We start from the raw sequence: 72,089 nt of genomic DNA on the forward strand, positions 1-72,089 counted from the left end.
TTTAAAGTGAAAGTGAATAAAAAACTTTTTGTGTTGTATAAATCAATACCACCATGGCCTTTCATTTGCCCCATTTTTTATAGCATGGCCTTTACTTAAAACATTTTACAACCCATTATTTCCTGTACAGTGAAGCTGAAGTCCACTGACTTCTGTTTGCTTCCTCTTGATATTGTGTTGGATACATTGTATAATACATTCGCTACACCACCGATAGACTGGTTGGAATTTAGTTTTGATTGATAATGTGCGGTCTTTTTAAAATTATTAATGCAACTTTATTGTGATTCATCAATAATTTGGGTATGGTATTTTGATAATACTGTGCATGAATGTAAATGTATGATATGTGCTCTTTGTGAGTTGGCTAAGAAATAGAACAACAGCAAAAAATGCAACTAAGACAAAATGTTGGAATTTCAAATTCCAATTAAAAGCTAGATTATATAATGCCTATATATAATGCCTCTACAGCAGTATTTGGTGTATTGGCATAACCAAATCTCAACATGACAATTCTGCAGATACATCTTACATATATAGAGAAAAACACCAACAAATGTCCGTCAAGCAAAATAAATACGTACTGACAATTAGCATTCAAAAGAGAGCGCAGACTTTTTTCAAGCACCACCTTAATCCAGTTTGCCAGGCACCCTCCTTTCCAAAGCCCTCCAAACCTAAGGTCTTAGCCCAGAAAAGATTCCCCTGGAGTCTGACAACAAGGCTGCTTTCCAAACATCAATCAGAGTAAATCAGATTATAACAATGGAAAGACCCACAATGTGATAGCCAGAGCAGATTCAAACACTATCTGTCCCTAAACAGAGATGATGAGTTGGCCATATGTTTCATAGGCAGAAAGCAAAGGCAACTGCTAACTAGGTACAGTAGAAGAGGTGGAAAACAAAAGACCGAGAGAAAACCGGACCTGTGGGAGCAGGTGAAGCTGAGGCAGAGATCTCATCATCTTTTCCTAAAATGGAAACCATTCAGTGAAACAAAGGACATTTCCTTTAACCAATTAAATTAACTAAATGACATCCCACGATAGAGATTAGTCCCAAGAAACACAGAGACAGGGTACGTCTTCCCAGTACAATGATCCAATACATATCAACATAAGACATCCAGAGGAATCACATAAACAATGTATATATGTACATCAATCTCAGTGTTGTTCACAGTATTTTTTTTTAAATGTATCTTACTTTGACAATATTATCTTCCTAAAACGTTCCTGTCAGTAAAACACTACTGGAAATTAATTATATATTTGATATATTAATTATTAGCTCCAGCATATTTCTGCATGGCATATGATTAAATATGAATGTAAAATATAAATACAAATTACTTTAAACCCTTTTTGTTCCTTTTTGTCGCCATCTAAAACAAGGCCAACACATTTTGGATAGCTCCAACACATGGTAATATGTTCAACTTTAATAATAGACTCGAAACTGCAAACCTTTAGGGATGTCTAATTTGCAAATACTTAAGGATAGAATGTGTTCCTTGTTGTTTCCTCACTTTTCTGTACTCCCCTTGGCACTTTTGTGTTAAAATTATCTTCTTAAAAGATCAATTGGAAATTTGGCAGAATTATTTCGACAAGTACACAGCACAGATCGGCTGGAAAGTATGAAAGAATCAGAGAATTACAAGAAATAAAAGAAGTGAAGAAGTGTCCCAGTGTTTACTAGAGTTGAAATGAAACACACACTGCTTTAATATTGATTCCTCATGAGATTAGCCCTGAGTTTTAGATGAAGTAATGAGCAAACATCACTCAGATGCTGAGCGCGCAGACAGGGGTTTGTGTTCTGGTGTGTGCAGCTGGAGTTGCGGTGATGCCAGCTGACACTCTTTCTTGGTTCTCCGGCAACAAACCCATGTTGAGCTGTGGGAGAGGTGGGAGTCTACGGCTGATGTGGTGGAAATGCTGATTGAGATGCACAATTTATTCATGCCAGCCAGGAGGATGTTTGAATGAAGAGCTCCCTCTTCACCAACAGCCCCTGAGGGATGCTGCTCAACACTAAACACAAATCACTGACTGCTGTCAATTAAACAGAGTGCCTCTAGTTAGTGAGAGTGAGAATGTGTGTGCACTGCAATATTGAATGCAATCCTCTAAATGTATTATGCTGATTCAACTAAATGTACACAGCTTCCATCCAAAATAGTAAACAGCAATAAAAATAATCAGTCAAGATAACAATTGTTTACTTCGCTTCTATGTCATACAAGCACAAATTTTACATTATGCCGGTCCATTATATGAGCATTTCAAATTGTCCAATGATATCATAGAGCAAATTGCCCCACAATTAAGTTGAACTAGGCATTAGGATGTCAGCATAATTAAGGACATTATTAATTTTTTCATCTTCTTAGAGACAGCCAACCATAATGTAAAAAACACTGGCAGGTCCTCATCTTACATAACTACTTCGGCAAACATGTTAGCAAGAAGACATGGTGCAACATTAGCATTCATTTTGATGTGGTGGCTAGATGTTATGGTTCCTTAACCAGCAAGTTGCTAAATTGGTCTGCCGCTTGATGTTTGGGAGAGATCATGCGATGCAGTTGTCAGAGCTTTGTTTCTTTTTCCACTGAAAACACCTTCCTGCTGTGGATGGAAACCCTGCTGTCAGGAACACTGACAATGAATCAAAAACAGGAAAGTTTTGGACCATAAGACCTAACCAAAGAGCAAAAAGATGCTATAATGGTTAATATAACTGAGGGAAACGCCGGTTGGGTTTTAATCCTCTTTCTGCGTTACTACGCTGAGTAACTATATTCATTCTTCATTTAAAATATTGATCACAATGGCTTTAAGGATTTTTTGTTTGTTTGTTTTTTTTCAACCGTGAATGCAGGGATCATCATCCACACGCAGTCATTATGACTGATGGACATGACCGTAGCTGCACATCTACTAATCTAAACAGATATTTTTGGCATTTCTATTTTGCAATTTATACGTAGATGATCTCCGGCTTTGGAGTCACTGAAGGACAGAGGATGGAGAGTCTTGATCACAGCTCAGTGATCACAGCAGTGAGAAGCAGGGTGAGTCAGAGCAATGCCAAGAGACCCAAGCCCAGAGAAGCGGACAACGGCTGCTGAGGTATCCAGATCCCATGGGCAAAATGGTGCACAGGCAGGCAGGCCCACTTGATTTCTTGATCTAAAGATAGTGCATACATCATAAAGGTCATACGTTTCTTAAAAAAGACAAATAAACTGCATCTAGGGATGATGATCATCGAGGATTAGATGTTCTTCTCTATTTATGGCTGCATATGATATACACTATATATGTGTTTGCATCCAGCTATATGCGGCAGCATAAAAACACTTTCCTCCCTTGTAATTTCCATGGATTACTTTGTGGTTTGCAGTTGCAGCATTACTGTAACAACTGTTAAAACATCTTTACTGTTTGTACCTAAATGGTCCTCAACTGGATGCATCACAGCACAGTCATGAATCCATTTGGATAGAAATAAACACAAACATTAAAAGAATACACTGAACAAAATTATTAACTCGTGCTGAATGATCTGGGTGGACAGATCAAAGAGCGAGGTTATAAAATCACACAGAGCTGACATTGATCAGGCTCTGCCTATACCACAATACCTCATAAAGGACCACCATAGACCAAGAAGAAAAACCTAGGAAATGGCTTTTCTGCACCTGAATCACTCTGTGTGCTGAAGGAACCTACAAAATGATGAGTTGTCAGAGCACCAGTGCACTGCATCTATAATTCAGAAAAGCATGTGTGAGCAGCTGTTTCCAGGCTCATTAGACAGAGATCATACCAAGAGTGATGATATAATGATTGATGTGATCTCACCCTTACTTACTCTCTGCAAAGATCAAGGCCGTTTGAGATAGCTTGACAGGACATAATGGAGATGGGATATCAATTATTAAACATAGACAGGTATTTGATGTAGCCAGTTTTGGCTGAGAGAGAATGCTGATACAATGTTTTAAAGACTCACAAAAGACTCCACAGAAAATGCAAGATTTGTATTGAAATGATAAAATTGGTTTAGAATTATGGCAAAAATAATAAAAAAAAGAAAAAAGAAAAAAGTACTTGGCTGCAGTCTCCGCTGCAGTAGTGCTGAGGATATGCATGATTAGGAAACATTTTTTGAAACCATCTTTATGAATTCTAAAGAGGAAGTAAGATGTGAGCTTTCTCACTTTCATACAAGTGTGTGCAGATGAGCAATAGAAGGGAAAGACTCCAAACCATGCAACTAGTCAATCCCATAATGCCCCACCTTGCCACTCACTCTGATCTAGTTGCTAATTAAGGAAGTTGCCATGACAGTGCGGCCCAGTTCATCCACAGGACACGTTAATCAAATACATGCTCTTTATAGCTGCAGAATTATTCCGGTATCTGTGCAGTGATGAAGTAAATCCTCTCAGATCAGCGTACGGCTGCTGCCACAAGTGTGTGGGCCTCAAAGCGCGTGCACGCGCACTATGTTCCGTTGTGCTTCATTGTGTGCAATAATGTTTCCTTTCGAGTGCGCCCCTCCTCCATGAACACGTCCGTGGATACAAGCTCTGCACTTCAGAGTGCTCTCGGTGTCTCTGAGAATGAGAGCCACATCTTAGTGGGTCTCATTCTGCTTAGCTGCGCAAGGGCTGGACGCATTAACCAGATTAATTTAGGAGGACGGATGAAGATGGAAGGACGGGCAGTGGTAAAAGGGGTGGCAGCGTAAAGGAGAAGAAATATATGATAATGTAAGGGAGTAAGGGAGGGGAGGAGGGGTAAAAGAGGAGGGAGTAGACAATGATGGGACTTGGTGGGACTGTGGTGGAAAAACTAACGGCTCCACTCTCACCGATTGCCTACATGAGGACACAGAGGAATCTGTGGGCAAGTGCGTATTGGATTCCATGCAGCGTAAGGCAGTTTCATGGAGCTGAAGAAGATGATGATAATCCAGTTAAATTGAAAAATGGGAATGTCTACAGCTCTACGTTCATACTCTTATTAATCTTTTCTTATATTCACGCAGCCAGATAGTTTACATGATTATCACTGTGCGGGGATAATAACTTACAGCACTGCAATGTTGAATTATTATTTTCTGCCATAGAGATGTTGACTAAGTATGTTCACAATGTACTTTGAGAGAAAAAATATGCTTGGAGCAGGATTTTAACTGTGCATCAGTGATGCTTGGATATGAATAAATCAGTAGATTTTGCAGGGCCACTTGTGTTTAATGGAACAGTTAAACGGAGCGCCAGTGGGAGAGGAGGGAGAATGAACTCAGGTTATATATTAGGTGTTCATGTTTTTTTTTGGTTGTTGTTTTTTTTTTTTTTTTTTTTTTTGTAATATAAAATCCACTGTCTGTGTGGATACTGTTTGGCTGCACAGGAGAACTGTTCATTTCTGCCACAATTATGAGTTATGAATTGAACGTCTGTGGGGAAACTACCATAAAACATCTAAAAGATGCAATTGTAAATTTTCCTGTCCACCCAGCTGTCATAGTGAAGTCCCTTCCTCCTTGTTCTCCAGGTTCAGTTCAGGGTTAATGAAAATGGAGGTATTTTATGGCTCCTGAGAGCATTGAATCTGTACCCGATCGTTATGCTGTAGAGGTAGTAATACTTGGTTTGTTTCTATCTGAGCTTCCCGTAGCTGTTGCGTGTGTGTGTCTTTATGTTTTTTGGGGTTTTTTTTAGGCTGCAATAAATCATCACTCCCACAAATGTTTTTACACAGCTCTGTCCTAAGAAATCACTTAGATTTACAGGTATGTCTGATGAGTATTGACATGTTTATGTCGCAAAGCAGTTGAGCGCAGACAGGGAGATGTTTTAGTCTCACCTCTGCTGGCGTAGGACATTACCAGAATGTGCTAGACTCTAAGAAATAATGAATGTGCTGGAGCTTTGCTGACTTTCGTGCAAACATACTGATGTGTTGGAGTTTTCACTTATGCACAACATGACCTGAAATGGGATGCAAGAGAATGGGGAGGAGAAAAGTGGAAAATAATAATTATCACCCTCTACTTGCTGCATATTTGTGTCTTTGGTTGGGTTGTGAGCAGTGGATTCATTTGCCCTGCACATGTTGATGAAGACGTTTTCTGTATTTCTTTGTGTTTGCGCATGTTTTCTTAAGTTACAGCGCACTGATCTTTCAGGGCCGCCTTATTTTCAGAAAGAAAGATGAATGCAAAGGAATACAGCTCATATTAAATGTCGCACCCAACACATCACTGAACACGTTTGCATTTCACCACTGCGGTTTGCACCCACTACTCAATAATGCTGCTGTCTAATTCAATAAAGGTGTCTTGGTATGTTTTTAATTAAGTTAAAGTCACATAATGTAGTCCAGGTCTTGACAGAATGAGGCAGTGTCAACAAAGGTAGTCTTACCATAACAGGACACAAAACTGAACTCTGAAAAAGAGAAGTTTATTCTGTTCTTTTCAAAAATTTTTAACTAAAACTAAAAAGTGGACTTTTTAAAAATAAACCAGTTTTTAACTGTGGCACCATAGTAAGAAATGGACTTGTTTCAGTTCTGGCTAAGATCATTGTTTGGTTAAACGACCCTTAGGTCAGCACACATTAGTCATCTTGGTCAAATTAAGAAGCACATGTAATGAAACTGACTATATACACTTCACCAACCTACTCTTCACTCACCAGAACTTGTTTTCTTACGACCAAAGTTTAGACATTCTTTTTAATTCCAATGAAGGGCAGGGCGGTTTCAATTTGCGTTTCTCTTTCATGACACAATAATTTGTTTAAAAACTGTTTGCTGAAGGAAATACAGGACATTTTTTCAATGGTTAAATAAATAGAGCACAGCAGTCCATAGGTCAGTACAACTGTCAAACATAGCAGCAGAGCACACTCTGTCTTTCCCTGGAAACCACAGCAGGGCCAGCGGCATGGTTCTGTTATTGCTTTATCTTTTGCCGCATGCTCTTATTTAGATGGGAAATTGTACGTCGCCAGCTCAGCTTTGTCAGTGCTAGATCAAATGCAGACTATTCCCACCAAGGGAAACCCAGCAGGGCCATCACACCTTCCAGTCAGAAAGGAGCTCAGACAGGTTGCGACCTCGTTCTTTGTTGAATATGGAGAGGCTGGTATGTAATATCAGAGCTAGCAGGAGACCACTGCTGCTCCGCTGTGTCTGGCAATGAAAGGGGGCCGATCATGGAGCGTATGAAATTCTGTTACAAAGGGATTCGTTTAAAGAAACACGGTGTCTCGCTTACATCAACTGGCTGCAAAAAATAAAACAAAATAAACAAACAGCTGGGAGGTTGCAGGTCACAGAAATGAATTGAGTAAAAAATGACTGAATTATTATAAACATTATTATTAACATTTATATCTGCCGTGACTCCAACAAGTAGAATCAGAGGTGACCCCACTGAGGAAGGAAACAACCACCACCGTCTGACATTAGTCCTTACTTTCTTTTTGCAAGAGATTTCCTCACGTTGCATTTTAAACTTACCAAAGGTAAACTCAGGTAAAATTTAATGTTGTTTTATGGATGCCTGTCACTTACTGTATCTGATGTGATATACTGCAGTGTTCCCTTGATGATAAAGTTAATCAAACTCATAAGATTCTCTGTGAAATGACACTGCAGTATGAATATTGGAAAAAAAAATACATAAATAAAATGCAGTGCACATAAAGTCCTAAATTTATCCCATCTATAACCCTTCTGAGATAACTCCCAGGCTTCAAGCTTGCCTGCCCATGGCCAGGCATTCAGCTTGACTCATTAGTGGTCCTTTCCAATTACAGAGGCACTGTCTGCATCTTTAATGCAACACTTATTCAGGAGCCACTATATATAGGGATCTGACTTCCCCACAGATTTTTTTGAGAGGAACAATGACTGCTTTGCTCTGCATGGGGTCCAGAGAAGACAGCCTATTTATCTATAAGGAGAGGCCAAAAGATTGCAACAGACACATTCACAAGTCTGACAGGATAGATGAGGGATAATAGTGGGACATCACCACAACCACCATGGCTGCTGCTGCCGCCGTCCACCGACTCAGGAAAAAGCCCTCCCCACTCCAGTCCCCCTCAGCCGCCCATGTCCTGTCACACTCCGAATGGCCGATTGGCATTCCTGTGAGCACCATGAAACATCCAGCTGAAGCCTTCAGGGAAAATATTTCCCCAACAAAACAATGCAGTCATCCAGTGCTCAGCCAATACAAAAGCCAGTGAGACTGAAATGATCATTCCCTTTCTATGACTAAGTCCTTGTTTGCACTTTGTGATTTTTTATTTTTCCCCATCTGTCTCTCTCTCCACTTTCATTACTCTATCTTTTCCCATCTATCATTTTTTTCTCCCTCTAAAGGGAAATACTCATTATGACAAACAACCAAAAATGCAAGGGAACAATTCGCAGCAGAAATAGAGAGATGGGAAGACAGAGAGAGAGGACTGAGTGGAAGGGACCAAGGACAAGATACGATGAGAAGTGCGATCAAGACAATACTCACTGTGAGAGCTGCAGCAACATCACATTAATGTGAAATTAATGGCTAAGTAATACAATTTGTCTGCACAGAGTGTGCAAGTTGTTTAAGTGGTTTTAAAAGCACCAGGGATAACATGTCCCCACTGTGGGGCGCCAAGAATGGTGAAATAATTGAAGCACAAAGCACTCAGACATTCCTAACTTGCAGAACATTTTAGAGAATGACCAGAAACAAACGTTGGGTGAGGAGGGGGGGGATAACAGAAATCACATTTGGAGGTAATTAGTTAATACAACTACGTACCCTTGTGTTTGTTTGTTTCTTTACCTGAAAATATTTGCAAACAAAGCAGCACTGAACTCAGCAGCCTATTAAATAGGACTCTACTTACACCTTCAGGTACCTGGCATGGGTCCTTTTAGGATGCCGTTGGGACAGCCTCATCCAGAATGAATCAGGTCTGGAGGAGGAGATTTATCATTTCAACCGTTTTCACTGACATCCCTGGTGGCTGACGGTGGATTATTCTCAACCTTTTCATCACGGTCAAACAGTCAGCCAATTAACATTTAGCCTATCCATCCATCCATTTTCTGACGCTTTTCTGTTTCCGGGTTGCGCGCGGGGGTGAGGGGGTTGGAGCCAATACAAGTGAGCTGGGATTGGGGTGCATCCTGGGCAGGTCGCCAGTCCATCACAGGGCAAACACACAGAGACAGACAGAGACCAACAACCACTCACACTCAGACCTACAGACAATTTAGAGTCACCAGTTAACCTAAACATGATGTCTTTGGATGGTGGGAGGAAACCCAGGCAGGCACAGGGAGAACATGCACACTCTGCACAGAAAGGCCTGGGAACCGAACCTGTGACCTTCTTATTGTGGTGCAACAGTGCCAACCACTATGACACCACATTTAGCCTATTATTTCTTTAATTTGTAATTTTTTACCCTGTCTTAAATTCATTATGTAAGGGACAAAAATGACCAGCGCTAAGCAATGATGAGTGACATCACATTTAGTCTGACAGAGAGCTCGAAAACAGACTCACTTTTGGGGCAAAGGTGTTCACAAAGAGCTCAGTAGACTGTGAGGCGTGACTACGTCGTGACACATATGCTTCAAGTCTGTAACAGGAGGAACTAAGGGCACTGCACTAAGATTCACATTGACATTTATAGTCTGTGAAGTGTTTCAGCCATAGCTTTCATCTGCTTCACACACACACACACAAACGTATGCACGCCCTAACCTGTTCACTGGTTACCCAGCAGCCTCACCATGACGACAACAACATCGCTGCATAGTAGTCCCATGAACTAAGTTTCCATGACACCAAGGTCATTTTCTAAATCTGAAGTTAAAAAAAACTTGTTCATTGTAAAACTTTGAGGTATCAGCAGACATTTATTTTTGCATATTTCACAGGTTTGGGCCACCTGTCTCTGCCTGCCAGTCATTAAGGTCTGCTCACAGTGTCCTACTCTAGGACTAGCTTATCAAACAGGTAAGATAGTAGTATACATCTTATTACTCTATGCAACAAAAGCAAACAAGCATATTTCCCACAATGTCAAAAAACAAAAAACAACCCTTAACCCTTATTCAGTAGCCAACCGTGGGACCAACTTTTTTCTTACCTAATGAGGAAGCAAGAGCGCATGATGACACAGTGTCTGCAAATACCTGTCCTACAGAGTACTTCATACAAATGCAGCACAGACATACAGTTCTCAGGCAAATAGATCCACAAAATGTAAGTCATCTTCAATCAAGCCCTTATGGTTATACATTTTGCCATTTTACAAAAGAAAGTAAGAAAAATATACTGTCACAGGATTCAAAAGTCAAACCTGAGATGTGGCGCATTTTGAAAGGTGAACTGAGTCAGCCATTATTGTCGCCTTTAAAAAGGAGGAAATTGCAGTCAATGATATCCCTTCACCTTGTCAATCTATAATAATTCAGCAGTCAGGTCAAGCCGTTCAATATTTATCAATATTAAATTAGTCATAGCAAATAGCATTCAATTTCTCAGAGAAGATAACCTCTCATTCAATGTCAGCTTTGCTACACGGTCATGTACAACTCTGTCATCAGGCTTTATTAAAATCAGGTAAATGGTTGTGGAGAGGAAACTAATGTTGGAAGTAAGTGTGCTGAAGATCACTATAAATAAATCTTGACTTAACAGCTTTGTTCTGGGTTTTAATTTATGTCCAATCCCGGGTGGCATTTAAAGGTTTGCAACTGGTTTAGGAATCCTGGAATGCTTAACTTAACAGAGACCTTCCCCCCTCCTCCCTTTTGACATCTGGAATAATGCCTGAAAGAGCTGAATGTCACAAAATTTTCACCCACACATAGAAGGAGTGTAAGAATATGTGCGCCGTTAATAAAGGGATATGGGCTCATTGTGAGAAAACTTCCCCACTCCACTCGATTTGATTCAAACTTATCTCTTCCTTAGTGGCAGTGGACAATTACACATTGAGAAAGCTTGACTTCTCTGCTTTATCAAAGCCAGCACAGCTGTAGAGGATGATAAAAGGCAATAATAATCACATGAAACTCTTTTTACCCACGCATACAAAGCATTGGCTGCGAAAACAGCAGAATTTTTGGCCCATGTGTCATTCTGTATCACGGCAAGACACTCACAGATGGAAGAAAGAGGTGCCAAAATATTGGGCCTTTTGTGATCTCACACACTTTGGGATTACTGGAGTTTTTCAGGCCAAAAACATCCAGATACACATCCTTTATCGAGGGGGCTTTGATTCTCACTGACCAGTGGCGAGTGGTGTGGAAAAATCTCTCCCCCTTTGTACTGTAGCTGTGCCGCTGTAAATTACCCAACAGTGAGTGTACACCGACAAAGAATATGAACTGGCAAATTGAGCAATTTTCTGGATTTGAAAGATGTTATCCTGCATTGACCTTTTTCACATAGGGGTTGAGCTTCCATTTATCCATTCAGACTGCAGAAATAAAGCCACAAAGGATGTCTTGAGATGATTAGCTTGACAAAAGTTACTCAGTTAAAGTTAGTCTAGCTATTATACCTAAAATGGCACCCATTTTATAGATGTATTACCATTTCATAGAGGGAGTGTCTCAAATACGGATTTTCAAGTATTAAAGGTCAGTAAGAAATCACTCTCTTACAGTATTTCTATCTTAACGCTACAAATAAGGATAGATTACTTACTGCACCGGGGTCCCAGAGAGGCCATCCATATCTGGAGCCTCTCTATGAAGAACTGACATTCACTCAAATAATATTTTCTCTTTCACACGTACTGCTATCTTGCCATGCAGTCTAAGTTTTGAGGTTGGGATGAGTTTTTGCCATTCACCACCCCAGTGTCCACGTTCATACGGCGTATCTCCATGGAAAGAAATCACTGTGAATAGATTCATAATGCAACTAATTTATTACATTTTATTATAATGTTTTTATCGTTTTGGGTTTTTTTTTATTCAGAATAGTCAACACTTTATGTTTACTGCAGTGTGAAAAGCCAAAATGTGGTTCTATTACCTAAATGAAAGAGCATTCACTATGAATATTGTCAAAAGAACTGGGGTGTTTCAAACCCATGACAATACATCAAGGATGCTGAACTATTGATTTTAGCTTCAGTCTCTATCCAGCTTCAGAAATGGCAGGTTCAGACATAAAAAACTACGCAATAGATTAATCAACTCAGATTTTCTTCTATTTTATTTTTGTTGCCCGGCAAGAGAAAATGTCAGTGAGCTCACTCATTGGCTACGACTTTATAACTTTGACTGAAGCCCCCACATCCAAAGGTGCTTGCTTTAGAAAGTATCAGGTGATTTAACCACATCATATTCGGATTTATAATAGATGGGACCAAAAATCATTTCCGAATGCGTTCCTGAAGACGCAAACCCAGAGTTATCTGGGGTTATTCAAAGGTTTGAATTTTTTCTGTACTTTTGCTTGAGCAAACAGGTGAGTGAGAGGGTTAGGGTTAGAGGGAGAGAGGACAGCCTGACCTCACGGGACAACTTGGACTACCTGGAAGATTTTTTTGATCTGTGAAAACTCATGGATTGAGGTGATAATTTAGGACAAATACAATGGACAAACATCTTTAAAGGCAGGGAGTCGCCACTTGGTAGTTTATGAAAGAGGCCTAGCTGTTCTTGGAAAACGTGTTGTAACTGTGTGGTCACTTCACTACCAAAATAAAGGCATCTTTTAGGCAACCTCAGGCAGGGACCACTATCTAGGCTTAGTATAAGTGTTTAACTTGAACATATATGTGTCTGAACAAGATGATGAGCAGCTAAATATGAGCAAATAATTTAATTAAGGCACAAAGTTGAACTCTACTTTTTGTATGTCCACTATCCATTGTAGATGTAATTTCCTCGTTTCTCTTCTGTCTTGCTCAACATTTCCTTTCCTTCAAAACAATACCTTATCTAGATAGTATCTTTTGCCGAAGAAATTGTGCAACATAAAAGGTCTCAGTCGAGCGGCAATAAGTAGCAATTTCCTCTCAATCCGTATCTCCATACTGCTATATCTAGGCAGTGAGCAATAAACCAGTCAGGAATTAAATTACATGAACTTGATTAGGAGATCCCTCACATTTTAAACACAAATTGTAAACCATTGTAAACCACAATGGAACACAAGAAAATGGGACAAAATCGTAAGCAGTAAGTGTGCAACAAACTGCTAATACAAAGTAGAAGCCATAAAACAGTAGCTGAGGAAAAAATAAAAACAGCATCTGATGTGAGGCGCTGAACAGAAAGACAGCTGGGGAGAGGAAATGACAAAGAAAACAACAGCAGAGAGAAATGAAAGTAGCGCAATGAATAAATAAATAAACAAACACCAAAACACAGTCCTTAATAAAGGGATACAATGTAGCCCTCTGGGATCTTCACAATTAAAGAATACAGCAAAAAATGTCATTATCACTTGAGAGAAAATAAGAATCTTTTTTCTTTAGCAGGATGCGAGACTCTGTAGTGTATGAATTATTTACCCTACTTAAAATTCTCTGCACCAAAACACGTGTCATCTTCACAGCTGATTAGATGTTGTTGTTTTTTTTGTTTGCTTGTTTTTTTTTTGTCAGGCATGGAGCCAGATATGTATTTCTGCTTAAAGGTGTGCTTTTCTAGCTCTCGTGCACAATGCTGCCCAAGACATAATGTTTCAATAATGAAGCTGCCAGAGCCCCTCTTGAAGCAAATCTAAGATGACAGACAGAAAAAAACATCAAAGTGAGATGAGTTGGAAAGAAGAAGTGGGTGAGGTATACGCTGGTAGGTGAGTGTTTATATTCGCCCAGTTTTAGCAGGTATTAGAAGATCTAATCATTTGAGATAATTACATAGTTCACTCATACTAATGAGTACATTTATTTACTGTGCAAGAGTCTGCTTTCAGCACATACCATTTCAGAGATATGGAGCCAGTAGTGACATTTATGTGGCTAAATGGCATCATATGGACCTTTTTTGTTGAAGGTCAAAAACTTTGTGAGAGTGCCACACGGGTACAATTTGTAAAGATCATGGGAATGATCGCATAAAGCAGTTTTCAGTTTGAACATTTTTTCGGTGCTTTTCACAGCAGCAAAGTTAGATCTGACAGCTGGAGGGACTGTTTCTGGGGCATGCCTCTTCATCTTAGTAAATGTTACATTTTAGCTCAAGTCAGCTCTATAATTCATTATTTGATTTAATATAATTCAACAGAAAAATGATCCATGGTTGAAGGAACCCAATCTAAAGTCTCGTTGGTTCATTTTCACAATATTTTCATAGAAAATAGTTTCACAGCCAGAAAGGTTGCTATTGGCTGAAGGATCCACTGCTGTAGTTAGTGGTGTGGCTCAGCTTTGAGAGCACCAATTTAAAAAAAAATAAAATCATATTTTCTACGATTTGGCAAATAGACATTCAGCAACACCTAGATTGTGCACATAATATCCTTCAGGTGCCCTGTCGGCCACACTGCTTGGCACTGAGGTGCATGAGAAGAAGCTATAGATGATATATATTCTATCTGAGGTAAGAGGTCAACCTCTGGAGGTCCGACCCGCTGATTTCTGATGCCAAACTATTCTTTTGAATAGTACACCTAAAGTCTTTGGACCCTCAGGTTTCCAGATAACCAGTGGGTACTCCAGGAAGTAAAATGCTTTATACTAAGAAATGATCTGGCATGTTCACCCCATCCGAAATGATATCATTCTGATTATTTCTAAACAGTTTTCTCAATAATGCTGTGGTGGAAACAGCATTGCTGGCTGTACAGTATACGAATACGAATACAAAAACTTTATTATCCACAGAGTGGAAATTTGTCTTTGGTTCCACCATTGACATATCAATAGGACACAGACAAAATAGCAAAGGGTTATGACTGCATTTGATATATGTGAAATATGTCCTCACACAGAACCATACATACCAATTTGTAAAAATACACCATACACAATTTAATACACAATTTTCAGGTTGTATCAAGTATCAAGCATGTAGTCAAAGACAATGCCATTTTTACAAAACCAGGAACCACAAGCCCATTTGTGGTTAGGTTAGCATTAGACAACAAAGACACTTGGATTAGGGTCAGAGGGAGACCATGGGTTTGGTTAAAAGTTAATAAATCTGGTGCCTCACTGAACTTTTTCTGTGTTATACCAAAGATTCCCCAACCTTAAGTGCTGCAAAACGGTGAGAATCAAGTGTTGTCTGTCAGTGCTTCACATTTTACTTTAGTACTCTATGTAAATTGAATTTCTAGGTGACAACATTAAGCACAAAACCCATTTTTAATGTGTGAAAACAAATGAGACATAATGTGTTTAAGCCGACTGTAGCTTTAAAGTTAACGGTATGGAGACAAGAGGGGTATTGATCTTCTGATGCGACTTCTCAGGAAGAGTGCGATTCACAAAATGCTGAACGCTGCTGAACTATTATTGTGAACTACCGTCTTTGGCGAATTAAAACAAAAAAGGAGAAAAATGGGCATCATATCCACACCAACATGGAGCAGGCTGCAGCTGGCATCCATACGTACGCCCTCCCAGTCACACACAAACATACAAACACACAGAGACAAGCTTCTCTGACTGTGAAATTACTGTGTGGGTGGCTGAAGAGGTGACAGTCTGCTGACGGTTCGGGATAGCGTGGCGTTACTACAGAAAGCAATAAATGCACTCAGTTCAAGAAAAACAGTGCTGCTCTCATTCCACGTATTACTGTTGCATTGAAACATTGTTCAGGGAAATTTTCAGGTACCTGAGAACTTGCAGCATTCGGAACACCTGTGTGACTTATAAAAGTGAAATATAATGCTTTAACCGAAGGTCTCCAATCTGTCAACCTGAGACGTATTAATGACATTCTTCACCTGTAGAGTTAGAAGAATGTACAGGACCTTCGTCTCACACCGTGCACTGTCATTTGCTCCTAAACTGCAGGGAGAGGAAGTTAATGTCAGAGTGAGATGTGATGAAATGGGAAAGAATCTAATCAGGTAAAGGTGAAACAAAAAAAAAAAAAAAAAAAATTATAATAATAATAAAAAAATCAATGATCTACCTTTAGGGATCAGCTTTAATAATCTCAAAATTGTTGGAGTTGGACTAGACGAACAAAGATGGCACAGGTACAAATCAAGATTTTACAGAAGAAGTGATTGTGGCTGTAATTCTGAGCAGGAGATGGAAATCTATTTGGACAAAAGGTAATTTAATCAGAGCTGAGAGACAGAGCAGAGAACAGCAGTCAGTTCAATCAGTAGAAAATGTTGAGGACACATGGAGTGTGAGTGTGCACACGTCTATGCTCATGTTGTGGCCCGATGCCAGACGACAACAACCTTAGAATTCCTGCTGTACAGTGAAAGTCGACCCCATTTCCCTCTGAGGCTACTGCTGCCGGGCCTGCAGCCGAGCACAGACTGAGCTGTGTGATGCAAATATTTAGCAGCGAATAAAGATGTTATTTCCCAACTCAGGACGTCATAATATCTTTGTCAAATCTCACAGCTCACAACATTTCAGCACTGAATTTGGTCAAACTTGTTGTTTGTTGTTGTGAATGGAAATAATGAGCAGAAAATGTTCAAATATGCATATGTTCGCACTTGCTGTAGAACTGGGGACGTCAGCAGCATCACGCTATTAACACCTCCAGGTTTTTCCTGCTGAGAGTAGGGCTTCCATCATTTATTTTTTTGTGCGGATAAACCAACCAACATGAATTGTAAGGTGGGTGAAATGAGTGACTCATAGCTGGAGGAGCAACCTAAACACCTTCTCATGCAACTCGTGAGGAAACTTGCTGTCTCGTGTAAGACCTTTCTATCCCAGTCTGTAAAGAAATGGATATCGTAACCACCAGTGATGCAGTATCTATGAGAGACGCAATGTATTAGATCATTTATGTCACATCTTCATTTTTTTTTTTTTTTCTATCTCCTGCAGCAATTTTTGTTACAGAGCAAGTTTGCACTGTGGCACATAGTCAGCAAAATATGGTAATGGTTGATTTCTGGCAACAGTGGCTGACGAGGGTGAGAAATTAACACTAACCAATGTGATTTCTGTCGAGGTGGGGAGGTTGATCAGTTTTTTTTTTTTTTGTCCTCCCTCACTCCAACTCTGGTCAGTCAGAGAGGAACCCCGGCTGTCACAGTAAAAACAATACCTATAGTACACTAAGGGTGCCCCAAATAGACACAACTCTGTCTCCTTACAACACTGTTTCACACAAGGCACAACCAACACCAAAATATCCCCATTAGCATCACAAAGTATACCTGATACTGAATTAGGTTTTCTGCTGGTGTATTCTAAGATTATTCTGTAAAAGCTGAAGGGAGATGTGCACATTGAGACATTTATGGCCATCTGGAAGTTTTAAGCGCTCGTAATCTGCTGATGCAGTGGTACATTAGGGAAAAGTAAAAACAAAGCAAGGGTAAAACCATGCAATGAAGGTAAAAGATGAGCAGCTTTCTTTAATCTCAACATGGATTTATCTCTGTGGACTAATATTAATGCTTTTTATTCATGCCGAAATTGTTTTGTGTCACAAAAAGAAAACCAAAAGAAAGCCGAGTGTGTTTTTCCATCTCATATTGTTCAAACAATCAAAACAGCATGTGAAGATATCATTCCGCTGTGAGCAAGCCAAATAAATTTGTCCCAGTTTGGTATGCCACTATCACACCGGTCATTTCCAAAGAAAACTGGATTTGTGCAAAACCTGAAAAACACATTGCATTCTCTGACATGCAGGCTGAGTAATTAATTTTTAGACTTGAATCTGAGAACACGTCAGAACACATACGTTTCAGGTGATTTACAATGCTATGGGAGGATTCAGTCCAATTCAATCCGAGGCTCAATCTGTTGGGGCAGATGAATTTTCACAATTTATTCCAGACACAATGCCACGGTTCAGCTTGTGGGCCGTCAGTGATCGTGAGTTGAAGCACCGATATGCCTGAAGGGGAAACCTATAATGAAGATCAAGAAACCATCCAAATCATACCACCTCAGAAACATTCACATTCACTAAGACTGAGGTGCTGCTGCCTTTCATTACGTCTAATTATGAATCTTCAATGCAATATTGCTACTTTCCCTTATTCCCAGTACAAGTCATCGCACAGTGTAGGTGTGTACAATACAAAACAGGTTTTAATACAACAATGCCACGAAGGATTTACTGCTCTGATTGTTTCTAATAAAAGTTGTAGCTAATAGCCCATTTCAAAGAAAGCCAATTCTTAACCAAAGGCAGGTTCTTCACTTGTGTTCTTGTGCGTTAGCCCTGATAGATCCATTCAGGATGCACTCTGCCTCCTGATCAGTTCATGCTGGGTCTGCACTGAATGAGTGTCAAACAGGTACATGGATGGATAGATATATTATTGCACTCTGTTAAAAAACTGTTAAATGTATTTCCTACCTCGAAAGATGAGTTAATTTTCAGAATAAAGCACCACAGTTAGAAAAGGCGAGAACAAAGCTGAAAATGGCCAGACGAGCCGATGTCCATCTAATTTAGAGATAGCACAGACCTGCCTAATCAATATTTTTCACTTCAACACGACAGAAATTTTATTATTTCTTTTTTTTTTTTTTTTTTTCCAAACCTTGGCTTTGTGCCTCTATTCTTCCCTCCATTCTGTCAGTATGCCGGTTTTAATGAATATGTTCCATTGATGTAAAAATCGCAGATAATCTTCATTTCTTTTACTGCCCCCCCCCCCAACACACACACACAAGAGCCTCCTGGCTTTTCTGGCCACAGGAGCTTCCAAAACAGTGGAGCAAACAGTAGTGATGAGTTACCAACTGAGTTGGTAGTTAATTGACTACAGCAGACAAGAGATTTATCGGATTGTACATCTTCTAAGATGTCTGAGATATTTTCCTTAGTGCCAGAAATTGTGACTTGTGTTCTCTTTGTTCAAATTTACTCAGAATTTTGCATACTTTGTCGGATATACAGTAGCACTGTCGTGACTTTCCAGCACATCTAAAAAGGAACACAGTTAGCATCGGTAGCATCATTAATGACATCACTATTTATGAAAATGTTGCCTACAGATGAAAATGCCATGGATGGACCACACACAGATTTCTCTATGTGTGTATGGATAATATAGCCGTGTGAGTTCATGGACATTAAAAAGTGTGAAAATTGATTAAAGGTTTGGCCTTACAAATAAGACTGCACTTAAAAAAAAAAAAACAAAAACAAAAAAAAAAAATGAGTGCACAAAACATTTGAACAACTTTGGTCCAGAGGTGGGGAAAGAAAAAAAAAAACAAGCATACTATGTTACAAAACCGCTAGTTTATAATGAGAGTGTAGCATGTAGTGTAGTGTAGCATTTCACAGTTTCAGCAGCTGGTGAACACAAGAAGGGAAACACAGTAGCTAATGAGCAGTTTGACCCAGCTGTTAGATTGTGCAGCGTGAACTGAATGGTGTGTTGGAAGACATCTGGTTGGCAGGTGGGGAAACAACAGGTCTGAGAAGAAGCGGCCAAGAAAAAAGTTTTCAACAAGGAACATGAACGCAGCCAACTGAGTGTCATTCATTCATCCATTCATTCATTACTGGTGAATGAATGGATGGCTGAATGAATAGAATCCTTACCGTATAATTCCTTAAAAACCCCTCAACCATAACCTGTCAATGCAATGACCAGGCAATAGATAATCAATCAAATGGATCCAAAATCTGGAGAGAAAACAGTTGTCTACAGTCAGCACCAGTTTCCATTGGTTTCAAGCTAAAAACTAGTCATCACATTCAGCTGGAAATGGTAACAAAACGGGAAAAAATTACACGGATCACTTGGGAGACTTTGGCCTAATTCTTTATTTATGTAAAAGCACTTGTTGTGACACTGGAGCAAAGAGACAGGGACAGCAAGAGGTAAGGCTGAAATGAGATGATATTGAAATCGTTTTAAATTTAATCAGCAGAGCAAAAAAGACCATGTTCATTTAACCTGAACGAAGAAGAGACAGGCAGACAGAGAGAACGAACGGGCAATGAATAGAGAAGAGCAGGGTAGAGACAGTAACAGCGAGGGCTGAAAGCGAAAGAGAGATATTTACTGATCAAAGACAGAAAAGACTTTATTAAGAGCAGTGACAGGAAATGTGAAAGAAGAACAAAATAAAAAAAAAAAAAGAGTGAACCCCTCCCCCACCCCGCTCCATCGACTTAATTTCTGGCAACTTCATTTACTGTAAGTGTTTCTTAAAACCCATACTTAAATGATTCCATCTGTAAAATTTACTCAAAGGATCATTTGAATGGCAGCGTAAAGTGGGCATAATTACAGCCAACTGATAATGACAAATTTGCCTGAACTTCCGAGAGGAACTGAATGTGAGAGGAGAATGTGGATATATCGAGTGAGATAAACCACAGATGGCTGAACTAAAATGAAGCTGTTTAAGGGCTTCTATTTTGTGCATATTCCCAGTTTAAAGTTGAGTCATTAAGCTCTTCAAAGAAATGCTAACAGTTTTTGTTGACTCAGAAATCTGACAGAAGCAGTTCATCTTGCTTAAAATCATAGATTATAAATTGAAAGGGGTTAAAGATAAGTATTAAAAAAAAAGTATTAGTACTCGTAATTTAGCTGGATTTGCAAAAGACAAAAGAAAAAAAAAAGACAACAGTTTGTTTAGTTCACAGAAATCATGGTTTGGCAACTTCTCTGGTTGTAACATAATGCACACTGGCCATTTTTTCCAACCATAAACTATCATTTCCAGCTGGCAACCTTTCTCTTCTGCTCTGCCTTGTATCTTTCCATCTCACAGATTTTTCAGTTTTTTTTCTATGCTGCCAAATAATAATAATTTAGATGCTTGAACACCTGCAGCGCTGCCTGGTTCCACATTATATCTTATCTTGATATATCAGTCTGGTTGGCACACTTTATGTTTGAGGTTCATAAGAGAAAAAAAATAAATGGTAACTATGAATACTAAATATTAAAAACTCTCACTTAAAATGACAAACTCAAGGTGATGTATGTGCTATAATATCTGGGAGGCAGTACTCCTGCACCCTTAAGTGATTTTAATCACGTCTTTTTTTGATATTACTGCTCCCCATAAAACCAAGATAATTATGTCTAACAAAAGTTCCCCAAGGATAAATGATTTTCTAAAAGAACATTATATGCCCCATTATATGTTTCTAAGCCATTAAGAGAAAATAGTCACAATCCAAGGCATCTATTCATCATGTTATTAATATTCCTGTTGTCTACTATTCTCATGATTGTGAGAATATCTCTCCCTATTTTATTTTATTTTTTTTTGACAAGAAAGAAGGCACTGGACATTAGCTATTTGCAAATTCCATGAACGACTGTTCTCAGAATCATTGCACTGTAAGACGTTTTAATAATCCATAGGAGATCTCTCTTCAGCCTATTATCAAAGCATACAAAAAAAAAAAAAAAAAAAAAGGTGATTGGACTGCTTGACTCGAACTCCCTGGCTGAACCTCATTCCCTTCCAGCTTTGTTCCCAAAACGACAAACCCTTATATCTCTATGTTAAATGTATGTACTGGACAGTGAGTAATTATATCATCACGCCAATATTTTGCAAGAAAAAAACCCTGAAAAAAGGAAGACTTTCCATGATGGCTCCATCCAGCTCTTTATATAACATAAATTCACTCAGGGCAGTATGATGAAATGAGTTATAATGTCTTGGAGAAACTAAAGTCCCTCTTCTTTGCGGAGGATACGACTGTCATCTTGTACTCAATATCATGATTGCTTAGTTTTTCCAACCCCCCACCCCCTTAAAAAGAAAGAACATAGCATTTACATTTTTAGGAGCGCTGTAGCACAGAAATGAATCTTGTGTGGATGTGTTGAGCCTGTCACTCAGCAGAATCCACAGTTTTGCAGACTTGTCAAATTTTCTGGCTTTCCAGCTGCCAAACAGTTCTTTCAGAAATCATTATGACATAAACTGGGGGATGTGAAAGCTGGTAAAAATGTGCAGAAGCAAAAATTGGTATCATCAAAATTACTTTAAAAAGCTTTTATTTTTAAAGCATGATGCCTAACTAACTATGCAACGCCATTCTTCCTGCAGTGAGGAGGAGAGAGGGGAAAAAAAAAAAGAAAGACCTTACTCAGCTTTGATTCAGTAACATGATAAAAAAAAAAAAATGTTACGTGTTGTCCAGCATAATGCAGCCTTCAGGCTTTACACTTTTAACTCTCTACCTGTACTGTAAGTGGCTTTAATTACCAAAGTGAACAACTGTCGGCTCAAATTAGAATAGCGCTACGCTGGATACACATGAGAGTGAAGAACGAACACTGTGCAGCCATCCAGGTGTGACCAAGGGGAGGGGCTGCTCATGTTTTTTTTATGAGACACAGGTTAACAAATAAGATCATTAAAATCACAGAGCTAAATGAGTGTAAGGAATTCACTGTATAAATAATTCAATAGAAAGAGAGATGAAAGCATTTTTAGCACTGGCATGCACTTGTGGTTTGGAATCATATAGAAGGGATGAAAAACAATAATCCAAGTTGATCGTCACATTTGGTGAAAACTTGTGGGTGGCATGGTTTTGTGACAGTCAATCCAAAAAAATAAAAAATAAATAAAATAAAATACTCTTGGGATATGTATGTATGGGAGATACTCTTCAGTTGTTATACAGTTCAGTTTAATTAATTAAGTCTATTTAACCATTAAAACAGTAAGCGAGAGCAGGTTTGTTTGAATGTCCCAAAATGTGTCTTTCTGTAGGAACATTTCTCTGACACGTTCACTGCTTTCTTCTCTCTTGATTTGTAACATCGTGGGGGCAAGTAAGTGTCTCATTCCAAATGCAATCAGTAAAAATTGAACAACATATATCGATGAATTAATTCTTGACAGCAAAGGGAATTCCTTATCAGGATTTCTGTTTTGGTGAAGAGAAGGTTTAAAAGAAGCAAAAGAAATTGAAAAACAGGAATTGGTACATTTCCTTCCATTGGCAAAGTTCACAAAGTCATGCTTCTCAATCTATCTTCTATTTTTCCTCAGTGTCACATGAACGCATTGGCCTTTCTACAATGCACTGAAGACAAGCAGCAGAGAGATACACGTTTGTACAATTAAAAGTAAATGTGTGTGCAACCTTATGGCCATAAGCTTACATTGATTGTAAAGTATTCTGCAGTGCAGGATTTGCAGTATTTCCAGAGCCTGCAGTATGTGCCAAGGCAGGAAGCAGTTTAACAGGGCGGAAAGTTAAGTGTGTGAATGTCAGGCTGGTGGATGGGTGCGCTATACGAACATTAGACTATTAGGAGAAGAGAGTTTGTACCCAGACACAGCCCAACAATTACTGTTGGACTGTGACTGTGTCAGCATGGCTTTGGCGATTGCAGTAATGGTCAGAGATCATTATTTTGTTCTAATATACATATATATATATATATATATATATATTTTTTTTTTTTTTTTTTTTTTTTTTTTACTTTGGACTTTCTCTGCAGTGCTTTTATGAGATTAATAGTAATGGTTTGGAATTTCTCAACAGCAGCTGTATTATTATCATAAAACACAAAGTGTATACATTGCGAATCGGAAGACCAGAAATATTTGGACAGTCACAGGCTGCTTCTGCTCATTCAATTGGAAATTAATCACCTCATGCTAAAGTGTCTTACTCCATTCCACTTAGTTTCCTTTTGAGTGAATTTAAGTCATTATAGATAGTACTGCAGGAGAGTTACGGCACATTTAACACAAAGTAGCCAAATTACGAGGGGTTCATAAGTAATTGGACATTTGGCTACTGAATGTTTCTTTGGCCATTGTGTTGTTTCAGTCTCACTTTACAGTATGCACAAAAACTTGTGATAATATTGACTGAGGCTTAAACGTCTCCGATGAGGTGGAGTTGCCTGTGTTTAAAAGAAAAACATTAAAGAAAGTTGATTTTGCCAAGATGGCCAGTTGTGGTGGTCTGGAAAAGCAGGTTCACATTGAAATTGCTTCACCAGTAGATTTCTGTTTCAGTTTAGAGCTGAACTTGTTATCACTGAGGTCACGGTGAAACAAAATGTGGGAGTGTGTTTATGATTTAATGAGGACACACGCTGACTATGATGACTAAAATTGTCTCTGTCCATCTCAGAAAAGGGGAGTTAATATCTATATTTATCTCCTGCTCTCTCTTTTTTTTTAGCATGGGCTCGGGAACAAGCGAGGATGGAGCAATAGATAGGACAGAGCAAGAGTAGGGTGAAAAAGGTGAGGATGTGAAAGGTAGACAAGATGTTACAAAAAGTGACAAATTGAAGAGTGAAGAAGCAAAATCAGTAAGGAAGGCAAGGAAAGGCCCAAAGAGTGGCGAAATAAAGACAGAGCTAAACAGCAGAAGATTAAATGCCCAGGAAAAATGCAGGGCAGCAGGAGAGATAAGAGGATGAAGCTGCCTCTCTGATTTTGTACTATCGGGTGTTTGGGCTAAGGGAGAGATAGTGAAACAATATGGAGGGAGAGTCAGGTTTGAAATTAGGACTGACATCTTGAAAGTGTGTCCCAAAACCAGATTGAGTTGCACCGCTTCTAGGACCCTGCTTTCTCCAGATAGAGAAATTTGGAAGTAAGGAGAGGAAATGGGGGAAAAAAAAAACTGACAAAACAAAACAAAAAAAAAGGGACAAAATCTGGATGTGGTGGATGGAGCAAAATTGTAAGGGAAGGAGCAGAGTTCAGGGGAGATCAGGAGCTACGAGATAAGTGGTGCAGAGAGAACGGTAAGATGAGACAAGTGCACTATTCATTCATTCATCTACCGCTTATCAACACAAAAAGACAGACAGGGACCAACAACCACTCACACTCACACTCACATTCAGACCTACAGGCAATTTAGAGTCACCAATTAACCCAAATATGCATGTGTTTGGATGGTGGGAGGAAACCAGAGTACCCAGAGGAAACCCACACAGGCAAAGGGAGAACACAGAAAGGCCCCAGGCCAGGAGGTGACTACACAGCCTTCTTGTTGTGGGGCAGTAGCCTGAACTACAGTGTCTGTGCCGCCCAGGTGTACTATCCATAAGGGGGATAAATTAAATTGTACCAGAAACTAATTGTGTGACTGTCTGTTTGTGTGCGCATGTGTGTGTGTGTGTGTGTGTGTGTTGGGGGTGGTTCAACATCAGCGAGTCAGGGTGTCAAGCAGTAATATGAAACCTTGGAAATGATAAGGACTCATGGCAGCAAAGAGTGAGAAAAAGAAAAAAGAGGAGACAAAGAGCTGAAAGCTGCCAGAATCCACATCTTATTGTCTGAAAATAAGCTGCCTCAGGTCACCTTACAGCATTCAGCACGGCTGTCTCCCCTTGTGACTCCTGACTTCTATTCCCTGGACCCAAAATTCTGCTCTCATCCGCAGCATAAACTGCTCAGTCAACTGCCAAAAGAAATGGAAAATCTTCCTCAAAACGCAGCGTTGGAGCACTAAAACACGCACGGATTAATCCAAGCCCTTAAACTTGACTAGAAACCCATAAGAAGGCACATTACTTTCATATTAAACCAACCACTTTAGTCTTTTGAGTTTCATTTCATTCCAGGAATTGAAAATTAAGTGTAGAATCTCTGAGCAAGTCCAAGCTAAGCCTTACTACATTAGCAAATTCAAACGTTAGACTTTCTAAATGCTCATTAAAATGAAGCTATGCAACTGCCACATCTTTGTGTCATGAATTGATTTGGCTCAAGATTATGTCAGCGTAATGAAATTATTTCGAGAGTTATTCACAGATGGGTCCTGGCAGTGCGGACAAAGCTAACAAACTAATAACGGAAACTAACCTTTAATGCCCAAGGCAGACTGCATTTTGTTAGCAGTAGTCCTCAAGAGCAGGCATGTCACATACATCTGCGCCGTGACATACTCACTGCTGCTGACTAGCAAGGGTGAAAACTGATTGTTGAAGTTTGAGTAAGTCAAAAGAGAAAAAAAGACAAGGTGATTCATCCTTAATGCCGGAAACAGCTCTTAACGACTGAAGGAGGGAGGTTTAAGGCTAAAATATGGTTGAGAAAAAATGTACTGTCAGCTACACAACACGAATCAAAAATATTACACTTACTGTCTCTCGCTTTCACTCACAAATGCAGTCCCTGCCAACACCACACAGATCGACAGGGAGAATCAGTGATGTCCTGCCAGGCACAATCATCTACATTTTAATACTCCTGAATTAGCTCGGTTTGACAGGCTCTCTTAATATGCAGCAGCTAAATGACTTCCATCTAAAGATTACCAGCTGACCCTTCAATCAATCAAAATGGTAGACAATGTTGCGCGCTGCTGTTTCATTATTAAGCGAGCGAGCTGAAGCAGTGATAATTTATGTGCTGTACTGTATTTCACCACCCGGAGTTTCGCCCTGTCTATGTCTGACATTTGTGTCAATGCAGGCTTTCAGAAATCTTCTGCTCTTCCATTAGTGCCAATTACAAAAATCTTTGGATACATTACTTACATTAGCCAGCATTTATTGATCGTAGCACTGCTGGGAAAAATATTCAGTTTGTTGTGTCTCACTTCAATATTAATTACGAGGGAGTTGCTTTCTCTCTCTCTCTCCTCACACACACACACACACACACACACACACACACACACACACACCGACAAAGGACCCATCTGCGAGATAAACAGTGCACAGTCATTGAAAAAAAAAATATTGGCAACACTTGTGTCAGATAATGCAATACTTCTGCCACAAAATCATTGCAATTACAAATGCTTTGGTATGCACATGTTGATTTCTTTTGTTTGCAGTGAATCGAAATAACCTAAAATATCTGAGAAGAAAATCTTAATCGATCTAATTCCCCACAAAACGCCTTGGCAAGTCTCAATTTGATATTTGGTAACACATAAACGAAATTAATCACAGCCCGTAACCTTGAATTAGTTTCTCACACATCTTTACTTGAATTTCGATCACTCTCCTTTTGCAAACTTTTCCAGGTCATCAGATTTGAAGGGTGCCTTCTTCCAACTGCTGTTAGAAGACTGGGATTAAGGTTTGGACTCAGTGTTGGTCTGCAGTCCATTTCAGCACTCTGCAGCACTTTATCTTTAGTGCTTTTTGAAGTATGTTTTGGATCTTTGTCATGTTGGAAGACCCATTACCTCTGATGGAGACCCAGCTTTCTAACACTGGGTCCTGCATTGCACGCCGAGGTTCTTTGATAGTTATCAGACTTCACAATGCCATTCTGACGGTCAGGCATCCAGTGCCAGATGCAGCAAAGCAAGCGCGAAACATCTGTGTGTAAGTGCCACTATATTTTTAATATATTTATTATTTTTTGCCAACACTGTATATAGTTTTATTTTTTTTAACCACACAAAGCAGGACCAGGAGATCTGATCATAAGTGGTGGCTCAAGACGCTGATGTAACAACATTTGTATGTAGCAACATTTTGAAGCTACGTGTCAACCACCTGTGATCCAATCTTTGAAGAAACACAAGACACCAGCCACTGTGGGTCTCACTAAGAGGAACACAGAGTTTAAATTCAAATTAAAATTCTAATTATTCAAATCAAATTATTATTAACTGAACAAAGGGTGCAGTTTTGGCGTACTCAAATACATTTTCAGAGGGCAACTAATTTCTTCCTCATAGCCTGCACTGGGGCAATGTAGGATACGTGGCTGTCAATAAATTAGATTTTTGTTTTACGATTGATGATCAAAAGTTCAGTTCCATACTGGTTCCCTGGTCCATGGAGTAATATGATCATTAACGATGGCTGTATTTCAGGAAGGTGCAGCGTTCAAACAGGGTTTTCTGTGTCACTGATATTTCCATGAATTTGTTATATATGCGCACTGAAGTCGCACTTGGCCATGTGATGGTTTACAAAAGCCGACAGACAGACTGCTTTATGGCTATTTGGCTACATGAATCTACAGCTTCTGCTGTATTTGCTTCTGGGCTACACTCTGAGTGCTTTGCAAAGATCCGTCTGCAGCATCAACGAGGGCTCTGCTTTAGCACTGCCTTTGCGCTGATGGTGACTGCCTGCCATTTAAATGTTATGCGACAGAATATGTGGTTTGAAAAAAAGCAGCCTACTGTTCTTAGGCAAGAAGCTCTAATTACTGTAAATTAAGAAGGTTGTCAGAGGTATAAAGCTAATATTTCACTCTGCAGTGGCAATATGGAGTTAACTGACAGCTTTTATAAAACCTTTGAGAAAGCAACTACATTTATGTCAGCAATATGTAGGGTGATAATGATTAACCATTTAGTGCTTGGCAGTTAGTTAATCTGGTGGGAGGGTGGAACAGGGAAAGGTGTTTGGCTCTGTGACTGTAAATGGGTATACTAACTATTATTACATACACTGATGCGACCACATCTGTCATTTACGGTATTTTCCTTGCTCAGTAAAAAATAACCCCCTGGTTGGAGTCATTAGAGGAGAGGTTGATGTCCCTGCCTGCCTCAACAAGTGATAAAACTTGACCAATCGTGTATATAGTTGACTAATAACCAAAATTAGTTTGTTTACGTGACGGTGAGAAAATAAGGACATTGACAAGAAAAGACAGGAATAAATGAACGCACAGAACAAATGGATGGAAGAGTCCTTTAATACCAGACTGAAATGACCAAGTTTTTATCTGAGATGAAAAGGAATCTGACTCTGTCGACTTGACAATTTGCCTTGTCAAGCGTTGTGTTATTTATTAGATAATCAATGTAGCTCCAGTTCTTTCATGCTTTATTAAATTAATAGAAAACTTGCAGCATAGGGAGGAAGTTAGAGACCAAATGAAAAGTGTGAAGAAAAAAGACAAAAGGAATGGAAGAGATAAAGTAAAACGGTAAATCAGTAATAGCTTCTAAACCGTGCAGAAAATGTGTGACTTGAACAGAGAAAAAGTTTTCCTCGGTGCTTGTGCGCGGCTTTTTAGTGTGTGCTGGCCCAGGGGTCTCTGATGCCGTTCATTAGCTGGCTGAGTCATGTCAAGATGTTAAAGCAGGCTGCCAAAACCCAAAGCTTCCTGTGCAGAGATGACACACCTCCCAAAGGACTGGGCCTCTCTGTCTGTAACGGAGCATGGCAGACACAGAGACCAGTCAATTAAACAGCAGCAATGCTCACATCAGAGCTGCACCGCAGGAAACACCAGGAAACATGGATCCAAACACCTTCTGTAGGTGGATTTCAGGGCGAGGTACACAATGCTGGAATGCTGAATACACACCTAACACACGTATATCGGTATGGAGTTGTATAATTATACTCGGCCAAACACGACATGAATTAATTTATCTTTGCTACTTTGCACGAGTGCCCAAAGAACTGTTGTTTTAGTCTTATCAAAATACACCCATGTAGTGACCTTTAAAACATTGATAGCTTCATTGGAGCTGGAGGGAAAATTCTTTGCTGCGCTCAGATTAATCAAGCTGCACTTTATCCAACACTAATCCCGCTAATGTCCTCTTCCTGTTTCTCTGCAGGAATATTAAATTTTGGCAAAGTATTTCATGTAGTTTACCAACCAGACTTTATCTTCTCTATCTCCACTGGCATTAAAAGGACATTTTCCTATTTCACAGTGAGACGACTATCATGGAGGTCATCTATGCAGCATGACATTCATCTCATCCCCAATAAGATGAATGAAAATTAGGCAGAAACAAGGCTTATATAGCTGACAAAGCACAGCTAATAAATCAGTTGGATAAACTAGATTTCCACTTGAAAGGGTTTGAATGTCAGAAAACCAATTTCATGGCAATCTCTAAAAAAAATATATGTGTTAGTGTTCGTAGTGAAAACCTGAAATTTATCACACAACCAAGATGTTGTTCATCAGAGTTTGATTTCAACCCTGTAAATTTAACACTACACTCAGTTGTCCAACGGGTGGCTAGAAGATACAGAGAAAGCTGAAGTTGTGACATATCGTCACGACAAGCTCAATGTATTCTCTCATAGATTACGTATGCAGCATCTGTCATTTTAACAAAGCAATGTTTCATTTGCCAATGCACATAAAAAAAAAAATAAAAAAAAAAGGGCAGCTTGGATTAAAGAAGAATGGTTCTGAGGACGTCATGACTGGGTCTTGACCAAAGTTCTCAAATTCACCAACATTCAAATTCTGGAAGTGCTCACAAAGATTAAAATGAACAAATTCACGTTCACTAAAATAAAAACGTAGAAAAGTTGACTTTGGCAGCTATGCTGTTTGTGATGCACCAGACATGTTACAAACCCTTCATTATTCAAACCAAAACAAAACATTTGCTCTTTTTTTCTTGACACTTGGCAAAAGGTTGTTTGGTTCAATACTGCCATACACATCGATACTGAATTGTTTTAGTTTCGATTTTCTACCGTTTTGTTTTTCTACGTTCTTCAAGTAACAAATCTTAAGGGCCACTGAGTGACCTCTGGGGCAGTTCGCGTTGTATAGATCAGCTCATGAGGAGCTATTTACCCTCCAGATCTGACATGAATTGCCAGGAGGCGAAAAGAACAAGCCTTCGATCCAATGACAAAGAGAGAGCATAAAGCAATATAACCCTATATATATAAAATATTTTTATATGCTTAACTGTCTTCACTGATTTATGTCAAAATTATAATACATGTGCACCTGAGGTAAAAATGCAACAAAGGAAGCACAATAATGAGGAAACGTTTACATTCACATGGAGCTTTTTAAGGATTGAGCTTGAAGGTATATCCAGCCGCAGAAATGAAAGGTGCACTGGCTGTGCCAAATGACAATACAACACCACAAAGCAACAACCGTATTACATCAGCTCGGACATATCAGCCCCCATTCCTGGCCTGGCCTGTCTGCATAGAGAGCGTAAGAAAGGATACAAACACCGCAGCACATGCACAAACTTACTTCTTATGTCGCTGTCAATCTCTCTTTTTTTTTATTTATTTATTTTTTGTATAGCTAACACAGGCTACCTAGACATTTTTTGCATTTGCATTTGAATTGCATCCTCTCTCTTTGGTGAGTGACGACAGTATGAAGAAACTTTTTAAGTGTTTAGGTTGGTAAAAAAAACAAACACACACTAACACACACACACCATTTATCTCGCTATGATACAAGCTTCCTAAATGAAATATACATATGCGGTACCTGAACTGAGAAAAAAAAAAGAACAGTTTCAGCACCATAGCAACAGAGTGGTCCGGTGCGTCTTATCTGCGGTTATGTTGCGAAGTGCCCTATGAGGAAAACTAAACCTGCACCTGTGGAGGTGAACGTGGATTATACTTATATAACAAATACTATAAAACAGTGAGAGCAACCAATCAAAAAAGGGACACAAGCAATACGTTCTGACTGTTATCAGACCTGAAAATTATTTGGGGTCACTCAGAATAAATTAAAGTTTCTATCCTAAGATGGTTCCTTTCCTTTGGGCTTTTTATGTCTTGGCTGCTAGAATGTCCTGTGGGAGGACTCATTTTTCACCAATCACATGTGGAGTGTTGTGCCGAGAACTAATCCCAGCCCAATTTATTCCATTTAGGTCAGAGAAGAGAGAACTCTTAAATCTTCTGTCTGCATTTAGAAACGAATAAACTAGTTAAAGAGCTGCAGAGGCTGTGGCCAGTAATTAGCGCACTAAACGGCCTCCTGTAACCTCGTTTTGTGCAGGCCTATTGATTCCTGTGTCATTTTAGTTTTGTTTCATTTCATTAACCCCCAAAAAATGTGAGTAGAAGAGACAGAATTATTAAGGGGGTCTAAAAGAAAGTCATGAAACCCTAATGCAAAACAGACATGGGCATTTTCTTGCTTTTTTTTTTTTTTTCTGTTCTCTTGGGAGTTTTCATTAGTTTGTGGTATTGTTCCAAGAAAAGTAACGTGGTCAATGATATATTTCCAGATAAAGAAAACAGATGAGACAAAAGAGGCAGAGACATTTTGGGTTTTGGGTTGAAATGCCTCTCTTTTATATTATGGGTTTCAACTCTCCCCCTTGGCTTGACATGTTTGCTGAGCTGTAAGCATGGCAAGAAGAAAAGAGACCACAGGGTCTGGTGTAGCTGTTTCTGCTTATTAACTTTAATATGTCTGAACTGCTAAAGCCTACACGTCCAATTTCCAAGTCTTTACAAGAGTACATTTAGAATTTTGCCATTGATTGTAGATGGAAATTTATGTGTATGTGCATGGATTTGGGAAAACTAACTTTTTGGAGGAGGCTAGACAGGTAACAGAAAATAAAAGGTAAAATAAAATAAAGTCTGAAACCAAAGGACTGAGCCTATTGAAAGTAGTGAGACAAAATTATGATACAGCAAAACTAGGTCACAGGGGTGAGACAGTTAAATGACAGAGAACATCTGCTCCATGGGTCAGTGGAAAAAAAACAAAAACAACAAAAAATAAAAAAACTGCTTCAGCAAAAACGCGCCCATGGGAAAGACAAATTAGCTCTTGCACTGCAAAAACCCTGAACAATCTCCAAAGGCAGGCAGAGGCTGCAGATATTAAACAAGAAGTAAAGAGCTGATTTTCTAAATGTCACATGAGAATACAACAGACATAAAGCAAGCTTCATAAAGTGTTTATAAAGATTTTGCAACATACCAACAACTCTCAAACTTTCAAAAAACTTCTATCCGTTTGCTCTAAACCAGTTGGTTTCCAGTTTGTAATTTCCCTCCAGAAGGATACACAAGGATTTTCTGATTCAACACTTAGAGCAACATTATTCATTCTCTGCCATGAAACGTCTATAGTTCATTTTAAGTCTCAGTTAAGCTGATGATGTTGATTTTCTTACTATCTGTGGAATACATGGCTCCGTGATATATCATTTCGTTCCTCCTTCATTCTCAGCGGAGAGTCACATAATTCCTTTGTCACTTGACAACCAAGTCAACAAACAACATTCGTGAGTTTAAAATGAACTAATTAAGTTGTTGGGAAACCTGACACTTTCATTTGAGCTGTTCAAAGTTTGTGGCGTAACATTTGACACCGAACAGCTCGAGGGAGTTTCATTTTTACGTTTATAGATTAGGAGAACCACGATGATACTGTCCTACAATCATGTACAGGAGTGAACATTATTCTGTGAGGTAGCATTTTCTATTGACTGTAACACAAAACAGTGATCCCAACACCCCTGCAGTGATGGATTTTATAATTCTGAAGGCTTAATTTCTCTCCGCCTGCACTCTCCTGAACACTGCCCATTTTAGTCAATCTATTCAATTGCTTCTTTTATGACAGAGCCCTGCTGGGACCTTCTTACTGCAATCATTATCCTAAATAGAAATTCTAAGATCCATTTTTTCCTCTTCTTTTTTGCCCCGTGTGCTGTCTCTAATTTTACTTTCATTCTCACTTTCCGCTTAGAAATGGTCATTAGTGAATTTGTGTTCTGTTCAACTCAAATGAAATGTGAAAAACAAAATAGCGTGATAATTCTGTTTACGCCGGAAAATGCAGTAAACGAACTGGTGGTCTAATGTCAAATAGATACTCCGCTGTTCCCTGCAGCAAAAGTAGAAACCACACATCAACATCAGCCTACCCAAACACAGTGCTGTAAGTCAATTTCAGCCAGTAGCAACTAATCGAAGCTGCGATGCCTTTTCTGGACGTTTAATTTACGCCATTCTTTCAGAATTACACACAATTACAATAAGAATTCTCCCGTCACCATCACAGCAGCCAAAAACTCAGCGGGCAGTCCGTTCAAACCTGTACAGAAGTGATTCAGCTTCCACATAGGGAGAGCAGAACAATGGCAGAATTTTTGGCATCAGGTTGAGCATGCTCCGCCGCAAGTTCAAATATCAGCCAACCAGTAATCCAAACACTAGCTCACCAGTTTGGACTGAGCTCTGTCAGGTTTCAGCCACATCTACAATCTGTAATTATGATGATAATCCAAGTACTTTCTTAACAACATCAAAAGTTCAAAACGACACATTTTACAGCAACATTCCATCGACCACTTTATGTGTTCCACTCTGTACAGTTCATCTCCTGGTTACAACCAGAAATGTCTTCTGATGTTGCAGTTGCTTGTGAGATAAATATGAATATTTTTTGTATGCATGTGATCATTAATCTATTTTCCCTGTAACATCTTAATTAAGAATGCGTTATGCAGAAATTGGTCTGAAAGTATTTGCAGCTTTTGTTTCCTTCAGCTCACTTTCCATGAGCTTCAGGAAAGAAACTACATATTTATTTTAATGTAGGCAGTAAAAGTTTTTTTTTTTCTCAATTTGTCCCCTGCTGAGGTAATGCTGAGGTGAGTTCAATCTGTCAGGAGACATGAAGTACAACTTAATCTTATTACTGTTCTCATAAATCATCTTTTATTTTTCACTCTCTCACTTGGACAGGATCCTTCCATCAGGCACTTTGCCAAACACCGGGTGTGAAACAAGGCACAGTGTTGCCAAATTAGTCAGTTTTCACTCCAAATGCAGGGCATTTTCACAAGGGCAATCAGTCTAAACTAAATCTGGCCAAAAAGTACATAACACAAAAAAACAAAAATGCTGGTCTCATCTCCACATTAGCAACTGACTACTGTGTGTCCCAACCATGTGTCCATGTGTGAATGCAACTTCTCAGAACCGTGGGAATCACATTTTTATTGAAACGCAGACTACAAAATGACGGTTAAAATGTCAAAATACTTTTAGCAGTTAAAAACTGAGGATGAAGCATCAGAATGCATTTGCAATATTTCCCTCCAGCCCAATTTTTAAATGCCTGCCATCGCACACTGTGTATTTAGAAAATTGAATCAAGAAAAATGGGTAGTGAGTACAGTGAGAACAAGAAAAAGCTTCTGTACAAATAGCTAACTGAAATATTTGTTGAATTTTATATTGGATTTGATTTATCAGGTACTTTCAAACTGCCTGGGTGCCAGCCCATTATTTTAGCCTCTGAAACCTTCAGTACTAGCTTGGTCCTCTTTAAGAGGCTCATGCTTTTTCCTCTAACCTACATGTATGTTTGAAAATAATCTGTTAAACTAATTTACTAGCACCAAAAACTAACAGAATGTAATTTGACTATATGGCTACTTTTTTAGAAAAAAAAAAAAAAATCACAATAGACGCCTGAATTGGATCCTGCATATGAAAGGAGGTAGCAAAAATATCCACAACAAAATAAATCGCAGTGAGAAGTCTCAGTTCAATAAATATTATGTAAGGTAACTGCTTATTGTGTGAGCAATGGATTTCAATCACACATTTATTTCTCCTCTACCCTGTTAATAACTGTGTGAATTGAAAATTCCTCAAGCACTGTGAGCAACACTCCATTATGTGAGGAAAATGTCGAAATGACTTTCAAAAGCATACAGTAGTTCGCTGTGTGTCTGATGACATCAACCGCTGAGGCAGAAAAATAAGGCATTTTTAGAACTGTGATGAAAAAACGATTTTGGTCTAAATAACAGATTCACCCCATCATGACAGCTGCACAGGAGGTGAGCTTTGATATAGGTCACCAGTTTAAATGCTATTAAGACTTCATGTTCAGAATGATTGAGGGTGTGCCACTTCGATGTGGGTGGGCATATGCTTGCCACAAACTATATTTTTGGATTAGCCAGGAGTTCAGCAGTCAGGCATTAGGAAGAAGAAGAAACCTATGGCTGATGTCAAAGAGATGCCATCCAGCTTTATTTGCAGGATGTAGATTAGGACATGATTTATATCCAGTTTCTTATGTCATCATGCAAGCTAACTCTTATTTATTTAATGTCATATTTATCTGATAATTAATAAAATGTTACATTTAGAATGTGATTAGAACAAACAAAGGTTAGCAGTTTCTAGAAGAGCAACAATAATAGCAGCAGAGACACTGTGGAGTCACACACACACACACACGCACTGTAATCTCAGCTAAAATATTGTGACAATAATTGTGGAAGCTGAGCAATACAAGTTACAAGCCGTTCAACACACAGTACATCCTCAGATAATGGCTGAGTGATATAGGTTTCACTTTTTATCTTTTTGTCAGACAGCAATAAACACGAAAAGCGACACACACACACACACACACACACACACACTATAACTGTAATGCAATATCCCAATTACAATGAATTTATCAGTCAACCACAGCCAGATGCTAAAAAAAAAGGGGGGTGGGAGGTGGAACAGAGTGAAGACTTCAACAAGGACATTAAAGTAAAACCGGTCCTTATTTAGATTCACGGGAAGTGGAGTCAGTCTAGGACTGTAATTAGGATGCCTCTTGTACACGTCCAAGATCACGTATTTATGAGCATCTAAGGCAGAGACCTTCAGTTATTTAGCTCGGGGTCCTCCAGGACTTATGGAAAGTAGTGATGAGAAAAAGGCCTCTGGGCTGAGTCGCTTAGTCTGCTGCCAGTGTGACCCAGACCAGGCCTAGTGGAGCTGCGGGAAGTGGATGAATGAACAATATCGTGAATTGCCTTTGGTGTGTGACAAGTACTTTAATTTAACTTAGTCCATCACCTAAATGAATCTTGGATGGAAAAATTAAAGATAATTTGAGATGAACAAAAAAAAAAAAAAGTTAATACACTTCTCTTGGTACATAAAACTAATTCACATTTTATTTCAGAGCAATTAATATGAAGTTATGCAGTGCATATATGCGTTGGACTCATCTTGCAGAATACACTCTTCACTGGCTTTGCGTATGTGTTCATTCACTTATGACTTGGATGTAGGATTAATTCACTTCATCTCTTCAGCAGTTTCATTCTACTTATCACAGACAGTGCAGTGCAAACTGCTTTGCTTGGTCACCTAGCAGGCAAACTGCACTGCCAGCAAAAGGAAAACCAAGCCTCTATCACAACACATCAATGGAGTACCTTCACATAGGCCGTATCAGTGGCTTGCTTGCCACTGAAAACCTGCCTGTAAAAACCTGATAAGTGGAAACTCTCAGTAGACGCACCTACAGACCAAGTGCTCTTGGCTTCCAAACCACATATACCTTAGGGGGTGAGAAAGGAAAAGGTATGATACCCGCAGAAGTTTGACGTTAACAATGTATTAAATGTTGAGTTCGCTCTAAACGTTATGACATACACACATATCAGTCAACAGTACAATACCAGTCAGCTGCTTTGAAATGACACCGCCAGCACTTTGCAATTCAAAATAAGTACTGTAGAATATTTTGAAAATGACCTCAACTAACAAACCAATGACACCAAATAATGAAGCCTATGTTTCAGTTATTTCTCCAATGCCGCTTTCAGAGCTTACAAAGTGCTTGTGCGATGCTCTTTAGTGTACAGCCAAGGTAACTATTCTCTGAAGAATTGGGTGTAATTTCTTTACGGTGTTTAGCAGTTCAAACATTTTTCTTGCGCACATGAATTTGCTTACACCCTGTTAATGATGAAGTCAATGATCAAGGCCCTCTGTGAGTGGAACTTCTCAACTACATAAAGATTAGTAAAGGGTAGGCCGAGCAAAGAGATGAATCAGCTCTGTGGTGTACATGGAGGAGGCCAACTGTTGTTTGTTAGAGTGTTTGCTACATTTATACGACAGCGTCAAAGACAACCTGAACGCAGCTTATCAGGCCGCCCTGAGAGAGATGAGGGAGATCTGCACCTCACCAGAGCAACTGGCAAAGGTAAAGGTGAAGCTTTGCATGTAGATGTTACACAAATTCAGCTTGTCAGTGTGCGCATGTATTTATAGTTAGATATACAAATAGTTATACACAAGTGGGATTTGCCAATATTTTTTTTTTTATTTTCTTTCAACAGAGGAACATATTTTATTCCTTTCAAGACAAAATGAAAACACCTGAAAAGGCCTTTGTAGTTTAGTGCACACAAACATGCACCCAGCAGCTGCTCTTGGGATAGACTTGTCTACATAAAAGCCATACCCATTTTCTAATTTTACAGTTTTAGCACAAACATGTGGGACTATGTGATCTACCTCTGCCCGAAACATAGCTTTAAAAAAATCTTAAAGAGACAGAGCAATTGTAATATAAAGGGAACAGAAATGTTTACAAAAAAAAAAGAAAAAAGATGTAAAACTGTTACAATGGACAAATGCACTTCAATCAAAGGAGTCAAACTATGGAACAATCTGAACTAAATCTATTATTGTAAAAAAAAATAAAATAAAAAAACATAAAAACATTTTGTTAAAATACAAGACTGCAGAGTAAGCTGCTTCCTTTGTTAGTATCACATCTTCTGCATTGAAACAGCAAGGTGGCTGTGTTACAGCTGTATAATTTGAAACGTTATTGTTCTTTTGTTGGTTTTTTTTTTTTATTGTGTATATACTCGTCAGTATTTTCTTGTATTGAATGAATGAAATAATGAAATAAAAACAAAAAACAAAAAAAGCAAACAAACAAACTGAGGAGCATAAGAAGGGATTGATGAGGAGCCAAATATCAGAAATATCAGACACCACTCTTACAATCCAGCACTTGAGCACACATTTATGCAATGTTATGAATATGAATACTGAATAATGTCCAAAAAATGTAGCAAATCATTCACTCATCTTCAACCACTTATCCATTTTCGGGTTGCAGGGGGGTGCTGGAGCTAATCCCAGCTCACATTGGGCGAGGGCGGGGTACACCCTGGACAGGTCACCAGCCCATCACAGGGCCAGCACAGAGAGACAGACAGAGACCAACAACCACTCACAATTTAGAGGAAACCCAAAGTCTGCACAGAAAGGCCCCAGGCCCGGGAACTGAATCTGCGACCTTTTCATTGTGGGGCAACAGTGCAAACAACTATGCTGGCGGGCTGCCTTGTAGCAAATCAGTTTGAAAAAAATCTTCAATTATCATCCCTAAATTAAAATTTTGACAAAATCATACAAGCTGAGCAGCGCCATTGCCACAATAACAGGTCGATCTTATTATACCTTGGCTTTTTTTTTTTTTTGTCCATCATCAAGGCTTGGCCAGTTCTAATATGTCCAGGGCTTTCAGATTCAGTCCCATTCAGCAGTGGTCTCCAGCTCTTCCTGACATTTCCCATTAGTTGACCATCACCTGCCAGCACACCTGCTCCTCATTCCCCTAAAATCAGCCTCACAGTATAACTACCTGCCCACAGTCACCATACCTCTGCCAGAGCATTAATATTGTGCCACATTAGCTTCAGTGTGCAGCCTTCATTTTGCTTGCATGCCTGCTCCACTTTTGGAGTCCTTTGTCCTTGCTAATAGCTGACGTTTTCAGAAAAACAGCCCACAGAACATTTGGATAAATGTGTTTCTCTCTGCATTTGAGTCCATCAAAGAATTGACGTAATTATGATATGGTTATCAGGAAAATTCCCGGATGTGTTTTCCCAAGGATTAGACCAGGTGCGTCAGCCAAGATGTGCTCAAAACAAGGGCCTGAGTCACAGACAGGAAACCTGCTGCAAAGAGACTTTTAATAATCCATATGATGTCATATTTTGTGTCTGAGTGAGCCTCCAGAATGCCGTTCGTTTACTTGGGTCAAAATCATGAAAACTTTCCAGAGGAAGAATAACAAGTTTAAATTGTCGTCATGTAGACTGTTTGACAGTAACACTTTCATTCCAGAGTGAGGACACTTGTGTTGCATCAATCCTTTATCCATTCAAGCCTGCAATATTAGCTCACTAAGGCTTAAGGACCACCATATTAACTAACAATGTTTTTGCTGTCACATCCAATTAAAATGAACTGAGCTCAGAGTTTCAGTGTTTGCATTAATGAATCAGTGTACGAAAGTAAAGATATTCATCAGGAGATAATGTTCCATTGAGTACAAAGCTCAGACAAAGATTAGCCTTGTACCAAATTTGAGATGAACTTGTACTGCAGCACCTCTCAGATAAAATTGCCAAAAATCACAGTAACCTTGGTTTGCAGCTAGCGCGTTGATTAGAAATAAATGTATAAATACATCTTGAATTTTAGAAGAACAGGGAAATAAGATGAATAAAGTATATTTAATGACTAAAATGATTGAGTCATCCTACAGTCTGTACCTGCTGGCTATTAAACTAACCCTTGACAGATTTCTGCATGGAGACTGATCTGAGCAAACACTCTAAGCGGACCAAATTGTTGCCTGCTGCTGCCATATTTACCTAAGTCACCTCTTCGGCTTTCTTCTTCAAACTCCACAGGCAAATTTAATATTAGAACCAGTGAAGGCAGTAATATTTGGATTAGTGCTATTAGTGCTGAATGCACATCACCAACAGATGGCAGATTTCTCAGCCGAAAAATTATTAGCAGCAAATATCCAAGGCTGTCTAAGTTGTGCTTTTTTTTTTTTTTAAAGAATAAAGTCAGACATTGCAATCGACTTTAAAAAGAAATGGCATTCATTTTTGAGACTGATGGCTAATCTTAGAGGATATAGAAGCACCCAAAGGAAGTTCGGAAGTTTGTTCAGACAGAGTACACTTTTGCTGTGAGGCCCAAAATGGTAACTAGTAACCAACAAACCTCTTAGATGAGCATTAGATGACTCTCAAGAAAAGGTTGTGACACTTGCGACTTAAATTGGGCCAGACTGCAGCTCCAACAGTCGACGAATGAGGAAAATAGTGAGGATTTCTGTTAAGCTGTTAAATATTGTTATATTGTAGTAGTAATAGGATTGTAAGAGTTGAACAAAAATGTGCAGCCACAATAGGAAGTGTGAAAGCTCAACACAACCCCTACATGCACTGTGACAGCTAACACACAGCAGGGCAATTCCTCCCTTTGACTCTGTATCAAAGTCTATGTACTGTGATATGCCACAGGCTGTTAAAATGTATGCTCTGCACATGACGAAGATGAATGTAACATCATGTTTGCCGGTTTCTCCTTCAGTTGATGCCAGTGTTGTGTGAGCATCTTATGCGGTCTCTCTGACAACAAACTCGAGCCACTCACTGGCGTCTCAGCTGAGATGCATTTCAAACCCCCTCTATCAGAAACCTGTGGTGTATTGACCAAAATAACCATTCGCTTTGAATGAGATCACGAGCTTATATCCAGACGGAAATGTGCTGCAAAAATAGCCTAGTTCGCAGGAGGTGAGAGCAGGAAAAGCTGAAATCAGATAATGTCTGCTTAGGAAGGGGATGACTTTCTGCAGGACAGTATGCTGCCATTTAATTGAGGGTTTGTATTTGTAGGTCACCTCAAACATGATTTACGATATTTATATCAATTAGCATTTACTGCACTTAATTAGAAATTTATTTTGCTGACATATCTATTGGAGACAACCGGCAAAGCTCTGCCACAGCATGGAGTTTAACTGATAGTCTTTGATATAAGACCTTTTTGTTTTTTTGTTTTTTTTTACCATGACAACCTCTTCATCAGCTCCCACCATGCTGTGCTAGAGCAAAGGGGACCTGAACTGCCTGCTTGTTTTTATGTTTTATATTATATCCTCATGTGTGTAATTACATTACAGATAAAAGCAGGATAGAATGATAAACGACAAATTACGACTACCGAAATGAGTTTGTATTTTCCTGGCCAAGCTACTTGGTACCCCCAAATGAGACATGCACCACGAGATATGGATTAAGACACTTCACCATCCAGTGAGGTAAAAACACAAAATGTCTATCCTTATTTAACCAAGTTACTGACAGGCTTGTAAAGTCAGTAATTAATGATCATGTGCTATTTCAGGATAACTATCTGACTTCTCATTAGTGCCAAACAGTTTGGATTAATTTCAGAATTAACAATAAAGTGATCATTATCTCCTTTTCCACAATAAATTCAGTGGAATGCAACAGATGGTGTTATGCTATGTGGCCGGAATAATCAAAGCTAATAGTTATTTAAGTATATCGCATATCTGGTAGAATTAAAACAACAAATTTAATCAGTTATTTTTTTATGTGCAAAGTTTCTGGTATAAACTGTGAAAGTTTGAAGAGTGCAGTAAAAACCCATATAAGTGTGTTAATAACTCTGATCAGTGGCTATAGCCGTTTTTCTGTTTCTTCATTGGTATTATCATATCTTGCGCTCCACTTTTTTGCAACAAAAATCCATACATACTTGTGTCTTGCAGGATTTTCAACAAGACAAATTCTAAAACTCAATTTGATTTCACATCTGCCGGGGACTCTCTAAAGATACTTAATCTGCTCTGAGGCTGATGTAGGCCCCAATGGCAGGGCTTATTGTGGTCCCAGTTAGGGATTGGAGACAAAGCCAGAGAACAAGAGACTCTGATCTGAGACTCAACTCACCTGCACTCATTCTAACCCTGCTCTAATGATTCATTTACAATTTCTCTGCATGCCCGCTAACCCATATTACTTTCTCTTTGCAGCAACGACCTAGGTGAGATTTTCAATTAAATATTTCTACGGCCAAATATGTTTCAAGTTTGTTGAACCACTCAGACACCCAGATAAACACAAACCCACCAATACGCATGCATCAAAGACACATTCTTACCCACTCTGACTGAAAAGCAATCTGAAGTAAAAGCAGAGAAAACAGCTTTAGAGTTTGTCCAGAAATCTCCTCCTCCAACCCCCAAAACATCCCCTGTTCAAAACATGAATTAGATATATCACAGTCTGGTTATGACTGCAGATGACTGCTGTTAATTGTTTCATGTTAAAATTGGTAGGCAACTGGTGATTTTTTTTTTCCCTCTGCCACCCCACATTATCTTAGTGCTACAGTTCGACCTCTTATTCGTTTCCGGGTTGCGGGGCTGCTGGAGCCAATCCCAGCTCACATTGGGTGACGGTGGGGTACATCCTGAACAGGTAACCAGTCCATCACAGGGCCAACACACAGAGACAGACAGAGACCAACAACCACTCACACTCGCACGGGGAGAACATGTAAAGCCCACACAGAAAGGGCCCAGGAAATGAATCCTCTACTTTATTGTTTTGGGGCAACCGTGGCGACGACTATGCTGCCATGCTGTCCCATTCCAATACAACTGAATTCAAACTAAAGAATCAAAGCTCGGGGTCCCTGGGTGAACTGCTCACACTGAATTTTTGAGGGGGGAGGCCGGCTTCATGGGATCCTGCTTTTCCAACAATGTCATATCTACTTTATTTCTGTGTGTGGCAAGCTGCTAAATGTCTGATAACCCACTGTTTTCCATTTGACTTTAAAAATAGTTTCCTTCGCTATTACATCCATCAAATTGTTATTTTTTTTTATTTTTATTATCATTATTATTATTTTTTTTTTTTTACACCACAGCTTTTTATGACCAGCTCAAAATCAAGCGGTCAGGGAAATCAAAACTGTGAGAATAGCAGTCAGTCTTGTAACAGAAAAATTTTGCAGAAAACTGGAAATGACGAGCAAGGGATCTTTGAACAAAGCTGACAGGGAGCAGGCCAAGCAGTTTGTCAGGGAAAGTTACTTTCAGTTTACCAGTACGCACCACTTTGTACTGGGCGATCTGACGAGCTAACACAGAAGTCTTCTGTTCGTTTGCATCAATAATTTTTACTTTCAAGTCTGGCTCTGAGGGTCCTTTTTGGTTTTGTAGCAGTTAGATGAAATACCTTTTGAGCAGGTCTCTCAACCAAAAATTCATTTTACTTGCTTGCTGTCTTGTGTCATCACTAAAATCCCTGGAAAGTCTGATTGTGTCACGCGCAAAACGCGGTGAAGTGCGTTTTAGGGTGAGGACCCAAATGCAGGAGCCGGAGACCAGGCAGGTGACGATGAAAAAACACTTTAATAATCAACAGACAGAGCAGGAACAGAATCAGACAAAGAACTAACAAAGACTAGACTGAGCATGAACAGAGCATGGACAATGGACAGAGCAGGGACAACGGAAAGGATCTCACACCGAACAGCCAGAAAACAGGACTTAAAAACAGCACTAGACAAGACACAGGTGATCCACATTAGGGCAGGGAAGACAATCAACATGGGACACAACGAGGAAGTAAAGTAATGGGGAACACAACAGAACCAGGACTTCAAAATAAAACAGGAAGTTACAAGGACAGAACACTCGACAGACTAAACTCAAAACCTGACAGATTGAAAGATGTCACTTCCTACTTAAGTCTCAAACCTCCAGTGGCCATGGCAGCCATAGGAGGAGCAAAGCAGGAGGTCAAATATTGTAATAAAATTAGTATGAAAATCTGCATTAGTTAGAGTTTGGGGTGGATGGATGCATTAACTACATTAAGACGAGAGACCAATAACACCGTGTGACAATTTTTTTTTTCTTCAATCTCCGACAATTCAAGAACCGTAACCATGCGCTTATCATTTTAACCATGTCTAACGTGAGAGGAAAGAACCACACTGAAGGTCACTCTTTCTTGAATGGAAAGCAAAATGAAACTGTACAAACCAAATATGGGTCAGAAAAGTTACAATAAAGTTCTGCTGCCGCTAATGCACTGCTACGTGTTGCTTTCGAGGATAGAGCGACCTTTCCAGTTGATTACAGGGAGGACTTGTTTTGCTCCTATAGGGATGGTGGTGCTTAAATAGCGTTTGATTCCATCTGTGTAACCTGCAACCTGGTGAGATGACATTTCATGCACATGCCCTCTTGGATGTCACTCACTCACTCATACGGATCCACACTTACTGTCATAGTCACACATGGCAGGAGTAAGGCATTTATCTGTGTGTAGATGCAACATCTTTCTAGAATATTTCTAAACCCAAACCTTGAGGTTTATTCAATCTAATCCTATCCAATCCAAATTCAATCCATCCTCAATGTGCCTTAAATGAATCTACACTTAGCTTTTGGAGATTGGATAGCTGTCCAATCTGCCCATGAAGCATAAAGTGACCCAGTTTTATTGGCAACTCTGACAACTTGACACAGGCAGTTTGTATCCCATCTGTTACCAGCCAATGGTTTCTTTTACCGCAACCGTTCCCTGCTGTTTTCATATCATCGTTATTTCTGATCAGGCTATTTACCATGAGTCACGTGGTCTTCACGCTAAATCCCATTTCTGCCATTTGGTGGCCAGGCAGTGGAAGAACAAAGGTAGGCACTGCTGGTGTGGAAACTGTAGCCTGGGGATGTGAATTGATTTAGGAAGGAATGGCAGATGTGCACTTACTTGCTTAAAGATTGATTGGCTGTGTACTATTCCTATTCCAGTGTGTAAGTATCTAAACCCCAGTAAATTGATAAAGTTACATTTTAAGGGGGAGATCCTTCATGAATCGTTGCTCATTTACACTATTTTTAATAGAATGTGATTCTTTCTCATTTACAATTGCAACTATCAGTGAAACTACAAAATATCAGTTACTATGTGCTCCAAAAACAATAAAGCATTAAAGGCAAAGATAGTTTGACACAGCTAGGCTTTTACAGTGACAGCATTTAAGTGTAACGCCTTGCCACAATAATTACAGTGCGATTTTCGACGTCATGGCTTGACACATCTTTTCACAGGTACAGTTAGATGTCACTAGGCAATTTTACCAATTATATTGTCATTTCAAATTTAGCCAATGCCTGGATCATATTGACAGGAAATGTAATTTTGAATCAACAGCACAGTTAATGGATTAACTCCATGTTTACGCAACCAAGCCAATTTGGTTAAAGTTAGGAAAGGAACACAGTTATGATTAAATAATTGTCGTCACCGACAGCCAGCTACTACATTATCACCACAAGGAAACAATGTAGTTGTATATGATTTCGTCGGCAGCTGTTTATGTATTATTTATTTTGTTTGGATTTTAATCATGAGTTAGATATTTCATCGTGTGGTGTACAGGTTTTTAAAGGATTGACCTGAAAGTGTGCATTTTGTTATGTACAGTCTTCTTCTGTACATTTAACTGGGTAAAATGGACAAAGATGGAGGAGTGCACCCACCCATCAAATGAACGTGCATCAGCGTGACTCAAAGGTAGCTGAACACCAAGCCTCCGCTTGGCAGCATGGGATCAGCACATTTGCAAAATAGGAACACATGAAGACTCGTGTTTGATGATATATCCTTTGTGTACTTTCAAGAAAAAAAATAAATAAATAAAAAGCATCTCAGTATCACCTCCACAGTTTGTTACAGCCTGAAACTGTGTTGCTGCAAATCATCATTACCAGCTGAGACAGCTTGTGGCTGGTATTGTTTTCACCTTGTGAATGTTGGTGTGTGTGAGTGTGTCGTCATTTTGAAATATGGCCCTGGAGACACCTACTGTAGCTGGAACTGCTGCAGAGGCATCGCTGACAGTGGACAGTAAGGCAGATTTTTTTTATTTATTATTTCGTATATCATTGCAGCTGTAGAAATGCTAATGGTTATTTATCAGTTTTTGAAGCTTCTGGGGGAGCTTAGGATCGCTTTGAAGAAGTTACACCACTCTGTCCTCTCCTGGTTCAGATCGCTCATTCTTCACATTATTAAATATAGTAAATTCATATTCCAACTCAAAATCTAATGCCTAACAATTCCAACTTAAGGGCTTCTATGATAGGTCGTATTTTACTGTAGTTTTGCTTTAACATGTAAATGTCAAAGTTCTTTTTCTTACAGAACAAAAAAAAAAAAAAAAAAAAAAAGAGAGGAGAGGAGAGATATTGTTGTCATGAAGACCTTCATCTATTCTGTTTCTAAAATGTCGTATGCATTTGTGTGTGACATGCAAATGAATGAAGTAAAAATTCCTCAGATGAAAGCTGAAGCAACAGCTTTCACTGCTGAATAAGGAAGAAAGGGCCTTGATTTCATTGTGCCTTGAAATTCCAAATGTCACTCCTCAAAAAAAAAAAAAAAAAAAGACGAAAAAAAGCCACCAATCTCCTCAACTAAATGTTGTTAGTCTAATGGAAAGAGAAGCACAGATGTGTGGATTTTACTGCCACACAGATACACCAAGTGGTCATCCAGGGACCATATATGAGGTAATTGCAGTCTGAGGGGTTGGCACCAATTGCATGAGAGTGTTGCTGGATTTGCAAGAGGAAAATCATCACGTACAATCCTGATGTACATTTGACGCGCCAGAGGGGCACGCGTTGCTAGAGCTTATCCCTCCCTTGTTAGTTATCAAACTTTCTAAGCAGTACTAAGCAGTCTGTGTGGACGGGATGTGAGGAAAAACATCTATATTTAAGTGTACGGGATGTGTAGGGACAAGTTGATCAGCTTTGCAAGTCGGAGTGGCACGTGTGCAACCTAATTGTTAATAAGGGCTGGAAGATGTAGCATGTGTATATCGGGTTGCGTGTGAAAATGAAATATATCGGCCCATTTTTGAGACAGTCCTGTGAAAAAATTAATTGAGGTAATTGCACCTCCCTTTACTGTGAGGTCTACTACACAAAAAACACTGTTTAGTTTCATTGTGAAACTGTTTGACTTTTCCTCTGCCACGTTTATCAACAATCATGGTCTTCTGTCTCTTTATGGCATTATGCATTATGTAGCTCCTCAAGTTGTGTAGCCTAATTTTTGGGCATCTGCATTTGAAATGAATTTTCTGCCCCTGCCATACATTGAGACTTACTTGCAACCACCTTCATTCTTCTTCACAGTTTCTTAACTCTTTTTTGAAAGTTTTTTTTTTTTTTTTTTGCTTTGGCTTTATGCAAATGTAACCTCTTGACTGTAGCTCCATTTTTTATGGGCTTGGCAGCGGTGTCAAGCTTATCTAACCCCCTATAACAAAGTCAAGAATATATTGAGTTCAACACTTTAAAGTTTAGGGGATTCAAAGGACATATTGTTTGCATTTCTGAGTTCAGTTAATTGAGATTTAATCAGTGTTTGTAAATGCAAGAATCTAGAGTAAACACAAGAAACTTGTGCGACAAAAAAACGGACCAGACTCATTGACTAACTCCCTATGTGCCCTAAAGATAGTATCTAACTAAGCCAGTGAGCAGTGATAGCTAACATGTCTTTGGGGTCATCAGGTGGGAACCTCCTTTCACCGGTGTTTAGGCCCACAACACCTCCAGGAGGTTAAACAGTGATCACTGGCATCCCAGAGTCACCCCCCTAATGCCAGCCATCACCACTCCTCACACAAAGACAACTATCTCACACAGCACTACTGTCAACTACTCTGACCTCTCACCAACTGCACCAGTGAAAGCGGGGTGGGGATACAGACCCTGGTTCAGGTAGGGGGCATGAAAATGTAGAGGGTTCAGGAGGTGGAGGACAAGCTACGCTAGCAGATTCAGCAACTAAACTCACCTGAACAGTCCTATATTCAAACCAAATCAAACCATTACAGGCCAACTCACCTGGACTAGCTGCATGGTCTCAAACAGCCTCAAACAGGCCACACCCTCCACTTAAATGCACTTCCTCTTCCTGGATTTTTTTCCTCTGCTTCTCCTAAGAGTCTGTCTGTCTTGAGAGCTCCCCCTGCTGGGCCCCCAGCTACTATTACTTCTTCAAATCCAAACCCACTTTCTGGATCTTACTGCCTCATCTGACTGAATTTCCTTCACGATTTTCCTCACACTCTGTCCCCTTCCTCCTAACTCCCTACAAACCCTCTACATCCTACTTCCACTGGACAAATCCTAACTTTCCAACCTCGCTGCTCAGCATCCTTACCTAGATCTGCATACCTGAGCTCTCTCCTTTCATATGCTTCTACAGCTGAATCCTTCTATGGCACAGTCAGCACTATGAAATATACTCTCTTGCTACTCCTAGACCACAAAGTTATATCAGCCTTAGCTTTGTGCAGGCTATTTCCTGGGGAACAACAAACTTTCCTCCCAAATCCACCTGCATTTCCCAGTCACTAGCATCCTCTAAGTTGACTTGCCTCCTTTTTATCTTATTAACTTTCCCCCCTTCTTGAACAAACTGAATTGCCTTTCTCTTTGTCTTAGACCCTCCTAAATTCAGCTGCCTCCGTATTTCTTTAATGCCTGGAGCTAAGCTTTTTAAAACCTGGCTTTGTTGCCACTTATACCATCCTTGTGACAGACTAACCTTACAATCTGACAAGATGTGCTTTAGAGTTGCAGTACCTGAACACAACAAACATAACAGGTCTCCGTTTACCCAGAGTTTTAGGTTCTGGGGAGTTGGCAATACATCATATGTTGCCCCTATCAAAAATCTAATACTACTTTCCTCCATACTCCACAGCTCTTTCAAATCAAGCTTTTTCTTCTCTACACCTTCCCAGTTCAACCACTGTCCCTGCTTATTTCTATATGTACTATATTTCTCTCCTCTTCTCTTTGGGACCTGCTCTTCTCCACGCCAGTTTGCCTGGGCCAGGCCCCAAGCCTCCCCGGCCTATCTGTACATTACCCACAATCTCTGTATGCCTAAGAGGTGCTTTCGCTTCCTGCACCGCCATTCTTGGATTCCATTTTCTCCCCTTGGTTGGTTCGGAAGCACCTTACTAACTACAACATCTTTACACCCAGATAACAGGAGCACTGTCCTAACCTAAGTACATTTGAACGCCCAACTAGACTTGATACTGGGAGCTGAAGTATGACTTTCCCATACAGTGCCACAGTGCTTAAAGATATCGGAACACCTAGCCGCTTCCTAATGTAAACGCTTACTAATATTTCCATTTTTCTCTGCAGCAGATATTGGAATCTCATACACCGACAGTGGCCACATCAACCTGGGAAATAATCCAAACTGCAAACACCACAGCTTCAACTTTCCCGGAAGTCCTGATTTGTCTATTCTATCCAGTCCCTCAGCAACATCCTTCTGAAACTGCTGTTCTCCGTCATGCAAATCTGCCTTGTACCACCTACCTAGACTCTTTACTGGTTTTTCCCTAATTATTGGAATTTCCTCTTCATCTATTACAAATTTTCGATCACTTAATCTCCCTCTGCTTTATGAGATACTTTTAGACCTACTAGCCTTGATTTTCATACTAGCCCACTTTAAGTTTTTATTAAGTCTCTTAAGTACTCTTTTCATACATCCCATCCACCATACAAGGCGCATCCCATCCTGCCGCCTCTCTCCACCTACAACCCACCTAGAAGCTTTAATAATTACCTCCATTGCTATTGTGAATGCTAATGGAGAAATTGTACACCCTGCCATAATACCTATTTCTAGCCTCTGCCAACCTGTTGTAAAACCTGCTGTACCTAAGCATAGTCTGATATCCTGGAAATATGCTCTTACTAAGTTAACAACTACTCCAGGCACTCTAAAATAATCAAATGCCTCCCAAATAAGAAAAGAAAACAGAGACAAGAGTTTAACATGAAGGTGCTGGCTGTCAACTGATGACTGGCCTCCTTTATTTCCCATGCTGAAAGCACACTGGAAACAGAGTATAATGTGGAGATGTGAGGGGAAATTTCAAGACAATTGCTCTTGAAACAAAGGTTGATGCGTTTGCTTTATAAATATATATGAAGATACAGTAGAGCTCAGTGCGGGAAGAATGTTGTAAACAACACACAGTACGATGTTTATCATGAGTACTGATGAACCTATAGAACTCTAACTGCGAACACCATGTTTGTAGCAAAATGAAATATAAACACAGGCACCGGCACAGCGTTGAAAGAAACAGAAAGGCTGCACCAATGTATGCAATGCAAGGTGAGCCAACTAAAAACTAATCATTGGTGTCAGCAAAGAGGAGGCCATTTGGGGAAAATGGAAAAGAACAAGCAGGAGTCATAATTTTCCCATCTTTTTTCACTTAGCAGTGCCCCTTCGGGTCCTGGTGCACAGACTACAATTCATTGACACACAGTCAAACCCATCTGTTGTGCACATATGTAGCATAAAGGAAATTAAATGAGGATTAAAGGGAAAAGGGGGGGGTGGGGTCAGCCAAACAAGACAGCAGCCCACATGGATATGTTAAAAAGTGGCACCTAGTATGACATGACCCCCGAGTCATCATATTCATTTTTTTTAGTTCATTATTTTAGTGATTCAGCTGATTCAGGTTTTGTTTGAATAGCATAACACAGAGAAAGCTCTAAAAGTTGAATCTACCATTGAGCCTGACCAGGTGGCATGTCACCTCTGCCCCCTTATGTCCAAAGAGCAGTGTGCTGTGATATACTGCAATCAAAGGTTCATACACGTAGTTCACAGAAAATTGTGTCTGTGTAACCCCTTAATTCTTCAGAAATATAAGCAAATGTGCAAAATGTCATGTTTCTGCTTTTCTAGCCCAGAAGATGAATTTTAGATACAAACAGCTCTTTTTCACAGCCCTCCTGCATTCTTTTCTGCAGGTAAAGAACATTAACAACCCACTTTGGAAACATGCATCACTGTCTAGCAGACACGTTACGCAGCCGTGTTGTCCAGGACTAATTTGGTAGAAATTGTTCCTCCTCAGTAAGAAATCACAGGTCAGTAAACATTCTCCACAGCTGTCACAGGGATGAATTGACACGCGTAATGAGAAGGTAAACACTCATGGATCAGCAAGTGCTAATGGCCATAACTTTATTTAAGTGATTGTTTCAGCAGGTTACATTTGGCATTAACTGGCACGCAATGATGGAGTTCCAAATAACTTTAGCGTTGGTGATTGTTGTTCAAAGGGACAAAGCAGGCCATATTTTGGATTTATTGTCTGCTACATTTGTTTCATCCAACAATTGTATCTTGACTGTTCCTTTGTTTAAGCCTAAATTACTCACACACTCCATTGTGACTGAAAATATTCACAGTTATGCTCAAAAAAAATTTGCTAAATTAACTTGGCGTGTTTAGCTTCATAATACCATTTTGAGTATGATAGCCCAAGAGGCCAGACTGAAAGAGTGAACTGCGCAAGCACTGAAATTAACTGTGACACCATTGTGGCAAGAGTTTACCGCAACAGAAATTCTTCATTTCACACTGTGCCACTGTTTGTCAAATCATATCCTACATTTTGTCTCGAATTAAGAATAAATGAAATTTAAAGGCTTTCTAAATGCAATGCTGACTGTTCCACTTTATTTGTACATTTATTTTTTGTGCAGTCCAGCACAGCAGTGGACTAAGTTAGGCCGACCAAGTAGGACTATCACTCAGAAGAATGTGAAACAGTATAAATAGCCAGTATTCTGGCAAAATGTCCCACTGCTGCTGGAAAGCACTTTACAATTCAAATGAGATGTAGCATTGACTATAATGCAGGAATCATCTCCATCTTCAGAAATCTTTTGAAGCACCCTCTCCTCTGAGAGCGCATCCTCCCCTAATGGCTTTAACATCCTAGCATGCCTAAATAGCACTTACCGTGCACTTTTTCTGCACTTGTTTATCTTCTTGCAGTCGTTGTTACTGAATTGATGCAGTACTTAATACTTACACTGAGACGTCCTTCTGTGGCTAAGCCTCAGTGCTGTCCCTCACTTGTAAGTCTCTTTGGATAAAAGCATCGGCCAGATGAGTAAATGCCATTCTGAATGTAAACTATATACTTCATAGTCCTGCACTTTATATAGTGTCCATCTACAGTGAGCTCCATTGTTTTACATGCATGCATTAGAAAAAGGTTTCCTTTCATTTCGGAAAGAAAAAAAAAACATAACCAACAAGCATACGTAAGCTCTCTAGGCTCTCTAATATGATATTATGTTATTGAGGTTTGAACAGAGCACCCTCCACTCAAATCAACGTGTCACAGGTGGATTATCTAAATATATAATATCACGCCAACAAAAGTTCTTCATGAATACAACCCATGCACCCCTAGTGGTCTATACTCTGGACCCACACCCGTCCAGTCCAAGCCTGGGTGAGCCTCATCATTCCTGCTCCATCTTCCATCTTCAGCTTCATCACAATCAGCTGGAAACAAAACAGGCTGCAATCTTTCGCTGAGTGAAATCATACCTCTGGGAGAGAGTCACTCTCCTCTTTTTATATTGAAAATCCTTCTTGAAGCAGCATATCTGTTTTTCAACAACCTAAAAGCTAATTTAGTGCTTTTATTTATTAAAATACTGTAAACTCCACAAAAGTGAAATGGCCTAGTTATAAAAACAAAGACAAGGACTAAGCTCTGACTATATTTTAGAGTATCATCGTAGAACCTGGCCATATTGATATTAGGTTTTAATATATAATCATTACACCACCAGTATCTCTCTGCAGTTTAAGACAATTTTAGAGTTTTCTTTAAATATTGGACACATATGGATAAGTTAATTTTCTCAAAAAGATATTTTTACTTTGATAATTAGATAACCAGATGAATCAGGGAGTAGAATTATGGCCTTTTTAATTAAAACAATAAAAACCAAATAACATAGCAGTTTGTTGAAATCTTATCTTATCTCTAACTTATTTGAGCAATTAACCCTGGGGGGCATACGACAATCAACTGAAACTTTAGTTAGTAACTGGAATTAACTGACAAAAGGCAGAAAGAAAAACACAGTGAAAGTAAGAGATTAGGGGTCAAGATACCAAAAAAAATATCAAATCTTCAGCAAGGTGTTACACACCATATAAGTTACAGTATGAGTTGGTAGGTAAAGAGACAAGATCTTGTTGGATCTGAGGAGAAACAGTTTCTATGGATGGGAGAGCCAAGGCCTGGTACTAAAAAATGCTCATTTTGTGTCTCACTTCGAGACCACAGACTTTCATTCTCCCTCCTCTGTCCAAATAAATGACTTTCTGGGCAGCACAGGTGAAAGTAATATAATGTAGACACAGTAATGGAACGTAGTAATATGAAATGGTTCTATTTCAGAACAATGACGTCCAACCCCTTATGAATAAGTCGAAAGTGAAGAGGATAGAAGGCAAAGATTTTGAGCCTGAGCTTAGGAGATGAGCAGGCTTACTGAAAGTAATAACTATGTGAATTAAAGGTCCAGTGAAAATGGCCTACATCCAGCTAAATTACCAATTTCATCAGCTCTTCCTATGAGATCTAGTTTTTCTTTTTTTGGGGGGGTTGGCGAGGTGGTGGGGGGGTGGAGGAGTGGGATGGGGGGTCTGGGGGGGTTGGGCAAATGGACAGGGTATGAGCAGCTGTCATCCCTTCATGCTCTGAAGGGACAGAAGGTAAATGCAAACAGCAGAATGTTTGCATGACAAACTGCGAATTAAACTAAACCTCATGCTGAACACCCAGAGTCAAGCAGATCGCAGCCTGTCACAAATTTTATTCTTCTTATTATTATTATCAGGACTGCAATGGCCTTCATTTATGACTAGCAGGGGTACAGGTAATGGCAGAGCTGACAAAAATCAAATGGGGAGATGTCAGCAGCGTTATCTCTCAGCCTCATTTCAAACCGAGGACCCCACTGAAACATAAAGGTTAACAGACCCCGATGGTAGCATGGGACGAGGCAGTTTCCACTAGGAGATGAAATCGGAATGAAAGCACTTTTGTTTTTTTTACAGGATCCACTGAAATTCTATGTCTACACAACACGAAAAATATGAAGTGCATCAAAATATTAACAACCGCAAGTTCAACAGCGAGCCCTTTAATGTGGACACAGTACCAATAGCAGTAATTGTAGGGTTACTGATTTGGATGATACACACATTATGTACTACGTAGTAGAGTGTACTACACTTTGGCCTTTACAAAACCAAAACACTCAGAGGGACAGTGAAAGTAAATACACCCATTAATCAAGTGGGCGAATGATTTTGGCTGCAAGTACAAAGATGCTATTTTCCCATGATGCACCTTAACACATTCAGCTGAATGGCATTGTAAACAACCAGCAGATCATGGTTTTTAATGCTAGCACAGATTTTCTACTCAAAAAGTCAAAAACGACTCCATAAATACACAGTAACAGTGCTACCATGCTTTGGTCATATGGCACACCGACCTTGAGAACAATATCCACTTACACAGACCGTAAACTCCATGTTCTTCTCCCAAAGCATTTTCATTGTAATTTTCCATGAGATGATACCAGCTCAATACATATGGGATGGAAATCTGCGCAAAAGAAAAGCTCAAGAATTCACTATTGCTGTCCCATGTGCTCCCAATGATGAATCATTGTTTAAAAACTAGAAAGAACCAAGAAGAAAACTGATATCTATAAGAGCATGTATTCAAGACATCAGGCATGGATAATAGATACTGACCTTTTCTTGACACTTGCTCTGAACTGCAGGTGTCCAACTTCAGCCGCATGTTAACTGTTATTTGCAGCAAAGACAAATTTGTGTTTAAAAGGGGCCTCGCCACAAACAAGGATAATCTAGTGATTGCTAAAACAAAGTGAAAAGCATGCTGCGCTCTTCTGAATGTATACAATGCACACAATGACCCAGTCACAAGCACCATATTGGTCCTACATGTGCTAGTTAGAGACTAACTGAAAAGCTTTGAAGGTTGTGAAAAGTTTTCCTTTCTATCCTTTTACACATGTAGAACAACAGGTTGCATCAAATATTTCATTAAATTATCTCATACAGAATGTAGAATCAAACATTTAATCATTTTCAGCACTCTGCTATTAATTGCAGTCTTTATTTATTAATTTTTTTGGGGAGCATGGACTGAAGTAATTTCCAATCAATCACAGATGACTGATGGTTCCATTAAAGTCTTAAATATGGCCCCACTCAAAGTTAATTCACATCAAGCGATGCGTTCTTTTCTTGTGCCTGTGTAGGAAAATGTTTAAACTTTGCTTTTAAATTTGTGATCCCGTCAACGTTGACAGTTGAATGCCTGTTATATACAACAACATGAAACAGACTTGTACATTGTGTTCTTTCTGAAGGATTTCGACTCTATTCCCAAAATGTTTGGGGATTTTTGTTAAAAAACGGGAATTCACTCTCTGAAGTAGAAGCTAAAGTACTAAAGGACAACACTGAATTGGCTATCGGTGACGATGTCTAATGGAGATATGTTGAGGGCGATTACACAACACTTTTACATTCAGGAAGAAGAGAGTGCGTTCAGTGGACAGCAGCAAAATGCAGCACCACAGTCCTTTCTGCCAGTGACACTATTTTACAATTCATTGCAGAATTTTCAAAGTGCTTTTGATTTTGCAGCTTCATGCCTTCCAAAGGTTAGTCTGTGTTACAGTGGGAAGTCTGCAGTTAGTCACAACATTTTCTTCAACAGTAAAGATCACTGGTCTCTCCACCACTGAGGGTGTCTGACATTAGGGGATGCATGAAAAATTAATGAACCCCATCTCCCTGCCGGACCCTTGGCATTTGTGTTGGCAATTCAATGCCCACAAAAGTAAGATTAAAGTAAGGTTTCTATGGCTTTGTTAGTATGGGTTGTGACTATAAATTAACATTCTGACATGTAAACAAAACATAAAATATGTGTTTCAAATGCCAAGTTCAATATCCGCAAATGAGGCTTCCTCTGTTGTTGTACAATGAAATGAAAGGGGATATGATCAATGTTGAAGCAAATCAAATGGTCCATGTAGTGCTGACAGTCTAACAGACCTTTCATTAATCATTTCTTTTGGCTTCCAGAGCAATAAAGCCTTTGCATACACGTCTGCTTTTTTCCTTTCAAACCATACACCTGTCATTAAATCTGATTGGAAAAGATGCTGCTGGGAATGAGGTTCAACAGTCCCCTGTGGGGAGCTTTCTTCAAGTTAGAATAAACAGAGGGACTGCAGCACTTGATGCCCTCCCCCAAGAGCTCTCAGTGACATGCGAGAGCCAACACCAGCCATCGAGATGACGTAAATTTGGCCCCTGTAATTCCCCAAACGTTTCCCCAAGTCACGCATATAAATGTCTGAATGTAAATGTGCTTTTCACTAAACGTACCAGTACAATTTGGATGGACGCCCTCTTTAACAGAATGACGTTCCGTTGCAGTCCTCTGAGTCTGAGAATAACCAACAAAGAGATGCATTTATTAATTATGCATGTTGGCATGTGCGAATCCTCAAGGCCCTGTTTGCATCTATGAAAGACTGTAATATGGTTATGTGTCAGAGTCTGTTTACGTCAGAGGATGAAGGGTGAGGACGGCATACTAAAAAAAAAAAAAAAAAAATCACAATACTTTATTTGAATGGCACTTTTATGGAAGTAGCAAAGTGCGTCACATGATTGAATAAAGGTAAAACACTCAAACAAATCAAAATAAAATGCTAATTAAAATAAAGGCATCACACAACATTTATTTCTTATAAAAATGTGTCATAGGAACTAAGTTCACGCAGAGGTCTGATCCTGTCGGGCAAGCCGTTCGAAAGTTTAGGATCCCTGAGAGCAAAGACCCTTTCAGCTTTGTATTCAGCCTAGACGTTGGAATGGCCTGCAGTACAGCACCCGACGATACCAGACTGTGTCCTGACAGACAGGGGAATAAAAGCCTGGCCTCAAAACTAATTAGAAGCATTTAAAGAAAGAAAAAATAAAATAAAATAAAATAAATAAACAGCCAGTACATGTACAGCCAGTGCAGAGATGCTAAGAAAAGGCTGATGAGAACACATTTGTCAGACTGAGTTAAAAGCCCAGCTGCAGTTTTTTGACTTTTTACTCAGCCCGAAAAAAAAAAAAAAAAAAAAAAAAAAAACAAAACACCTCAACTTTCTTCATCTGGCGCTCAAAAAATAAATTTTTATCAACAATTCTTCCAATATACAATGACCTCAGACATGGGGTGTTTAAATTTTAAGAAGTTAAGTTGTCTGTCAACCAGTACTTTGTATGTAGTATACATGTCATGTCATGTCAAGTATGTCATTGGTGAAGGAGTGATCGGTTGGGTTGTGAAACGGGCTTGTGTAGGACCCAAATGCATTACAACGGCAAGAGATAATTTGTAATGGTCTTTATTGAGTAACTCACAGCAAACAATATGGCAGATGAGAAGGAGTGAATGTGTCTGGGGTTCTGGGGGAGAGTCTGTGGCAGGGAGCACGGTTCGGGGAAGCAGAACCGGGGCCAGGGAACAGCACAGTCCAGAGCAAAGTGCCAGGGACTCACAGTGGCGATAACGCTCAGGATGGCAGGCGAGTGGATACCAGCAGGAAGCGTCGAGGAATGCTGAGCAGATCCGGAGGCAGGTGAGCAGGGGCAGGGGAACAGCTCACCGGGGATAATCACCGAACAGCCAGGGAAACAGGCAGACAGACACCAGAGACGCTCAGGCAGAACTCGTGGCCGGTGACGAAAGGCTGAGGTGATTACCAGGCCTGAGACAGACGAGCAGGTCAAAGGCAGGCAGAGTCAGCAATAGGAGCTCAGTCTGGACAAAGTGCTGGAGAGACTTGCATGACATGAAAAAATAATCTGGCAATGAGTGTCTAGAGGTGGGTTCTTACATCCAGGCTTGATTACTACAGGAGCAGGTGTGGAAGGTGGGAGAAACCATGGTGACTGATGAGGAGGGGGAATAGGAAGGTGAGTGTTGGTGAGTGGAAAGTTCCTGGGTCCAGGTGAATGGGAAAAGCAGGCAGGAGACCATATTGGATTGTGACAGGCTGGCCATTGGGGCTGATTGGTAGTTAGACTTGTATGTCATCAACAAAAGTACATAACATTTGTGGATGGTGTGGACGAGAGGGAAAATAAAGTGGAACCCCAGATTGAACCTTGGAGGACACCATAGGGTGAAACTGAGCCAGCCATGGAAAGGCAACATCAACCAGGCAAGATCTGAACCAGTCTGAGGCCACGTTACTGAATCCTATCCACTTCTCCAGTGTGCCAATATGCTATGATGTGAAAAAGAGTAATGAGAAGGATTGTTTCAGCACAGCAGAATGATCACAGGCCAGACTGAGATTTCAAATGTGTTAACTTTTTATGTCTAAAATGAGTTAGAGAGAACTGAACACCACTTTTCTTGTTAAATTCTCGACAAAAATAGAAGTTTAAAACTAGGAGTGGCAAGATACAAGTTGGGCTCAAAAAAAGCAGTTTTAAAATAGGGAGTGAAAGGGCCAGAGGTCAAAGAGTTATTTACAAGTGATGAAATAGATGCTGTACAGTCTGTGTGTTGTGTGAGTAAAGTATTAATCCTTAAATTTAAAAAGCAAGTCACATGTACATACATGTAAAACTGAAGACGCTTGAGTTGAAGTAATTCTTAATTTTATCCAATATTTCTGATGATGACAAATCTTTGCTGTACATACTGCAGTATACATCTGACCTCTGATTGCTTTTGTAGCAGTTAATAAAGTTTTTGCTTAGAATAAAGGCCTCAGTTCATAGGTCCCTCAGTGGATAGGCAGTTTTAAGGTCAAATCAAGCTTTGGAACAAGATGCTAACATGGTGCACCCAATAACACAGGCACAATTTATCATCCATCACCACACACCCAAATAAGAATTCACAGGCCAGTTTTGTCTGAGATGCATAACCTCTAAAAGACTAAATATATAAAGGAAAATAAGGACATGTCTGCCACGCAAGAAATTAGCTAGAGGACCAAAGCACAGGCTTTCTAAAGGCCTCTTAGACATTCTTTTTTTGTATGCAAGTATGCACACCAACAGGTTCTTCTGTCTGTTCATGTAAGTGAGTCAAAGATTGTGATCTGATTGAGCACATCTTTTCTACAAGACACAAAGGTGAGCCTTGCCTGGGGGACAAACTGCTTTTCTATATCTCTCCATCTCTTCTCTCATGGTCATTTCAAGTCAAAAGGTAGAATATTTACTGACAGCCATGGCGATAGGACTTTCCTGACGCACATGCATGTAGTACATTAAGAAACTGTGAGAATCCTTTCACACACTGTCCTTTTATCTGCATATTTGTCTTTTATTCTTATTTCCAGACAAAACTCTTGGAAGGGTAGAGGTGCAGGCATTGAAAGTGATGAATCTAATTACTTATCTAATCTCCTCCCAGCATAGGACAGGGAAGTGTTTGAAACAGAAGAAGAGAAATGTCACTTTTATATCCATGTTTATAAATCTTCCAATGATTTTTCTTAGATATGGCTCTTTCAACTGCACTCCCCGTCTCTGTTGTTGAGAAGTCAGTTGATGAACCTTAATCATCAGGGTGATCTTTTGAAATTCCTATCCTGGATACAGGAGGAAATCCTGAATATATCTGTCCCCACCTGCTGTGGCCTACAGAACCAATTACAGAACCTTAAGTAAGTAGCCTAGTATATTTCCTCAACAATCAACTTGGAGGGTATTGCTCCTCAACTTAATTGGGCACTGCAACCAAAACTATTAAAATTAGCCCCCTAATTCTCTTAATTTCTGTAGAAGATCCGTCCAAAACCCCCAAAACCAATATCCCACTTGATGACTCCATCAGTGCAACTTGTAAAGGGTAAAAATTAGACCTCATATCCAACTTAAAAAAAAAACAAAAAAAAAACATGCAAAATCAACAGTACCTATAAATGTATTCTCTCTCCTTTTTGGAAACAATGCTAAAAATAAATGGCTATTCACAAATGTATGCTTTCTGTTGGGAGTTAAGGTACTAGACAGTGGCACAAACATTGGGAAATTTTGAATGCTGAAGTCCTTTCTTTGATCACAGTTAATACGTCTCTAAGAGGATTAAACTGTCATATTAGATAGATTTGCCTCTGAGGGGATAAATATAAATCCTCCAAGTCTCAGCGGTGAAATCTGTAACCCTCTGCATCCTGCCACACATGACTGCAAAACGCAAACCCCCAAATGTATTAGGTTTGCCATTGCTTGTCATGTATTATACAGCATGTCAGAATCCATTGTTGACAAGAGAGTCAAGGATGTATAGCCCTGTCAGAAATATTCAGCATACATAGTTTATGTTTGCACAAAAATGTATATATTAAAAAGTAAGTCCAACCACACTGATGCTGTTTCCCTGATTCAATGCCGATTCAGCATATACAGTTTATGGTTTATTGATTGAAAGAGGAGGCTGTTTACATGCCAGAGGACAGAGGGGCCATAGACATGGAGAAAATATGGTATTTTGAACATCTACATTGACAACTGGCTCCATCTCATTGCAAATGGAGATTGTGGGAGATGATCGAAATCTCAAGAATGGCCACTAAACTGACCTTGAACTGAGATAGTTCAGTAAACTTAGTTTACAAGTCAAAAGTGAACTTTAATCCCTGAGACATCACATGACCGGCCGTTTTGGAGACAAAGGGAAATATCTGCACCGATGTGTCAAATTCCGATGTTAACCAGCACTAATAAATAGAGTTTTTCTTTTTTTATTGCTTTCATGCTTCTCACAACACTGATATTTTAAAGGCCATATTAAACCTGAAGGGAATCTCAACAGCAAAAATGTTAATATAGCTTTATGTCTGACTGACGGATGTTTCTATGACACAAGCTGCCCTTTCAGCATTGTTGAATAGGCTGTAGATATACTTTTTTTTCTTCTTTTTTAAAGGCATGCGGAGCAATCAATATCATTCAGAGAGATCATTAGGCCAGTTTTCACTGTTGGGTACCATGTCCAAATTGGAACCCTACTGTGAATGACAGGCTGAGAGGAAAGGGAGGCAACAAGGACAAATGTCTTGGTGCTCAGGTGTCACTATTATTTAGGAATGAGGTTAGTGAGTTCTGGGAAGGGTGGATTTGCTGGGATTAGTCAGAGATTTAATGAACCTCCTGGGCTCCTGTGTTTATTTCACAAAGACACAACCCTTTTCACCAACTCAGGTTAAACAGTGTGTGAAATTAATCTATACATATTAATGACCTTCCTAATGAAACTCCGCTAATCCACCTGGATTGTGTTTGCAGGGCTGGTGTGGATTAGATGCTTCGAACAGGCTCATGTAGACTGTATTTTGCTGATGTTCCTAATGAGCATCTGATCAATGCATTGATTAAATCTCAAAGATATACTTAACATCTTATCAGCTTCCTCGAGTCTCCAGCCATCAGGACTTTAAGGTTATGTCTCGAAAGGAGACATAATTACAGGTGCATGGAGACAAAATGATTCACGAATGACGATGGGACTGGAAATCCAATCCACCGGCCAACCAGTCTTTGGTTCAGACAACAAATAATTGGTGTAGAGAATTATGTATGAAATACTTAGTGTTTACCTGGACTTCTAAAGGATTTATTTTCAGCCATTTGCTCACTTACTTAGATCCCTAATGCCTCAGTGCACATTTAAAGCCCACTCAGTCCAGAACAACTTAATTTAGACAAATACTGGCCTGGACAGGGAAAAAAAAAAAAAAAAAAAAAAGATGGGAAAAGATATTTTGCTACCATCATCACAGATAGTTATATCTGATAACAAGATAACAATTTTAATTCAGAAACTTCTCTATTGATACAAACCCCTTGAGTCTGGTTAGCAAGTCACCAGCGGCCACCACACTTCGAATTACCATAATTTCACGACTGTTTGCTCTGTTTGCCAGAGACATGCGGTTTCTGAACGCTGAGATGATGTGCTTCACAGCCAATATAGAGTCATTAGGGTAATTCCATTCCTGCCAATAATTGTCAAATCCATTCCTTTGTTGTTAACTGTTAATACATTATTTCGCTATACTGTAAACTGCTGAATATCAAAGGTTCTAAGTGTTCTGGAAAAATTGGGAAAAAGACACTTACTGACAGCACACTTTCTGGCCCATTTATGGTTAAAGTAGGCAAAAAGTTCAGATGGACACTAGGAATCTTCGGTGTAGAAGGGATAACACTGCAATGAAGAGATAACACATTCAAGTGTATACTTGAAGTACAAGTAATGGCAGCAGAGTACTGAAAGAGGATTCCAGCCTCACTCCAACCCGATCAGGACACCATATATTCACCCACCCAAAACAGAAACCTCCTATATAAGAACAACACACTCACACCCAGGCCCAACAAGGGACTTACAGACAATAGCAGAAAATAAAGAGTAAATAAATAGGTTAAGCACGGTGTCGCCCCACAATAAGAAGGTTGTGGGTTCGGTTCCCAGCCTGGGTCCTTTCTGTGCAGAGTTTGCATGTTCTCCTTGTGTCTGTGTGGGTTTCCTCCAGGTATTCCGGCTTCCTCCCACTGTCCAAAGACATCATGTTTAGGTTCACTGGTGACTCTAAATTAACTGTAGGTGTGAATGCAAGCATGTGTGGTTGTTTGTCTCTGTGTGTTGGCCCCGTAATGGACTGGCGACCTGTCCAGGGTGAACTGGCTCCAGTACCCCCTGAGACCCAGAAACAGAAAAGCGGTAGAAGATGGATGGATAAATAGGCTAGTAATTAAAGTAAAATAAATACAAAACAAACAAAAAAAGGGGGTGGGTGGGGGCTGATAGTGCTCAGTTAGACATTTTCTGCGTCAATAGTTTGGGAGTCTACATAGTTTACGAAAGGTTGCCACGTCTCATTGAATGTGCTTAAGGAACCCTTGAGGGGGAAACTTATCTCCACCAGGGTCATGCATTGTAGCACTTCATGGATCCATTTATTGTTAGTAGGAGAGGAGGCATTTAAGGAGGATGAGCCTTTGAGCAAGTAAGGAAGAAAATACAACAATGTGCTTCAATGATTTAGACATGCCATGTGTGGGGGAGATGCTGAAAAGGACCACAAGAGACTCAGTGTTTATGGTTTAGCCTATAATGTCACTGATTGTTTTAAATATTGCAGACCAGCATTCCGACAGTCGTGGACAGGTCCGAAACATATGAACCTATTAAGCGGGGGAGCTTGCTATTACATTTGTCTGCTCTGTCGAGATAAATTTTGGCCAGTCTAAAGTTACTGAGATAGACCCCGTGTAAAATTTCACATTGTGACAGAACATGCCTTGCACATATGGAAGGAAGGTGTATGTGGGTTTTATACACGTTCCCCAGCATCCCTCAGATATTGAGGTGCCAAGCAGCCCTTGGGGAGATCAGTCGGCTCTATGACAGTGTTTGAACGCGATTATAAAGAATTGTTATAAGGCCTTTTGGTCTGGTGCTGAGAGATAGGAGACGTCAATCATTGTCTCTGGAGGGCAATTCAGAAATTGAGGGTAGAGGGATTTCACAAAGTATCGACTACATTCGTTTGAAAAAACAAAAACAGGTGTGTGCTCGATAGGTTAAGGAGTACAGCCATCAGACCCTGATGATTTGTTGGTCTGTAGAGATTTTATCATTTCTTGGACTTCAGTAGTTGTTATTGGCGTGCCTAAGTTGGAAGAGAGAGTTTCATCAACCTGTGGGTATATTTACAAACCAAGGGGATTGGGGACCACCCAGGTGAGCGGATCAGTCTCACATTTGTACTGTTTGGAATAATAATTAAGGAAACTGTTACTAATTTCAGTAGGGTCAGTTGTGATGGTAAAGGAAGGTTTCATGATTTTGGGTATGAGCCTGGAGGCCACAGCTGCCAGTGCTTTGTAAACAAGCAGTTTACCCGCTTGCTTGTTTGATTAGTATGTAGTCGTTGCTTGTCAATTCTGTCTGTTAGTAACAAATTGCATTGTGATTGAAGTTGCAATCATTTCTTATATAATGCAGTGGAAGGGTGTCCAGTTTTAAGATTAAGTCTGCGATTGATTTTAATGTAAGACGCTTGGTGTTCTTGTAACTGGTGAAAAAGGAGATGTTTTGGCTGCGGAGATAAGCTTTCAACGCTTCCAAGAGAGCCTCACTGCAGTTGTCAGGTGTGCAGTTTATTTCGAAGAAGAGCTGGATTTGCATAAAGAGAAAATCTTTGAATTTTTGTTCTGCAATGTAAAGAAAGTGTCCCATCTTCCATTAAAGGCGATTAGTGTAACATGCAAATAAAGAATGAAGCACTTTGTTGGTGTGTTGACGCATCTGCTTACTTGACTATGGTGTAAACATGAAAATCCACAAGCAGCCATTGTAAGGAGCAGGGATTAAATGGAGAATTAATCATAGTGTTGTTCCTTTTGGATACTCATAGAAATTAATCACTGCAATAAGTGAAAGAAATAGGCAAGATTGAGGTTGGATAAATATCAAATAAGGAATTGCAGCAGTTGGGATTTGTTTGCCCAGAAGTTGGGTTAGCAGGGTGGTGAAGAAGGTGATTGGATGAGGATGCTCTACTGACTCCAGGAGCCCCACAATGCGTAAATTATAACAGCTTTTAGCCTTTAGCTTTTCATTGTTAGTGGTTAGCTTTGTGCATGTAGTTTCAAGGCTATAAGCAAGTGTTCACTCATAGAGTTGGCATAGTATTCCAGATATGAAATCCATTTTCACTCACCACGGTGAGTGACCATGGAAAATCCATTTTAGCTTTGACTGATGACAAGGTAGTCTTAAACTCCAACTTGTACTTCTTGTGTAGCGCAGTTAAGGCAGCCGCAGTGACATCGGTGGTAGCAGGGTTTTCAGCAAGCGCAGAGTCCTTTTTATTCCATCTGCTTTGCTTGTTTGCCACTCCTTTCATACCATGAATCCTCTTTAAATCTCTTTATGTTAACACCACAAGGATATTCTTAGAAGATTATCGGGATAAGCAGTTAATTTAAAAAACTGTAGGAACACGTGAGGGACGCGTCTACTCTTCATTTACCATGAAGTCCCCAAAGGTAACAATTTTAATAAACAGCAGAACATTCCCCCGACTATCGACCTTTTACTTTGGCCTCTTCCCATGAAGAATTGAAATGCTGTGAGACAGCAGCTCTTAGCAGGATTAAATTGGTGCTGAGTAAAGCCCATTTCATCCTGACCAGCGCCTCAGGACGCATAGATGCTTCCACGGAGCCTAGACTTGGCATTTCACTCCTTGAGCTGCACGTCCAACATATTTCATCACGGCAAAAACTTGTGACGACAAATCAACTGATGTACTCTTACCTAACTCTGCATTTTAATGAGAGGAAAATTAGATTATTTCCTGGAATTTTAAGCAACGATTTCATGATAGATGCTCCGTAATTACAGTACAGCCGCACCATTGATTTCCATTTGCATGAATGTGCAGTCTTCCAGTAACATAATTTGGGAATAGAAAGACGGGAAGGGAAATGAGAAACAAACAAAGACAGAAAAGCAAGCACACAAGAGTCTAACAAGCAATGCAAAGAGACAACAGATAAATAGACCAGCAGATGAACAGAGACAGATAGCAGACTGGGACAAACGGGGAACACGTTGTTTTTAGAAGACTTGTTCTGACTGCATATTCCCGTACTAATGGCAGATAAGACGGTTTGGTTGTGGCGACTGAGCGAGTAAAGATCTCATTCTGTGTTGTAAACTGGTTGGAGTTTAAGATTCTCAGACAGTAACCAAGAGCAGAGTTGAAGGTATTTCACATACTGTACTGGACACCCATTCAGTTTTTGTTTTGTTTTGTTTTGTTTTTTTTTTTACAATTATACTTGATGGCCTGATGACTTGTTCATTAGTTATACATCAGTGATTATTAAGAACATCCAGCAGTTCAATATACGTCAATGTCTGTGACATTTCATTCTATTTAGAGGTTATGAAATTAATTAATGAACAATAAAAGCTACATCAGTGCAAAATATTGCATGAATATGTCAAAGACAGTTGTTTTTTTAAAGTAAAAAAAAAGAAGAAGAAACATAATAAACGTTGATGAGTTCCTCACTAGGTGGCATGTTTCTGCCACAGTCAGTATACTGTATTCCCTCTTCAGGTTTTAACTGATCATGTATGACAGGAATATTGATAAGTGGGGGGCTGACGATGAGGCACTGTTTATGAAATATTTACATTGCTCTGTGACACAACAGCCTCAGAGACTCAGAGACAGATACTCACCAAAGCAGAGGATTCAGATGTCAAAATAACACTGTGAGTAGCGGTAGTTGTTAAAGACCTTGTCAATGCAGAAATCTGTAATACAAAAAGAGCGCACAACGCAGCACACGAAGAGATTTGAGAGGATTCTTGGACACGTTTTCCTGCCATGAGCACTTGTCACACATTGCTCGTGCTTAGAAGTGACAACATCTGTTCGATGAAGAAAATACCAGCAACCTTCTCTGCAGCCACCATACAAGCCAAAAGCAGGTAATTCTGTGACAGTCAAAAGATAGAGTTTCACTTTAACCTCATGAAAAATGTTTCAACTGCATTCAGTAATATTGTTGGGACAAATGAGCCGGCATATGGTGTTTGTGCACAGCTGCAGCTGTTGTTGGGAACATTCAGCCGAAGAATTAATTCGCCACTTTGCTTCAACTCTCCGTGACAGGTGTGAAACTTTCTTTTGTGTTGGGAGTATTAAAACAGCAGAGGTGAGGTTCAGCTCTAATGCTCTGTGGCAAAGTCATCACATATTTGTAGCAATGAGGTGCTGAGTATTGATTGGGAGACAATTGTTCCATTCACACTGAAGCAGGCAGGCGGTCTGTGTTTACTTTAATGAACTGACAGAGACTTTGTGTCACAGTTTTGAGTCGCTGAGAACCATGACATTTAGACCTTGAGCTGTGACTCTCAGATCAGTCCATAGGCCCTGAGGATAGAATAATAACATCAGAGGTCAGGACAATTTCCTTTAACTGGTTCATCTAACAATTTATGTCAGTAAAATTGTGAGGCCACATATTGATTTCCCTGTCTGCTTTCTTTTAATATCCTTATACAAAGCCAATTGGAGCTTGGTGTTTCACTTTAATGTGATGTGAAGCAGGGCATCCGCGTGTCATTTTGGCTCTCCTAGTCTGGTGTGCAAACATTTTTTTTTTTTTTCTAATAATAATGTCACTGAATGGCTTCTGTAATTTGTATGCTCTGCAATTTGTTTGTGGCCCAGCTTTGTGGAAGTGGCACACATATTGCTTGTTCCCCTTTCTGTATTAATGGAACTCCGCTAAGCACAGATGTGAAAAACATTGAGAGCATTAAGCCTCAAGCTTTTATTTCTTGCCTCCTCCCTTTCTTCCCCCAGCATGTTATGAGCGATGACCACTTACGTGGATTGGCCCAGATTACTGCAAGGTGTCATATGGAGAGGCCAGTAATGAGTATATGATGCCACAGTCCACCATTTGGACTGGGAACGGTGGGAAAGAGGAGAGCAGAGGAGGAAATAAAGAGGTGAAAGGATGTGAGACAGAGATGGGAAGAGATAAAGATGAGAGGAGAACTAAGGGAGGATATAATAGCGTTTGTGTGGAGCCATAGTCCCCAGGCTCTGTCTGGACCCACAGGCAACAGAGGGAACATCTGCTCTGGGCTACAGGAATGGTAGGCGAGCAAGAGCATAATACTGAGGATCCTGAAGAGCACTATTTATCAAACCTGTCAGTTTATCATGTTGTCCGCGATTTTGCTTTTTCCAAAGTTGTGTTGATACAATTTTTGGAGGTCAGAGGAAAGAAAACACCAAAGGAGACAAAATCATAAATAATAAATTAAAAAAAATAAAGCCATACCATAATACAGTGGGATTTTTTTTAAAGCTTTCTGGAACTGTTGACAAGCTGCAATGTCAGTCCCTCATTTTAGGAAGTTGGTAACATTGCTCAATTTTTGTCACAAAATTGGTATGACATAGTTTTTGAGCAGCAATGGCTGTGTCACCGTTTGCTCCAGTTCATTCTGAAGGTGCTGGATGAATCAGAAGTCTGTGCAGGTTTTTCAAGATTTGGCCCCAAACTAAGACAATACTCCTATTGACTGCACCTTTCCTGTCCTTATGAAGAGGCAAAACCTGCGTGGACAGGGGGGAAAGGATTGCATGCATACCTTCAGTCAGTAGTGTACCAAGGTGGACGATGGATTTTTTAGCGAAATATATCTGTTTTTACGTCCAAGTGAAACAAAGACATGCATTTTGTTTAAGGGTGTATATAATCATTACCATATGAAAGCAGAAATGAGCAGGTGAAAAGGAGGTGGATGGATAGAGACAGAACAGCAGCTCCAGGAGGATGAAAGTGAGTTGTGAGTCATTTAAATGTCATGTCAGTGCGTTTAAAATATTAACTTGTTCAACTATTAGGAGTACCAAGTAAATAAAAATTCTCCAACTTATATCTCAGAGGAGAGAAGAATATGAAGTGCCAGAGGTCCCAGAGTGCTTCCTCACTGCTTGGACAAGAGCACAAATATTTATAACAAGTTAGCACAACAATGGGAAACAGGCAAACAGTTAGCCTCCAAAGCTCTCTTACGCATGTAATTCAACCTCCAGTTCCAAGCTAGCTCTGCATTAAATGGGCAGAGGGAAGAATTAAGTTGATCGTCTCGTTTAAGTCGCAGTGAAAAAGAAAACAAGAACACTTCCCATCGTATTTTTGAATAAAGCTGACCTTGTGGAGGCTCACAGGCTGATGGGTTTAATTGGCATTTTGGTCACTCTCCAACTCCCAAGTAAGACATCTCATTCTTCTTTGCCCACATCCAAGCACCATTTATTTACGCATTTGTGCTGCCTTGGCTGTGATAAACTGAGGGCATGTACACCTGATAGACTGAGCAAATAGTGGAAATACTGTAATCACTACTGCCTAAAGGGAATCAAATCAGTCAGCAAATCCTGAACTTGGCATAAGCAGCAGGGGCTAAATTAATCAGCTGGAATAAAGTACAGTCTGCATTTCCTCTTTTTCATTTTTCAAAATGACACAAAGAAAACAAGACTAGCTGTGATGATTAAGCACACTGTATCTGACACCTAATAAGTCTGAGACTTGATAGATGGTCTTGGTCTTGATAAATAGAGGGCAAAAAGAGAAACTGTCTGCAGCCATGTTTGGTGCTCGACAAACAGCTGTTGGCATACAATCCATACAGGCTGTGGTACAATCAAAAAACTGAAGTGCGACGCCAGCAGCCACCTGATGTCTTCATCTGTGTTATTGTTGTTGAAGTGTCCAATCGTGAGAGCACATCTCTATCATCTAACTCATCTCATCATTCTCTTTCTCATTCACAGTATGCTCTTTAAGGTACAGTTTTATCATTTTCACATGCTCTCTGGCAAAATGGCAGCTGTCCCTGTGAGAGGCTGATCTATGATTTAGTTCCGTTCTCATTGAGGCATAATTGAAAGACACGCCTCTCATTAGCAGAGCTAGAGAGCAGCCATTTAATTGCTTTTGATAGCAGTGTAATTAAATATTTGAGAGAGCAAATAGTTGCAATGCAAACATAAACAGTAATGTATGAAGTATGACAAGCTGACACTTTAGTCGATGTTTCAAAAAAGGTGGCAAAGCGAGTGAGCTGAAACATGTTATAAACACAAAACTTGGCATCAGATGGAAGGATAGAGCCCCTTAAAATGTTTTAGTTTGCACAGGTACACCCTCAGCTATCTGAACAGATACCATTCTCCACTGGGGAGGGCTGTAGGGTGCACTCAGCCACACAGCGCAGAACATGTTCAAAAGATGCTGTCTCAACTAGATTGGTGACAAAAAAAAAGAAGAAGCTTGATTTCAGTTTCATAATGCAACACTTGCTGCTTAAGATGGATTCATGTACGTCTATGTATATTGGCATAAAAAAATAAAAAAGGCAAAGACGCGTGCTGTGGCACTGCAAATTTAAAGTCTACATTTAAACACACATTTTTTTTGGCGCAAAGATTAGGTGCACTTCAAAGCCCATAACTTCAAGAGCTGTTCTTTGCCTCTTTGTCCTCATGAATCTAGTGTGACCCGCTGTCCACTCAGTGTGACTGCGTGCATTCGAATAAATCTGTCCTTATTATAACTACTGTTGAAGTTGAAGCTTTAAAAAGGCATGAAAGGTGCTGAGACAAAACGTAACCTTCCGCAATCAACGTCGCTAATCCAGCCTTTGGTCGAAACACAAGAAGATTAAAATGCTTTTTACATCAGTGCAGCAGTGATAATAATTGCATTGTCACACCATGGTTCACCCACTCAGGTGTTCTCATCTATTTGCCTGATTAGGCCTCCTCTCAGGGGTAGATAGATGTGCTTGATTGGCAACTCTCACCTTTGTTTTGTTAATAATGAGCAGCCAAGTGAAGAAGAAGAAACAAACAAACACACAAAAAAACCATTCACACCAGCCTCCTTGGTGTAATTCACAGTCAAAAATATCAGGAATATCTGACAACTTTGCTATTCCCCCTCTTGGCAACAACCCAAACCACAGAGCTTCAGTCTCAAGAGAGGTCTCATTATCCAGTTACTGAAAACAAAGGGACTTTTAAGATGAAAGGTTTGAATAGGACACTTCGATAAAGACAGTCTTCCAGCTTCCAGCTTGCCTTAACAGCACAGTAAACTTTCTGACATTTCAGTCCTGCCATTTTTGATTTAGGAAGGACACCTGGACATGCTCCCGTGTGTACAGCACTAATACACCAACACCGGAAAAATACAGTGAGGATTGTTTTATGAAACCTCTCCGAGGGCTTTAAAGCAGTTTGTTTAAAAAAAATAAATCATCGTATTGCTCTTTCTGCAGTGGGAAATTCAAGGGTTTGAGAAGGTTAAATTATTAATAAAAAAGAGTGTAGGGGTAGATGTAAAAACAGAAACACACTCCTGTCATCTATATGATAAATTCTCTGCAACTTCAAAACAGGCACACAGACAGGCAAGTCATTACTCTCCTGTCTGACTGTTTTGTTGTTTGTTTGTTTTTTGTTTTTTTTTTGTTGTTGTTGGGGGGGCGGGTATAAAGGAATAGCACTGATCGTTGCTCAGTTCTTTTCAACTGTCCCAATGAGACACAACAGTGACAGACCATTCACACCTGTGCTCTTCCCTTTGTGTTAAATGATAAGGTCAAACTAAACACGGGGACGGTTTGTGTTTCCAATATAGTACGTAACATTCTCATTTTTCACAAGAAGGGAGTTGAAAAATGAGAGACAGTTTGAAGGCTTTCTGAGTTGCTTTGACTTTGCTTTTTGCAATGCAATAAAGCACAAAGACAGAGCTGCAGCGAACTAAATGAACTTGTGTGTTTATAAGTAGCTAGGAAGAAGACTATTAACATTTAAACATGTCTGCTTTGCTTTCAGAATGGTTTTCAGACACAGTATTCTCTTTTTTCTCCTCTTTTATTTTTCATGTGCATGACTCATTAAAATTATGTTACAAAGTCAGGTACTTGTTT

The sequence above is a fragment of the Echeneis naucrates genome, chromosome 12 (genome assembly GCF_900963305.1).
Source record: "Echeneis naucrates chromosome 12, fEcheNa1.1, whole genome shotgun sequence".
Lineage (NCBI taxonomy): Eukaryota > Metazoa > Chordata > Actinopteri > Carangiformes > Echeneidae > Echeneis > Echeneis naucrates.